General features: G+C 45.0%; 2 protein-coding genes across 2 annotated transcripts; both read left to right on the top strand.

Moving 5' to 3' along the window:
• Positions 1 to 9,432: 9,432 nt before the first annotated feature.
• On the top strand, positions 9,433 to 20,633 carry LOC106980591 (nicotinamide N-methyltransferase). The gene is made up of 3 exons (XM_015078641.3): positions 9,433 to 10,589; positions 12,002 to 12,209; positions 13,364 to 20,633. The coding sequence occupies exons 1-3, from the start codon at positions 10,439 to 10,441 to the stop codon at positions 13,794 to 13,796; spliced, it is 792 nt and encodes a 263-aa protein (XP_014934127.1). The 5' UTR covers positions 9,433 to 10,438; the 3' UTR covers positions 13,797 to 20,633.
• A 9,756-nt stretch (positions 20,634 to 30,389) lies between these two features.
• LOC106980596 (nicotinamide N-methyltransferase) lies at positions 30,390 to 48,153 on the top strand. Its single transcript, XM_015078644.3, has 3 exons — positions 30,390 to 31,150; positions 31,971 to 32,178; positions 47,679 to 48,153. Exons 1-3 carry the CDS (start codon positions 30,997 to 30,999, stop codon positions 48,109 to 48,111), a joined length of 795 nt encoding a protein of 264 aa, XP_014934130.1. The 5' UTR covers positions 30,390 to 30,996; the 3' UTR covers positions 48,112 to 48,153.
• Positions 48,154 to 69,803: the final 21,650 nt, after the last annotated feature.

The raw sequence follows: 69,803 nt of genomic DNA, 5'->3' as shown, positions 1-69,803 counted from the left end.
TAATTCCCTACAGCACAACCAGCACAGCCGAGACCAGGCTGGAATATTTAAATTAGATTTCTTGGAAGTCTCAAAGACGACAAAAGAAAATAAGCACCAAGAGTAACATAACATTAGCCCAGGTTTCTGCCTGCCTGCCTTCAGGAGACTGGGACCATCTTTAATTCCTGCCACGGAGAAGCCCAGCAAAGACAGACCCAGAGAGGGGAAGAGTCCTATCGAAGGTCAACTCCTCCCCTTGGGCTCTGGGTCTCATCCTGTCAGTCTGTCCAAGTCTGCACCCTCTTTCCCCTTCTCTCTGCTGCACCCATTTCTCCCTCTCAACCAGATTATTCCCATCAGTTTACAAGCATCTCCCAGTTTAACAAGCCCTTCCCCTTTGGTCGCCATCCAAACCCAGTCCTTCAAACAGCAACATTCTAGACAGAGCTGTATACAGACACCCTCTTCTTCATTTTTCTTACAGTTTTTGATCTGAGTTTTTCTCTGTTACTCCATGGACACTGTCTTCTTAAGCTCATCAGTGGCTCTGTCTTACGAAATACAATGACTCCTTGTCTGTCTTTATCCTACTTGCTCTCTCAGCTTTTTTTTTTTTTAATTTTTTTTTTCAACGTTTATTTATTTTTGGGACAGAGAGAGACAGAGCATGAACGGGGGAGGGGCAGAGAGAGAGGGAGACACAGAATCAGAAACAGGCTCCAGGCTCTGAACTATCAGCCCAGAGCCCCACGCGGGGCTCGAACTCACGGACCGCGAGATCGTGACCTGGCTGAAGTCGGACGCTTAACCGACTGCGCCACCCAGGCGCCCCGCTCTCTCAGCTTTCTACGCAACGGGCTTCTTTTGGAAACACTCTCCTGGGTTTTCCTCTGCCCCACCAGCTGCTGTTTCTCAGTCTCATTGGCTAGCTCCTTCCTCTTGCCCTGCTGGAACTCAGGATATCCTATTCGGCTATCTCTGAAGGCTTCCTCGAGCCCCTTACCTGGTCTATCTACTTCCATCGCTTTTGGAATGTGCTAATGACTCCCCAGTGTTTATCTCCAGTCTTGAGTTTTCCACTGAGTTTTCTACATCTTGTGGCTCTGTTTTCCCTGGAGGCCTTGTCATCTTACTCATCTATCCAGTAGGAGAGGAGAGAGAGTTTGAAGAGGGCTTGCTGGCTTTTTAAAAGCCTTTTCCCAGAAACGTGTACGTATATGGATCTTTCCTGCTCTCACCCCACTGGATTGCACGCAATCATGTGGCCACACCCAGCTCAAGGGAGACTGGAAAACATGGCCCAGTTCTGTCCAGAGGACAGACAGATTGGTTTTCAGGGAAGAGGAAGCACTTTCTGCCATAATCTAGCCGTCACCAAATAGCTGTTTACCCTCCTCTTCCCACTCAGAGAACATACTCATCCCCAAAGAGAAACAGTGGAAAATCCCATCCTGTCATTTGCATCTGTTTCAAAATTCCGGATCTCTGCCGTTCTTACTGTCAGCTCTGTGAACTCAGAGCTGTATAGTCTTATGTCTATCTGTATAGGTTTATGGCTAAAATCAATGACAACAGTCCATCCTGTGTGATGTCAAACAACTCAGTGAACTGTGCTTTCTGTGGCCATAGGTTTTCTCTCCTTCCCCTGGTATAAAGACTGTATTTCCCTTGCCGTTTGGGGTGGCCAGGTGACTGAGGTCCAGAAATCCTGTGTGAACAGGAGTCGTCTGTGCCGTTGTTATACAGAGGCTTTTGTTTTTTTAAGTTTGTTTATTTTGAGAGAGACCATGTGGGGGGAGGGGCCAGAGAGGGAGAGAGAGAAAGAGGATCCCAAGCAGGCTCCCCACAGTCAGTACAGTGCAGAGTCTGATGCGGGGCTCAAACCCATGAAACGTTGAGATCATGACCTGAGCTGAAATCGAGAGTCGGACGCTAAGCTGACTGAGCCACCCAGGTGCCCCTGGACAGAGTCTCTTAAGGGGCAGGACACCTTGCATTAGATTCCTGAGGCTGGCATGAGACATTACTGCAACTTGGTGGCTTAAGCCAACAGAAGTTTATCCTCCCACAGTTGTGGAAACCAGAAGCCTGAAACCAAGATGGCGGTAGGGACTCATTCTCTCTGAAGACTCTAGGGGAGAATTTTTTCTGGCCTCTTCCAGCTCCCGGTGGTTCGTGTATTCTCTGGCTTGTTCGGCACCTCTGCCTCTGTCTTCACATGGCCTTCCTTCCTGGAGGTGTCTCTGAGTGGTTTACTGTCTCAGTGGATTTAGGGCCCACCCTCAGCTTCGTCCTCACTTACGTCACACATGCAAAGACCTCCTTTCCATGTAAGGTCATGTTCTTTTTTGTAGTTTTTTGAAGTGTATTGATTTATTGTGAGAGAGAGAGTATGTTAGCAGGGGAGGGGCAGAGAGAGTGGGAGAGAGAGAATCCCAAGCAGGCTCTGCACTATCAGCACAGAGCCGGGTGCGTGGCTCTGTCCCATGAACCGTGAGATCGTGACCTGAGCTGAAATTGAGCTGGACGCTTGACCAACTGAGCCACCCAGGCACCCCTAAGTAAGGTCACATTTTGAGGTTAGAGTGGACGTGAATTTTTGGGAGACAGTGTCCAATCCCCTTGCCCCCCTTTACAGCAAAAAGCCCTTTGGCAATGGGAAGAATGGAGCCCACACAAGTCCCTGGTCCAGAGCTGTTGGAGCCCTGGTACCCCGGCACCTGTAAAGATCTGTTGCCCTGGTAATGGAAAAAGTTCTTTACTTAGACCTTGGATCTCCTGTCTTGGAAAAGTGCCCTTGTCACTGGCTGAAGTTCCTGGCTCCAGCCTGTGGGAGAGCATTTCTTGACAGTTATCTGCCCTGGCCACATCCAATTTGTCCTTGAACTTGGGGGCCCCCTTGGGACTGCAGTTTCACCACCAGCCTGATTCCCACTTGTATAAATTTGGGGGACTGAGTATGGTTTTAAGCTCCCACAGTTCACGGCTTTATTAGGCTGAGATCATGGATATTTGGCAACTCAGTTTCTTTAAGAACAGGCTTCAGACCTTCACTTCCAGTCTATTCCTCAAGCTGGTAACCACACCTAAAGTTCCTCCTTAGACATAGCTGTCAAACATGCTTTTATTATTGCTATTCTTATTATTAATTATTTTCTCCCTCAAATCTGAGCCTCCTTGTCAGCTTCCTGTTGGCTACCTTGCGGCCATCTTTTTCTTTAAGTGTTTATTTATTTATTTGAGAGAGAGAAAGGGAGGGAGAGAGCACATGAGCAGGGGAGGGGCAGAGAGAGAGGGAGAGAGAGAAAATCCCAAGCAGGCTCTGTGCTGCCAGCAGAGAGCCCGATGTGGGGCTTGAACCCATAAACTTGTGAGATCATGACCTGAGCCGAGATCACGAGTCAGAAGGTTAACGGACTGAGCCACCCAGGCACCCCTGAAAAGGCAATACTCTTTTATTTAAAAAGAAGAAAATTGTTTTTAATGTTTATTTATTTTTGAGAGAGAGAGACAGAGTGAAGGTGGGGGAGGAGCAGAGAGAGAGGGAGACACAGAATCCGAAGCAGGTTCCAGACTGTGAGCTGTCAGCACAGAGCCCGACGCGGGGCTCGAACTCACGAACCGTGAGATCACGACCTGAGCTGAAGTCGGATGCTTAACTGACTGAGCCACATAGGTGCCCCAAGGCAACACTCTTAATTTGGTGTTTGCCACAGAACCAAATCCCTTTATAAGAGAATTTTAAATAAATGAGCCTTTATTGCCTAAAGCCTCGTCCAGGCTTATTTCCTGTAATTTAGTGCGCAGAAGCAGTGAGCTTGCTTCTATCCAAGAAAACACAGATTTCTGGATTTCCCCTACTATCCTTCATTTCTTCTTGGAAACTTGCCATTTTTTCCGGAACTCATCCCTTGACGAGAATATCCTGCTACAAAGCTGGACAGCAACCAACATACACTAACCTCTGCTTCTTCCTCACTCCATGCTTGGAATACACTTGGTCTGCCTTCCAGGCTATTGCAGGCAAGAATTTCCCCAAATGTCTTCTGCTTGCCTAGCAAGGGGCCTCCACTTTCTCTCGCCAAGCTCTCCCTACTGCTGGTGAAGGTCCCGAATAATCTATGTCTGTTTGACTGATCTGCTTTGGCTTTCCTTCTATCACTACCCAGCCTCACCGTCTTCCATCTTCCCTCAGACAGGACAGACCTTTGCAGGTGATACTCCCTCTGCTGAGAGCCCCTCTGTTCCTTCAGTCTTTGCCTGGCTGCCTCCTTCTCGTGTAATGCAGGTCTCAGCTCAAATGTTGCCTGTTAATGGGGTCTTCCCTGACCATTCCATCTCAAGGTTGATTTTCGTCACATTTATCACCATCTGACATTCTCTTCTTTTATTTGTTTACTCATCCTGGTCCGCGTCCCTGTTTTTCCTCCAGGGAACCTCTGTCCAGGGTCCCGTTGGTCTCTGCCACCGCACCTCTGCTGTTCAGGAAGGCGCTTGCCACACTGTTGTTATGAGAACAAATGCCAGTGCTTCCATAACACCATGTGCCAGACACAATTTTCGTTCTTTGTTGAAAACTTGTTTTACTGAGAAGTTTCAGCGATACACAAAAGTAGGGTAATACTGAACCTCTCATAAAAACTGTCTCCCAGATCCAACACTATCAGGCTTTTACCATGCTTGCGTCGTCTGTCCTTCTTGGTTTCCTTTCTTTTTCTCTTCTTTGTTTCTGCTCAAGTATTTTAAAGAAAATCCCAGTCATCATGCCATTCCCCACGCTACTTACTTCAATGTATGCATTCTTTTTGAAGTTTGCTTATTTTGAGATAGAGCTCGAGCAGGGGAGGGGCAGAGAGACAGGAAGCCACACTGCCAGGCAGAGCCTCATGGGGGGCTTGAACTCACGAAGCACGAGATCATGACCTGAGCCGAAATTAAGAGTCGGACACTTAACTGACTGAGCCTCCCAGGCGCCCCCAATGTCTACATTTTTTAAATGAATTTTTCTTGTATTAGTTTAATGGCATTCATATACCTTCAAAAATTAGCAGTGATTCCTTAGTATCATCACTCGGTCCATATTCAGATTTCCCTGATTGCCTCAAAAATAACTTTTTAGAGTTGATCTGTTTGTATTAGGAGCCGAGCTAGGCCCACATACTGCATCTGTTTGTTTTTCCTCTCAGCTGCAACCCCGCCCATGTTGTTGACTTGTTACGAAAAGGAGTAATTACAGTTGACCCTGGTACAACACGGGTTTGAACTTCACGGGTCCACTTATACATGACTGTTTTCAATAACTACAGAACAGTGCTGTAAATATATTTTCCCTTCCTTATGATTCTCTTCATAACATTTTTTTCTCCAGCTTGCTTCATTGTAAGAACACGGTATATTATACACATAACATATAAAATATGGGTTATGAACGGACTGTTTACATTAACAGTAAGGCTTCTGGTCAACAGTAGGCTGTATCAGTAGGTAAGTTTCGGGGGGAGTCAAAGGTTATACACGGATTTTATGGCTCTATCGTCGTTTACGGGCTCTGACTTCTGCCAGTCTCCAATTTGCTGTTAAAGCCACCAGTGATTTCCTCACTTCAGAAATGGTATTTTCAGTCTAGAATTTCTTTACAAAACAGAAGTTTCACTTCTCTGTTGAGATTCCCTGTTTGCTGTTCATTAAGACTGTATTTTTTTTTTTAACTCCTTGAACACATTCTTTATAACCGCCTTAAAGTCCTGGTCTGCTAATTTCATCATGCAGATGATCTCAGAGTCTGTTTCCATGGGTACCTTTTATTTTTATGGGTAACATTTTCCTGGTTCTCGGAACATCTGGGAAGTTTTTATTGTAGGCTAAATATTGTGGGTGATCTATTGGAAAGAGTCTGGATTATGTTGTTTTCCTTTAAAGAGTGTTGTGTGTGGTTTTGGCAGGCAATTAATCTATTGGAGGTATTCCTTGCTCCAGTCAAGGGGTTTGTTAGGGTAAATCAAAAGTAGCCTTTATTCTAGGGCACGATCCTTCTTCCCGAAGCAAAACATTTCTGGTATGGCAGCTGAATGGGGCAACAAGAGAATCTCTCTACTCTGCTGAAACGATGGCTCCCAGCACTCTGTGACCGATAGTGTTACCATTCTGTACTCAAGTCCTCGGCAGCCAGTCTCTTGCGAAGTCTCCATCTGTGCCTGTGCAGCCCAGTTCTCGACATAAACTGACAGGGAGCCTCTGGTATGGGTTAAATTGTGTCACCCCACCCCCCACGAAAGATACATTGAAGTTCAATCCCCCAAGACTCTAGGATGTGACTTTGTTTGGAAATGGGGTTTTCACAGAAGTAGTTAAATTAAAATGAAGTCATTAGGGTGGGTCTTAATCCAGTATAACCAGTGTCCTTCTAAAAAGGGGAAATTGGACCCAGAGAGAAAGCCACATGAAGGTGAAGGGAGAGATCAAGGTGATATACCTACAAGCCAAGGGATGTCAAAGATTGACGGTGACCACCAGCCCCCAGGGGAGAGGCATGGAACAGATTCTCATTCACAGCCCTCAAAACAGACTAACGCTGCTGGACGCCTTGATCTCAGACTTCCAGCCTCCAGAACTATGAGAGAGTAAGTTTCTGTTGTTTAAGCCGCCCAGTTTGTGGTATTTTGTTATAGCAACCCTAGCAAAAGAATGCACATGGACTTTGGGCCCCCCACGCACGTGACTCCCTCCTCCCTGGCTCCAGCCCTCCTCCCTGGCGCCAGCCCCACACATTCCACGGGCTCTAGAAGCTCCAGATCTTGGCCTTCTCAGCTCAGCAGGACTGCCGGACTCTTTTTGGATTCTACTGTCTCAGGAGAGTGTCCCCAGGCAGAGAGCTGGTAAAGCTCGGGCTCACTTCCTGTGATAGCAGTTCTGTGCTGCCTGTTGTCCCATCCCTGAAAACAGCAGGGTCACACATTTGGTCCAGTTTGGTAGTTTTTATGGTGAAAGGCAATTCCAGTATTTGTTACTCTGGCATGGCCAGAAGTGAAATTGCTGTTCTAAATTCTTGGAGTTATTTACTTTGAGTAAGTTATGTATTTGAACTCATTTACTCCTCTCAACACCGCTGCGAGCTAGGTCATTAATGTCATGAATTCCAGATTTAAAAAGGGGGCGGGGCAAAAAAAGGTTAAATCACTCGTCCAAGGATATACCCTATAAATGGTGGAGTTAGATTTTGAAACTAGGCAGTTTAGCTGCAGAGTCCGTGCTCTTCAATATTAACCTGTTATCTTACGTAACAGGTGCACGATGAATGTGTTTTGAATGAATGAGTAGAGAGACGGCTGTCTCTTCTACTTTGTTGCCCATTCACCTTACATATTTCACCTGCCCTGGAGGTGCCCTCCCAACATTACATCAGCCTTGTGTCTTCATTTCTCCCCTACCCAGACTTTTGAGATTTTCTGGAGAAAAATCACACTGAACTCCTACCAAGACCAAACTCCTACCAAGTTATCTGGGCCTTTGAAAATACCTAATACTTCTGTCTTGTCATCATCTTTGCCTCCTGTGGACTGTGGGTTCTGCCTCGAATCTCACACGTGTGTACTTCCCTTCTCATTTTCAGGAAAAACACAATTTCCAGCTGTGAACTCTCAGATTCCCACTCATTTCTCTAAATTCGACTTGCATTGGCACCTATCCTTGCCTTTTGCTCGGCTGTCAAAATATTTAGTGTTGCTCTCTCTCTCTCTCTGGCTGAGGCATATCCACGTGTGGCTGCTGCCTGGTGTCCTCCCTTCCCCAGTCAAGCATTTGGAAGTGTCGCTTACTACCCTGTGTTCCTACCTGCCCTCTCACCTCCAACTCCCTCCCTCCCTCCAGTCTGGCTTCTGTACTCCTTACCAGTCCATTTATTCATGTTGGCTTTTCTTTTTATTCATTTTATCCTTATGCTTTCTTTAAATGTATTTGTTATCCTTTTAACTCCTGGATGTGGATCCCTAATTTATTAATTTTTTTTCGATTCATTAATCTAACTACTTAAGATCATGAATTTCCCCCTGCTGTGTGTCTTACAGCTTTTCATTTGTGGGACTGTTTTCTATATATATTTAAAAATTCTTGTTTTCCTTTTCTCATTGATCCAAGGGTGTTTAAGAGAAAATTTAAAAATTTCTGTGTGGTAGAGGGGTGCCTGAGGGGCTCAATCAATTAAGTGTTCGACTCTTGGTTTCAGTTCAGGTCATGATCTCACAGTTCGTGGGTTTGAGCCCTGTATCGAGCTCCACGCTGGCAGTGAAGGGCCTGCTTGGGATTCTGTCTCCCTCCCTCCCCTCCTCCACTCACACTGTCTCTCTAAACAAACAAACAAACAAACAAACCTAAAAAAATTTCTGGGGTTGTCTAGGTGGCTCAGTTGGTTGAGCGTCCAACTCTTGGTTTCGGCTCAGGTCATGATCTTAACGGTTTCATGGGTTTGTGTCTCACATCAGGCTCTGCCCTGACAGTGTGGACCCTGCTTGGGATTCTCTGTCTCCCTCTCTCTCTGTCTCTCTCAAAATAAATAAATAAACTTAAAAACAAAATGAAAAATAGGTGTTCCTTGGTGGCTCAGTTGAATGAGTGGCCAACTCTTGGTTTAAGCTCAGGTCATGGTTTTGCAGTTCATGAGTTTGAGCCCCACATGAGGCTCTTCCCTGACAGTGTGGAGCCTGCATGGAGTTCTCTCTCTCTCTGCCCCTCCCATGCTCATGCTCTCTCTCTCAAAATAAATAAACTAAAAAAAATGTTGTAAATAATAAATAAATAAATTATTTTTCTGTGTGGTAGAGTATCTTTTTTTCTTCTTCTTCTGGTTTTGTAATGAATATCTGTTTTGTTGCATTTTGATCAGAGTATTTTATTGTATATTATTTCTACTTTGGGGAAGTTTTCTAATTACTCTGTTGTTTTATACACAGTAAATTCCTGAATATTCCATGGACAGCTTTAACAAAAGGTATTTACTTTCTGTTTTCAGACTATAGAGCTCAACATATAAATCAACCAAATTTGTGTTATTAATTCCATTTTAATATCTCCTCTATCCTTCTTTGTTGAAGAAAATGTGAACATACGAAGCCTGTGGCCCTTTCCCTGAGTATGGGCTAGGAAGGGTCAAAACCCCAGACTCTCAATATGGTACCAGAGCAGAAGAAATGTTACTGTGGTTGCTTCACAGCCCAGAGCATCCTGCGGGAGTGGGAGAGTGATTTCCCTTGTTTCTGAGTGGGAAATGGAAATAGGGCATGGGGAGAGACAGAGGCCTGGAGGTTACCGAAAGGGGATGTTGCAACCCTTGTTAATCAGTAATCTAAGACGGGGTTATGCAATGGAATCTTAGTAGATGCCAGCAGTGTGGACAAATGCCAGCTTCCCCTGCCTGGCGCCACATAAATTCCCCGCTTCCTGGCCTGGTGAAGGAAGACTCTGATTGATTGAGATGTAACGTCTGCCACGATCTGAATGGGACTCAAAGAAGAAATTCAGTTCAGCCATAGAATAAGTAATTTTTGCACATTCATTCCACATCGGCAGCTCCAGCTCAGATCTCTCTGTGCAGTCCAGACTTAGATCCGGGTCAGCTTAGGTTTTTCAGCCTCAAGCCGAAACTAAACCCATCTCTGTTCATCATCTTGTCCTCTTCACCCCTCAACTAAAACCTGCTCTTCTTGTCTTCTCTACTTTCTAAATATTGTCCGCATCCAACAAGTTGTCTGGGGCAGAAACCGGCTGTTGTGGGAGTGGGTGTAATTCAGAAAACGCTAAAGATTGGGGCACCTGGGTGGCTCAGTCGGTTAAGCATCAGGTCACGATCTCCAGGTCCATGAGTTCGAGCCCCACGTCGGGCTCTGTGCTGACAGCTCAGAGCCTGGAGCCTGCTTCGGATCCTGTGTCTCCCTCTCTCTCTGCCCCTCCCCTCCTTATGCTCTGTCTCTCACTCACTCTCTCAAAAATAAATATTTTAAAACATTAAAAAAAAAAGAAAACGCTGAAGATCAAAAACCAACTAAGATGTATCTATCCTATTAACAGCCAGAGATACTGGCGGTTCACAGGAGAGTAGTTTAAAAACTGGACATGCTTTTAAAATCGTTTGCAAAGCCGCTGTAGAAGAGGATCCGATACAGTGGAGCAGGAGAGCCTAGAAATCCTGCTGCACCAGCCAAATCCACTGAAAAGCCTGGGGACCGGGGTGGGGGAAAGGGCAGGTCCACTCCTTGCAGAGGGAGCTGGAGAACAGGAGGGGAGTTGCCAAGTGTGGCAAAGGCAAATGGCTGAAGGGAGGAGGGCTCGGGGAGCGCTCTTCATTGGCTGTTCTGGTCTTTCCCCGAGTATTTGAGGACTGGCGGAGTGACTGTCTGAACTCCATTAAGAAGGCCCCAGAGCATCAGGCTGCCTGCTCCTTCCTGGACAAAACTCAGGATTCTCTATGGCTCTTCAGGAATCCACAGCGCTGGATTTCTACCAGACGTATTTTGAACCCATGGTCTACCTGGACTACTTCAAGATGGGCCAGAGCCCTGTGGGTGATGATTGCCTCTACTTCCTGCTAAAACACTACAACGCCATTTTTAAATCAGGTGCTAGTTTCCTTGAACCCTGGAGGAGGTTTGTGGGGGGAAGGGTGGCGATGCAAATTTTAAATCAGATGCTCATCTTCTTCAACCCTAGGGCAAGTTTCAGGATGGGGGTAGAGGTGGGAGAGGGGGAAGGGTGGCCAGACAATTGACTGGAACTTTCGACCTGGATGGAGAGTTTGTAGAACTGCTCTATGGGACCAGGTTAGATGTACTTGATGTGCGGTACATGGCGGGATGCCCTAAACCTTTCTGAGGTCTCTGGGACAAGATTTTCTCCTCCCATGAAGTTGAGGAGCTGCGACCTTTCATGGTCCTGTGTGGTCCTATCTTCTAGCAAAAGGAGTCCCTGGCAAAAGAAGCTACACGGGGCATCAGAAAGTGTAGGAAGCCTCTTTCCAAGTTCAGTGTGGGAAGCGTTCACTCTTTTGTGTGATTGCCGCTGTGGCTCGTGAGAACATCGTGGGTGGGTGGCTCTCAGATTTGCCCCTAGGGGAGGAAAGGTGCTCGGCAGCCCGAACTATTAAAATCAAATACTGGGCATCTTTTCATGGTTCACATGAGAAGGAAACATAACCCAATAGATAGAATTTCCCCAATTAACAATCTCCTGTTCTCACATTTTCTGAAATCTTTGATGCTTGCTCAATTTACCTGCCACTATAGCCTCCAGGTAACACAAATGAAGGGGAAACAAACAAAATGTAGCAGCGGAATCCAGGAGCAAAGGGGCAGGCTCAGTTCAGTAGCAGGTCAGGATCCGTCAGTCCAGCTGGGTTTCTGTCCTTGCTGCCTTGTTGTTTATCTCGGAAGCCCCTTGCCATATTCCAAATGCTGCTGCCATTTTGTGTTAACCCAGTCTCTCCCTGGCTAGAGAGAAGGGGAGGCCGAGGACTCTGCCGGCAGGTCTGTATTCCCCTTTTAGTCCTCACACTGCTAGGAGAGTGTCTGGGAATGCAGGCGGTGCTCAATGAATGTTTGCTGATTGATCTTTGGAATGTTATAGATGGTCTCGGGGTCCTAGGACCCTTCAGCGAAGAGTGCTTGGAATGTGGAAGCCAGTGTCCTTGGAAATGTGACCAGATTTCTTCTCTGAACACTTATTTACAGTGCTAAATTGGCCGTGGAAATGACAAAGCTGCTTCTCTAGTAATTGTCCCCCCTACACACCCCGAACAGGCTCTCCTTCTGCTCACTCTCCCCTCCTGCCACACTCCGCATGCTCAGTGCTGGCACTGTGTGACGTAGCGCCTAAGGCTGTCCGGGCAGGCAAAATCCCTAACGCTGGAGTTTACAGTCCCCGATGGTCGACTCCCCGCAGCCTCTCCAAGTGGGAAGGAGAGCGGAGCCTTTGGGAAGGCCCTCAGAGCTGTGGTTTGGCGCTGACGGCTTAGAATGTGTCTGTTCTAAAACAGGTGGGCTGAAAGGAAAGCTCCTGATTGACATTGGCTCCGGGCCCAGCATTTACCAGCTCCTCTCCGCCTGCGAGTCTTTTGAGGAGATAATCGCCACTGACTACACGGACAAGAACCGCCTGGAGCTGGAAAAGTGGCTGAAGAAGATTCCAGGGGCGTTCGACTGGTCCCCAGTGGTGAAATATGTGTGTGAGCTTGAGGGGGACAGGTAAGGGGTTTGTTGTTTGCTTTGGGGTTGCCACGATGCGAGCTGCACTTAGCTCTCCGAATCAAGAATTTATCATGGGCCTCGTGTGGAAATGGCGAGGCAGGTGGAGACTAAGAAGGAAGGAAGTTAGTGGGGTTCCAAGAAGAAGAAAGGAGGAAGAGTGTGACAGGAATCCAATAAAGACCAAAAAGAGGGAACAGAAACAGATGGCTATAGACAGACCCAGAGCCAAAAGGGAACTGTCACGAGTGCCTACCCAGAATGCCAAGGCATGACCCCAGGCCGATGTGGATGGGGCAGGGTGGCAGCCAGCCGGTGTTTGAGGGCAGACAGCCGTTCTGATTGGCAGGTGGCCCTGCTGTTCCAATTACAACCTCCAGGTGGCTCCAGACTTGGGGAATCTTTCTGTAGATGGCAGGGGCCGGGCCTAGAATTAAGACCCATCTTGCACAAGCGAACAGAATCTACTTACCTTGGATCATTTCAGGGCACCAGGAAGGTCCACCATGGCACCTCCACTCCCCAAATACCACTCTCCCCAGTTAGGTAGGACGGTTGCAGATGTACATTGGATTCTTATTCCTTTTGCTTAAGACTGCGACTTTTTAAAAATACGGAACTGGAAAGGGTAAACCTTTAAGTGCTTGTCCCCGTGCATACCTCAGTATGAATGAGCCCCGTGTGCTGAGAACAGGTGTAGGTAAGAAGAGAACGTATGAGGCGATGAGGAGGTCGAGTGGGGCGGCCAAGAGACACCGGGAGACCCTGGGGGACCCAGCAAAGTCGGCCAAGCTCGCGTTGTAGCTTTGCTCAGCTGATTTCAGGCTGGCTTTCCATTTCTGGTTGTACTTACCCGGGTCGTGTTAAACACGGACCGAGTGGAGACAGAATAGGCCAAGCACCAGGCATACGTTGCTCAGCGAGGGCCCACGGGTGGAAAGAGCAGCGACCTCGGGGTCAGGGTTTGCAGGTCCTCGGCTTTGACTTTATGCACAGCTGGCTTCACAACCGTGCCCCTCTCTGGGACACTGTAAGACTGGTGACTTGATATTCCGGGAGTCTGTGTGGAAGGCAGAGAATGGCGGGAGTGACGTACGCCTCTCACACGATGAGCCTGACCCAGCTGGCCGCTCTTCCCTCTTCCCTCCGCTCAGAGACAGGTGGGCTGACAAGGAGGAGCGGCTAAGGAGAACCGTGACCCAGGTGCTCAAGTGTGACGTGAATAAAGAACAGCCCCTGGAGCCTGCAGTCCTGCCCCTGGCGGACTGCGTCCTTTCCTCCCTGTGCCTTGAGGCTGCCTGCCTCACCCAGGAGGCCTTCCGGGCTGCCCTGCGCCACATCAGGACCCTGCTCCGGCCCAGGGGCCATCTGGTGCTGGGCGGGGGCTTTGACACCACCTTCTACATGGTGGGGGCGAAGAAGTTCCCCTGCCTTCCCCTGAAGGAGAAATTCGTGTGTGAGGCTCTGCAGAAGTCCGGCTTCACCATCGAGAAGCTGGAGACGGCTCCGCGGGCAGCTGAGACCATGTCGGATGAGCAGTCAGACTACACCGCGATGTTCGTCGTCGTGGCCCAGAGAAATGACTGACGTATTGGACTTGGAAGGGGGGTGAGCATGCAGGGGTCATTCGGCTACCCCATTTCCTTCCCTTGGCTTTATTTAGAACTCTTCCTTGCCAGCAAATGCTTTTAGAGTCTTATTATACGTGATTGCCAGATAATTAGGGATGTTCCTCTCAAACAGAGAGGTTCATAGTATACTCCACTAACGTCCCGGGGTTGGGGAAGAATTGGGCCAGAAAATAAAGCTTGGCCTCCCCTAGTTTTGAGGGCACCTTGGGGTTGCATGGGAGCGAAGAGGGTAGAGTCCCCCGTGCCCTCCTCCTTGAGGCATCTGGGGACGGCTCGCCTTCTGAGCTCATTCATCATTTGCATCTTCACCCCTGCTGATGACACCACCGCCCCGTCCCACAAAATGAAAGGAACGCGGGCTTTGGCACAAGAAAACGTGGGTTTTGGTACTTGGCTCTTGTGATGATAGGTAGGTCATTCGTATCTCACAGCCTCAGTTTCCCCATCTCTGAAATGCAAATAATAAGACCCCTCCCCAGGCTTCCTGTGACACCCCAAATATATAACATGAACACACCTGCTAAACAGCTACGTGTGCGATGGCGTATGTGTTTTCACTGACCTTGCATGTGCAGGTAATAAGCAGTTTTTTTTTTAAATTTTTTTAACGTTTATTTATTTTTGAGACAGAGAGAGACAGAGCATGAACAGGGGAGGGTCAGAGAGAGGGAGACACAGAACCTGAAACAGGCTCCAGGCTCTGAGCTGTCAGCACAGAGCCTGACACGGGGCTCGAACTCACGGACCGCGAGATCATGACCTGAGCCGAAGTCGGCCGCTTAACCGACCGAGCCACCCAGGTGCCCCGGTAATAAGCAGTTCTAAAGGGAGCTGGAGGCGTTGCTCTCTTTTGTCCGGTGCGACCCACCTAAGCCAGTTGCAGACGGGCACGGGGCCCTTGGGGAAGACTCTTGAAGGAAGTAGCAGCAGATCCGGGAGATGGGAGGGGTGAGCGGGAGGAAGCCAGGAGAAAGAACGGGGCGGGAATAGTCTGTGGAGAGCAGGAATTGTCAGTAGCAGTAGCATGTGCCAAGACCCAGAGGGGAAAGAACATGCTGTGTTTGCTGAACTTCAGCAGGAAAAACTGACACCTGGGTACAAAATTTGGGGCCCTGCCCCTGGAGATCTCTGATAAAACACCTTGGGCACTGGCATGGTAGAGCAGACCAGCGTTTCAAGTGGGCAGAGAATTTGCCAAAGCAGTGACGGTTGGCAGGGGTTGGGAGATGGGTAAGCAAGTGATTTGTTCATCCAACAAATATTTGTTGAGTGCCTACGAAACACCGGGCACCCTGCTAGGTGTGTCAGAAACTTTGCCCAGGGCTGGTCCTCGCAGTAAACACAGTTTTGCCATGTCTAAGCCCTTGATCACATTCTACCCCATGTCTGTGTATCTATGTATATTCTTGTGTGTATATGTAGGTACGGGTGTGTGTGTGTGTGTGTGTGTGTGTGTGTGCCGATGATGGTCGTAGCGGGTGGGTCAGATCCATTCCATGGTGTCACCACATGAGTGATAGGAGAAACAGACTCTCCAAGGCTAGGATCAGATCAGGAGTTAGCTACTAAAAGCTGGCAGTAGATGCACCCAGAGGCTGAGTGTTCGCACCTCCTCCAAGGAGACCCTCCAGGGGCACACTGGAGCGTGCAGCCAGAAAGCTGGGCTGGGCTGGAAAACATAAAGCAAAGAGCAAGGTGGGTGGGCATATGGGGAGGGTGTCCAGGCACAGGTGGTCTCAGTGGGACCGACTTGCCCAATGCTCTACCTCACTGCATCAAGTGTGGGCACGCATCCCGGGGTGTGTTTCCCTGGGGTCCTGGGGTCCTGGTGTCAGTTCCACGGGCAGTCACCTCAGGGAGCTATTGACTCCCTTACGTGATATTCAAGTTACCCCTTAAACTTTGTGGGCTGTGAGTGAGCATTGTGTTTGGCTTCCTGGGAGGTAGAGAGATACCAATATGTGCAAGACGTGGCTCGTGGCCTGGAAAGTACGGAAAGGGTTTACGATTCACTGGAGTAACAAGAGACACGCTTTTGTTAAGTTGACACTGAGTAGGCCTGGGACTCTACTGCAAGGCAGGCTTTGTTTGGGAGAGGGCTGGTGATGGGAACCATGCCACTGGACAGGATTCATTCTTGCTCAGGGACTGAGGAAGGTGTCAGGGAGTAAGTGGTAGCCAAGATGAGTTTTAAGAGAGGGTGCTGGTTGGAAAAGTGCTCCCACTGGAAGAAATACTACTGCTAAAAAACATGGCCTTGGGAAGATACCAGGTAAATGATGTGAAGTTTTCTTTGCCTGGAGGGCGGGATCCCTATGAGAGAACGCTGGGGGACAAGGAAGGATAGGAAGGTAGCTCAGGGCATTGGACTCTCCAGGGGGTAATCAGAGTTCATCAATAAATACTCATTTAGAACCTGCCATTTGTCAGGCCCTAAGAAAACAAATATGTTTTATATGTGAAAACAAATAGGACACAATTCTTGCCCTTGTTGGGCTCATTCACAGATGGTATGACAGCAGTGTTAAGAGGGGAGGGCACACAGAAGGTCATTCTTAATCTGGGGGAGATAAGGGAGGCATCACAAAGAGGCAATATTTCTTCTTAAAGTTTTATTTATTTATTTTGAGTGAGAGTACAAGTGGGAGAGGGGCAGAGGGAGAGGGAGAGAGAATCCCAAGCAGGCTCCACGCTGTGAGTGCAGAGCCCGATGTGGGGCTCAGTCCCACAAATCGTGAGGTCATGACGTCAACCGAAATCAGGAGTCGGGTGCTCAACCGACTGAGCCACCCAGGCACACCACAAAGGGGTAATGTTTATTTTTATTTATTTAGTTTTTAATTTTACTTTTTTCAATTTACATCCGAATTAGTTAGCATCTAGTGCAACAATGATTTCAGGAGTAGATTCCTTAGTGCCTCTCACTCATTTAGCCCATCCTCCCTCCCACACCCCCTCCAGTAACCAAGAGGTAATGTTTAAAGCGAGTCTTGAACTCACAGTGAGTACCTGATCGCCAGGCAAACAGAAGGTGGGGTGGAGGTAGGCTGGGGTGTTGAAAGCATTTCTGATGGAAGAAGCAGCCTGGCCAAGGTGGGAGCTTTGGGGGGCGGGGACATCAGTCATGTTTGGGGAACCTCAGTCAGGAAACACAGAATAAGTGGCCATTATATTCCTGTCCCTGTTTTGTCTTCTGAGGATATGGTGAATGAGTCCAGCAAGGCCCTGCCCTCATTCGACTTTGGAGAAGGGAAGGCAGACAATAAAGGAATAGACAAAAAAAAAAAAAAAAGTGAGCCCTAAGAAGGAAATCAGCAGGGAGGTACTGTGGAGAGTAACCGGGGCAGAGGGGGTGGGAGAAGGGCTCAGACAGTTGCTGGGATGGACAGACCTAGACTGAGGTCTGGCACAGCTGGACAGGGCTATGAGGGCAGGGCACCTAGGGGAGGTGCCAAGCCCAGCAGTGTCCCTCTCTCTACAACAGAGCTCCCCAAAGCTGCAGGGGAGGACACCTCTGGACGCAGAATCTACAGGCAGAAGGGAGCTGCCCTCCTACCTGTTCCCATCCTGTCTGCAAGCCTCCCCTGGAGAAACCCCCTTTACAATGTTCAAGCCCCCCCCCCCTTACTTTGCCTTCCAGAGGAGGATCCCAGGCACTCAGACCTCCAGGGGAAAGAGCAGGCAGTGAGGGGGATGGCTGGCACACCCCTGGAAGACGAGGCAGGCCGTCCACCTGACCATGTGTCTCTGTGAGTGTGTCCTTCAGGGGAAGGAGGCAGGACAGCAAGATGGCTCCCTGGGGACCAGTCCTAAACCTGTTTTGGATTATTTCCCTTGTCCTTCACTCTCCGGACACAAGGGGGCAGTGGAGCCTTGAGCTTGGCGGACTGCAAGGTCCATGGGGCAGAGGACAGTCTTCCCTCAACCTTGTTTGCCTGAGGCCTGCTCTCCTGTTCAACCTGACCTCTGAATGTGGGAATCAGGAAGGGGAGGGCCACGGCCCGGCCAGACGACCCTGATTTTCACTGACCTTCACTCAACCATATATAGGATGAATGCCCCCCTCCCCTTCCACAACAGAAACTAAAGCCCAGGTCCTTGTGCTGAAGGATCAGCCCATTAGTAGCTTGGACAAAGAGCAAGGGAGAGGCGCCCTAGCTGGCTGCTGGAGTGGAATTCTTCTGGGCCCTCTCTGTTGTAGTGAAAATCTCCCCAAATTTCATGAGGCAGGGCAGGAGGGTCAAGTGCAGTGGATAGGGCCCAGCAAGTCCTTCAGATCCACTCGACAGCTATTAATGCCAATGCATGTGTCAGGTCTCATGCTGGTGCTAAGGAAACAAAGGAGAATTGGCTTCAGCTCTTCCAAAAAGTTCACAGTTAGGTGGGCAAATGGCCACTGCCACACGGAGTGGTTTGTTCCGCACAAGAGTAGGACAGGTACTGGGGAACACAGAGGAGGTGCGTTAACCTAGATGTGGGGTGGGGCGAGGGAGGTCACAGAAGGCTTCCTGGAAGCAATACCCAGGTTGAGTCTTAAGGATAGGAGGGTTTAGCCAAGCAAAGGGCTTTTTTAGGCAAGGGGAAAACATGAGCAAGAGATCAAAGTCAAGAAACAACACGGGAGGGAGATTAAAAGACATTCCAGTGTGTCTGAAAAATTTCCAACGCAACACCCTTTAAGGTTGCAACCATTTTAATGGCACACGCTCTGTGGTCTGGCTGTCGCCCAACTCTCCAGCCAGTAGAAAGGGCTTTCTGAACAGTTTTGTACATTCAGACAGAAGCTTCAGAGAATTGAGTTTTTCCAGGCTAGGACCTATAGGATTGTGAGAAACTGTATGCTGGGGGAAAGACTTGATAGCAGGGCAATTAGTTTGGGGGTGGGCTTTTTCCTTTGGGACTTTCTACTACATGTTGCCTTAACAAGTGACGAGGTGCATTTAAGAGGAATTCAGAGGTTAAGCCTGTAAGCAAATAACAAACGCAATTTCAAAAACAAAAACCATAAGGCTACGTACTGCTTAACTAGGTTACGTAAAAATTAGATTGCTGATTGATGATAGACCCGTAGCCAAAGTGATCAGGCAGACAGACTGGAAGAAATCTTTGCAATGGATAAAACCAACACCTTCTAGAGTATACAAAAAACAGCCTAGTCAAAATATACAAATTTGGACTAGGAGGAAGTCCAAAGAAAAAAAGGAGTGAGGGTGTGATTAGGAAATTTGTAGAAGAGGAATCTCCAAAGTTAGCAAACATTTTGTGGCAGGTTGTGTAACTCTTCACTGATTTCTGTGTCTTCTCTTCTCTGGCACACGGCAAGACTCCATTTCTTGGGTCCTTTGCCTCAGGCTGTGGCACTGGGTTCTGGCCCTAGGAATGTGAACGCATCTCATGCCTACTCCAAGGGCTGGATGCAGAGAATCCAGTGGAGACCTCTGGCACCTAGGAAATGAGACAGCCGCACTGTAGAAGTCTGACCGCCTGGAGCTGTATCCCTCCCCGGACTCCCTCCACACTGGACTGTGAAGTGAACAGAGATGTATCAGCATTTACTTTGTGAAGCCACTGAGATGTGTGGGTTGTTACATCAATGAACTTACCTCACCGATGTGCACACTTAGATGAGCTCCAATTGGTTAGAGAAAGGTGAAATTTAAAAAATTATAAGGGCACCTGCCTGGCTCAGTGGTAGAGCATGTGACTCGATCTCAGGGTGGTGCGTTCAAGCCCCACATTAGGCATGGAGCCTACTTAAAAAAAATTGTGTAACTTCACGTATTTTCATTGGATTTGCAAAAACTGGTAAGGTAGATCATTTCAAGAATTTTGGTAGGGGTTAGAGGTGTGTATGGGTGTGTTGGTGATTACAGGAACTCCCATGTACTGCTGCTGGGGATGTAGACTGGTATAGGCTTGTCGGGGGGGGGGGACCCTGGTGGTTCTCACTAAAATTAAATATTTAATTGGCTTGTGACTCAGCATTTCTACTCCCGGGAATATACCCTGTGGAAATTCCCACACAGGTCTGCACAGAGGAGACCTGGGCATCTACAGAAACGTTGTGTGGGGGAGTTAGAGGCAATCTGGGTGTCCATCCCTGGGGGAGTAGATATGTAAATGGGGGGATTCAAGTCACGGAGTGGCAAGAAGGTATGGCCCACATGTCCACATAGCCACGTGCACGGGCCTTAAGGGCATAGTGAAAACGATGTAAATGAAGATATATACATACAAAACAACAGTACCTATTTCACGGAAATACACATAATGAAAAGAACACGCACTAAACCTCTTAGAAAATCCTCGGGAGGGTGGGAGATGCGTGGGGAGCAAGAAGATAGGATCGAACGGAGGGATCCCCTCCCCCTACACACGTTCTTTTCCGAAGCTTTCTAACAAGAGACTGAAGACTGACAGTCACAGCTTTTTACTTCCTAGACTGGGTTTCCTTTACTGAGTCGGATTCCCATGAGGCTGTGACATCTCTCCTCAACTTTTTTTGAAAACCGCACGGTCAGCCATCACTGCTAATTTTCCAGTTTCCTAAGCATTCCCTTTCAATCGCCTGACCTCATGGTTTCTCAAAAACAAAACAGGAGACAGGTACAAGAACAGGAGAATTACAACATCAAGCCTTAGTCTAGCTTTTTTACACAAGAACTAAGACTAGCTGCTTTTTCACATCTGTATTAAACACAGAGGAAAAGAGTGACATACATTAACCTGGCAGGACAGGTGTTTCAAATATATGTATTATACCGCGAATGGTAATTAGCAGGAAACAAGGGGGGGGGGGAAATCAGTGGAAACGGAGAAGATAGACCTAAATCAGATGGTAGCAATTATGGTGAGTGCATGACAAAGGGACATCACACCACAGGGAAGCAAAGCAGAATCATCTGTATAGCCCAGAAGCCACCCCAGTTCTCAGCTTTTGCCAGGTGGGTGTTGTAGAAGCCCTGCCACGATTTTCAGCCTCATGAACTTGGTCATTACTGACGGCCACCTGCTGCGGCCAAGCCGCTGGTCCCCGGCTTTGCCAAAGGCCCCCAAATGCCATCCCGCTGCAGTTCACAAACCATGCCATGGGGGTGAGTTGGGGCTGGGCACCTCTTTGCTGGATTATAGAACTGGGCCCAGCTGAGGCTCAGGAATCTCCTTCTCTTCCCTCAACCACACCCACCCCGGCTCTCTCTTTTCTCCTCCAAGAAGAGCTCGCATCCTGTGTCCTTCCTCTCCTTCCCTGCTCTGGCATCCTTCTCAAAGCTTCCTGCAACCCAGGCAATGGATTCAGTGGCCAGTTTAAAATCTGGAGACTCGGGGCACCTGGGTGGCTCAGTCAAGCGTCTGATGGCAGCTCATGATCTCACTGTTCGTGGGTTCAAGCCCTGCGTCATTCTCTGTGCTGACAGCTCAGAGCCTTGAAGCCTGCTTCGGATTCTGTGTCTCCCCCTCTCTCTGTCCCTCTCCCACTTGTACTCTGTCTCTGAAAAATAAATCAGCATAAAAAAGAAATCCGGAAATCGTGGGTATAGATAAGTAGAGAACTAAACTTTTTGGCCGAACCAGTAGCTGTGTGGCTTTAGGTTGAAAACCCAAAGCTCCGTGAGAGGATGCGCTGTTAGAACCCTAAGAAATGCACACACAGGACCCCCTCGCGTTCTGATGGGACAGCCTCCTTTCTTGCCCACGGGGAGCTATGACTCTAAGAAGAGAGGGGAACAGAGAGGTGATAGACTCAAGGAAAGGGCTCCCCGCCTCCCTGCAATTAAGGCTCAGATGAATCATCCCTGGACTCACCATCCGTATTCATTAAAACCTAAAGCAGACCCTGTGGGGCCGCATCAAATTTGATGAGTTATCATTTTGCTTGTAATTTTGTTTATTATTAATTACCAAGCACATGAAAGGCTCCAAATTGCTGGTTCCTCTGACTCTGGGAGTTGCTCAGTTTGGCTCTGCCTTGGATTCCAATCTCAGGCCTCACACCTGGCCTCAGGTCTGGTCTGAGCAGAGACCGAGGAAGAGGCTCAGCGCAGGCCCGTGTCTACAGCAGGAGCAAACCCCTGCCCCGCGCTGGCAGCAGAAGCAGGCTCCTAATTGCTGCGGTGTACCTGGGCGTGCGGCTCGCTCTTGGAGATAAGCAGAAGCCAGGGAGAGTAAAAGGAGAGATCACTGCCTACGGGAGTCTGAATCATTTCTGGAGCATCCTGGGCCTCTGATCTAAAGTAGGCCTTGATGTCTGAAGCACAGACTTTTTCCGGTGTTGGAGAAGGGAAGCTTGAGTGGTAGTTTCTGTTATGTTCCCCACCATTCTTGCCCCGTTTTTGTTGAACCAGTCATTTATCCTTCGGTGCCCTTGAATGCTGTAACCCCATTGGGTGAAATTGAGTAAAAGGAGCCTCTCGGGGCACGCCTCAGAGAGGAAACCTGGGGCCACCCAAATGACCAAGGATTCTTCATCTCTACATCTGTGCACATGTCAAAAGCAGTCCTGCATCTGGATATGCAGGATGTTTTTTTGTTGTTGTTTTTTTATCATGAGCTTGATCATATATAGCAATGCTCATAAAACATTTGCATATAGTCTGAAGATTAATATGAAATGAACACCAGGTAACTGCCCCCCAAGTTGAGAAATAGAACAGTGAAGGGTCTTAGTAGCACCCCCTTCTTCCCCTCCAGAGCCAACCAGCGTCCTGACGTCTAAGGTAATGATTGTTTTTCTCTATAGTCTGCCATTCCTTTATGCATCACTAGATAAGCTTGTTTACTTTTGCCTGTTTTGAGCTTTATATCATTGGAATAAAAATGTGTATCTTCTTGTTTCTCTCCCTCTCCGTCTTTGGAGAACCATCCACGTTGATACCTGTAGCTATAACTGGTGCAGCTCCATCGCTGTATACTCAGATTTATTTATTCTACTGTTGCTGGACATTTAGGTTGTTTCTAGCTGGGGGCTACTTCAAACAATGCTGCTAAGAACAGTCACGTGCCTGTGCCAGGTTTGCTCTAGGTATGACCCTGGGTGTGCAATTGCTGGAGATGGGGTATGCCCAACTCAAGTCTCCTAGTTCGTGCCAGCCTGTTTTCCAGAATGGTGCACCGGCTTATTTGCCCACTAGAAATACATGACAATATCTGTGCTCAAGGTCCTTGGTGCTGGCAGACGTTATTTTTGCCAATCTGATGGCTCTGTAGTAGTATCTCATTGTGACTTCACTTGCATTTCGTTGATGAGATTAAGCATCTTTTCATAGGGTTCTTATAAAGGGTCTGTTCATGTTTTCTGGGTTGTTCTTTATTTTCATTTTGATTCACAGAAGTTCTTTATAAATTCTGGATCCTGGTCCTTTGTCAGTTTTATGAGTTGTGAGAACTTTTCCCACTCTGTGGTATGTCTCTTTACTCTCTTAATGTGTCTTTGGTTGAACAGATGGTCTTAATTGTAATATACTCAAACTTGAAAAATCTCAAATTTCTGATGGATAGTTTTTTGTATCTGGTTTAAGAAATCCTTCTCTACCCCTAAGGTCATGAAGATATTCTTCTACATTACCTTCTAAATCCTCAGAGACTTACCCTTCGTCTATGGTTTTTAATCCACCTGAATTGATTTTTGTGTCTAGTGTGCAAAGAAGGTCCTATTCCATCTTCTCCCCTATGGATACTCAGTTACCCTGGCACTATTTACTGAAGAGTCTATCTTTCCCCCCACTGATCTGGGATATCACCTCCGCTGTATATCAAGGGTTGATAAAGTTATGGGTCTGTTTATGGGCTCTCTACTATTTCATTAGCCTATTTGTCAGTCCTTACACCGATACCACACGGTCTTCATTACTATAGCTTTATAATAAGTATTATGTCTGGTAAAGCCAGCCCTCCTACCTTGTTTTTCTTCTTCAAGAGTAGCTACTCTTGGCCCTTGCCACTGTCAAATAAATTTTAGAGCTGGCTTGTCAAGTTCCAACAAAAACCTATTGGGATTTTAATTGAGATTTTACCGAGTCCATAAATCAATTTGGAGAGAAATGACATCTTTACAATGTTGAGTCCTTCAATCCATGAAGTGGTCTATTTCTCCATTTATTTAGGTCATCTTTAATGTCTTTTCATAAAATTTTATAATTTTCTCCATTAATGTCTTGTACATATTTTGTTGGATTTATTCCTAGGTACTTCTCATTTTTTAATGCCATTGTGCATGAAGTCTGTTTTAAATTTCATTTTATAACTCTTGCTGGTTAAAAATGAATTTAATTTTTTATATTCACTTCATATCCAGAAATTTTGCTAGACTTTTATATTCTAGTAGTTTCTTTGTAGATTATTTTAAATTTTTTCTATATATTATCTTATCTGTTTTTAATAATAATTTTAACTTTTTCATTTCCAATGCTTCTACCTTTTATTTATCTTTCTTACCTCCGGTGCTGTCCAAGACCCCTTGTAAAATGTTGAATAACATTGGTAATCGTTAAGATAGAAGAAATAAAACTTGGCAATTGTTAGCGTTCTCACCTCGGTCCTCAGGTCAGAGGGAAAGCTTTTAAAAGTGTCATCATGAAGTACGATGTTTGTTGAAGTTTTTGTAGGTAATCCTTTTCACATGAAGGAAGTTCCATCCTACTCTCCATTTGCCAAGTGGTTTTTATTGTTACTGTTGTGAATGAATGTGGATTTTGAGCTCCCCCCACCTCCATATATCTATTGAATGATCAGAAGGCCTTTCTCCTTAAATATGTAAATATGATGATTTACATTAACTGATTTTATTAAATTTATTTCTTTATTTTGAGAGAAAGTATGAGTGGGGGAGGGGCAAAAAGTTGAGGGAGAGACAGAATTTCAAGCAGCCTCCACCCAATCAGCACAGAGCCTACTGTGGGGCTGGATCTCACAAACTGTGAGATCATGACCTGAGTCGAAACCAAGAGTTTGACATTTAACCAACTGAGCCACCTAGGCGCCCTTACATTAATTGATTTTTGAATGTTAAATTGCCTTGTACTCCAGCAATTAACCCGCTTGGTCATAGTGTAACGACTAAATGAATAGGCTGTCCCGTCAGACTGTTGTAGGTCTGAACCCCAGCTATACAGCTACCTAGCAGTGTGGCCTGGGCAGGGTACTTAACCTCTCTGTGCCTTATACGCTGAAATGGGGATAATAGTACCTAACTCACAGAACTATTGTAAGGTTTAGTAACACGTCCAAAATGCTTAAACCGGTGTCTACGCCAAGTAAGCACCATGTAAGTGTTTGCTATTTTATGGACTAGACAAGAATTTGTTTAGGATTTTTGTATTTGTGTTCATGAGTGATTTTTAGCTTGTAATTTTTCTTTCTCATAAATAACCTTGGCATTATGGTTTTGCTCAACTTATAAAATTAGTTGAGGGGTGTTTTCTCATTTTCTATCCTCTGAAAGAGTTTGGGTAAAAATAAAATGACCGATTCCTTGAATATATGCTAGAACTCGCTTGTGAAGCCATCTGCCTGGAGGGTTTCATGCAGGAACAATGTTCGACTTAAGTTCTTTGATGGTTACAGGTCAGTTCAGGCTTTGCATGTGTTGTACGTTTACTTGGGAACGTCTCCATTAAATATTCGGTATATTGGCATAAAGGTATTCACGGTAACTAATAGCCGTCTTTGCAAGGTCTGTACCATATGCCATGAAGTTTCCACTTTCATTCTTGACATTGGGTGTATGTGCCTTTTCCTTTGTTTTTTTTTCCCCCTTGATCATTAAAAACAGAAATTTGCTAATTATATTTGTCTTTTCAGAGAGCCGATTTTTGAGCCTTGCTGATCTTCCCAATTGTATTTTAGCTTTTTATTTCATTAGTTTCTTCTCTATGATATTATTTTCTTTCCACACCCCCATTTACGCTACTGGTATGTACATTTGAGGGTTAGGGTTCCCCCTTAAATACTCTTTTGGCTTCAACCCACGGATTTTGATATGTGGTACTTCCATTACTACTGAGTTCAAACTATTTTATAATTTTCACTCTGATTGCTTTTTGGGGGCCACAGGTTCTTTATTGGTACGTTTCTTAACTTACAAACAAATCAGGGTATTCTAGTTATCTTTTTGGTTTTTTGACTTTTAACTTAAACACGTTGGTCAAAAATATACTCCGTTTCATTTCAGTCCTTTGAAATATGTGGAGACTTGCTTTGTAAGCTAGTGTAGGGTAATTTCTAATGTGCTTTGTATTGTTAAAACACGTGTGTAGGTGTTGGGTGAAATATTTTATATGCATCCATTAAGTCTAGTCGAGGAATCCTGCTACTCACGTATTACATATTTTTACTGATGTTTTTATCTATCTTTAACTCTCCATTGATTGCCTTCTTATTTTATGCTTTATATTTGTCCTGACAAGTCTATGTTGTTGTTGTTGTTGTTTTTCCCTCTCTCTCTTAGTTCTTGCCTCCTTCTGAATTTTTTTTTTTTTTTGTCATTCCATTTCCTCTCCTCTACTAATCTGATTGTGTTATTTTTGTGGTGCTTAAGATTGCAGTGTAGGTATTTTACTTTGGATCTCCCAAAGCACTGGTGAGGGCATGGGAAAGTGAGACAAAGAAAGAAAGGAAGGCAATCAGGCCCCATTCATGAACCAGTTCCTGCTGTGGGCAACTGGGGCTCACTTCCGCTGTGGACCTCTGCAAGAGTTCATAGAACCTGTTTGGGCATTCTCATCCCAGGACCGAGGAAGCCGGTATAATCATTCAGCAACTCTCCTTTGTCACTGGGTGAGGGACTGAGGGCTGCTGCCCAGCTTTTCTCACCTGCTTTATGTAGGGGCCAAACATACTCCTACAACTGGAGACAATTCTCAGGCTCGGGAAGTATGGGCAGTGTATAATCTTCTGCCTGGAATTACAATATGCATAATCTACTTAGCAAAGCCTGACTAACGTCTTACCCTCAGCAAGGTCTTACCCTTCCTGGATCCAGATCCAGATCCAGATCCAGATCCAGAATACTTCAACCCCATGTATTTACCCTCCCCTGAAATTTATAGGCTATTGATATTGTGTATTTTAGTTCCATCTTGCTTGTTTTTAACCACATATGACATTATTTTTTATACATCCATTAGAATTACCCACAAGTTCGTGTCCTTACTTGTTCTTCATTCTTTTTTTCATCTCAGACCTTGATCGTTTGCACACTAGTATTGCAGAACTATTTTCTCATGAGGTCATGACCTGAGGTAATGAAGCAAATGTTTTATCAACTGACCTCATGGGAAGAGCAGCTACCAGTAGACCAAGTTCCCAGGCTAGATGGCAGTGATGTGCTTTCTTGAGTCCTTTCATCTCTCCTTCCTTCCTTCCTTCCTTCCTTCCTTCCTTCCTTCCTTCCATCCTTCCTTCCTTCCTTTTTTCCTTCCTTCCTTCCTTACTTTCCACTCTCCCTGCCTCTCTTCCTCCCTTTCTATTTCCTTCGTGCTCTTTGTTCCTTCCAGAGGCTATTGATTTTGGAACTTTGTCTTCACTACATTTTGCCCCCATGAGAGGATTGCCTTTCCAAGCCAATACCCAAGGCATTTTAAATTTCTTTGCTCACTGAAGCCTGTTAGAATCACCGTGGAATCTAGTTCCAGTGGGAAGGCCAGTGGACCAGCAGATGTGCCCTTCGATACCCATGAGGGTACTGTTGCAACTCTACTCAAGGACTGGTCCCATTTCACCATTGGGATGTTGAATTGCTTCTGAATTCATATCCAAAAGGAAACTAAGACTTCTGGAGACTCCAAATAATCAGGATAAAGAAGGAAGCATTTCATTTATGCATCTTTCTTAGACACGGGATACGGGGTTCTCGTTTTTTTCATAGCAACTACTAAGGAAAGGATTTGGAGGTTTTAGTTTAATTGCTTCTAAGAAAAATTCCATAGTGGGCCATTTAGAAGGAAAAAGGAAAAATTAAGTTTGGGATAATGAAATAAACCACACGCTTAAATTTTTGTTTGAACTGTTCAGTGTCTGATTTAAAAATCTGGCCTTTGTTTTATATGATTACACAGTTTGTTTTCATAGAGTATATGTTAATCCTAAAAAAGAAAAGAAGATTTTCCTTCCAGAAAAGCTTCCAGAGGCTGTTGATTTTGGAACGACATCTTCACCACGTGTGTATTTGTATATTTGTACGTTCATAATTTTAACAGACATTCATGGAACAGTGGTCAGCAGGCCAACACGGAGGCGGGTTTCTATCTGTAGTAAAATTTGATTCTGACCATCCATCTTGGCAGCTTCTGAAAAGGGTAGGAAAAAAATTAATGACGGGACGAGGGGGCGAGGGGTACTACCGTATCAAGGCCACATATAAGCTACATAACCACTATTTTTAAATTTCCCTGTTAAACAGACTCATGGGTGGAAAAAGGGACATTTCCCAAGGTAAGGACTCAGTGTAAGGGAAACTATGAATTACGTTTCTCAAAACCTTGAACAGGGAACACTGAACAGAATAGATACTATTGAAGAAAACCCCAAAACATGTCACTTTGGCATTTGATTATTTTGAATTAAAGGCGTTTAAAAAACAGTAGGTATAGGAAGGTTGCTCTGATCCTGCTTTTTCTTCCTGTAAGCAGGAGATGAAAGTCCCATATGAAAGGTACCCTCTCTGTACCAGGAGGAAGGAAGACATTCTTATCACCAGAGACAGGAAATTTGGGTCTGAGAAATCTGTACAAACCTTGTTAAGCCAATCTTTACTTTCTTAGTTACTTATTTATCACTTACTACCCCTAGGCCAAACCCCTTTGTCTTGTCAATTCTTCACAAATTGATTGTTTCCTTGTCAAAAGATATATAAAAGCTTCTCACTCTGGCCACATCTTGAGGTCTTCATTCTCTTGTGAAGTCTCCCACGTAAAATATTGCTAAGATTCACATTCATTTCTCCTATTAATCTGTCTCATGTCAGTTTAATTCTTAGGCCCAGCCAGAGATCCCAAGATGGGAAAAGAGAATTTTTCTCTTCTCCTATATTATTATCCCTATTGAAACTGAGGCTTCAGAATCTCAAAACTTAGTTTTTCTAACTGCCATTGTCATACAAACCGTTGTTGGCAAATCAGGATGGCAATTTGTGTCTTTTGACTTTGAGTTCTGGATGCTCCCTGGTGGTTGTACTCCACTACCAGGGTGGTTGGGGGAAGCAGGAAATAATCAGCATTGCAGCAGCCGTGCCTCTGATCCACTCACAAGGATACCTCGTGTTGATTCTACGTCCTTCCAGTCTGTGATCTGACTTTTGAAGGTCCAACAGTTACATAATCTGAGACAACTTGTCTGTTCCATCTAAGTCTTTATAATGGGCAGTCTTAATATCACACATACCTCTTTTGCTACCCCAACACTTACTGAGAAGCATCGATGACTGACCCATACTGGACCAGACAGGTTCCCTTTCTAAGGTCTGTGGATTTGGACCATGCAGACCTAGTTAGCCAGCTGTGAGGAGATGGGTTAGAAGATTCTGTAAGGTCAGGCGCAGAGACCACCATTTGGAACAGTCAGAATGGAGCAGTGTGTAGTAGATGAGCAAAAGAAGCCAGTTTGTGGAGAATCAAGACCCTATACCTCCAACGAGGACAAAAAGAAAGAGAGAAGGAGGGAGAGAAAGACAAAGAGGGAGATAGAAATTAGCTGCCTAATGATTCTTTCGGTTGGTGAGACCCAGTGAGATACCCTGCAATGTGTTTCCATTATTTTTTTTAATGTTTATTTTTGAGAGAGAGTGAGAGAGACAGAGTGCAAGCAAGGGAGGGGCAGGGAGAATTGGGGACACAGAACCTGAAGCAGGCTCCAGGTTCTCAGCTGTCAGCACGGAGCCTGATGTGGGGCTCAAACTCATGAACCATGAGATCGCGACTTGAGCCAAAGTCAGACGCTTAACTGACTGAGCCACACAGGTGCCCCAGTGTGTTTCCATTATATTCTATTAATAATTCCTTTCTTCCTTTAGCTTCTTTGAGTGAGTTTCTCTGCTTTGTAGCCAGATGGTCCCTTACTAAGTCATCACTCATGGAATATAGGGCACTCATTGAGATTGCATTTGCTGCAACATGATAAGAGTCAACTCATCAACCAGTGTTTTGAAACCTACTATGTAGATGTGATAGGCAGGGGACCACAAAGAGAACTGAGCCATAGTCCTTGATCTAAAGGAGCTGGTAGCTTAGTGTATCATTCATGTAAAAAATTAGTTTTGGGAGAAGGATTGACACAGACAAAACCAGGAACAAATACATGACATGACAAAGTCAAGGGCTTGGCTGGGTGAGAGAATTCTAAGGGCAATGCGAGCTTCAGAAAAGGAAATATAAGGCATTCTTATACATTTCATTTCACTTTGAAAGAACATCAGGATTTCAATGGATTGAAATGAGTGGGGAGGCTTAGGGAGGAAGTAGTTGCCAGCTGCTGAAAACTGGTAGCTTTGGGACTCTGCAGATGTACAGGGAGGGGAGGGAGGGATGTGAGAGCATGAGGAGAGGATCACAGGATTGTGGCTTGACTAGACATTGGAGGAAGCCTCACCCCATTTTTAAAATTACTTTTACCATCTTTCCAAATTTCCTCTGAGATTCCTTCTTTAGCCAACATTTCTTAGCCCTTAAAGACATTTCCTAATCCTCCTCTTTCCCCTCTTTGCTTTCTTTAAGACTGTTTAATTCAAACCATTCTTTGTGGCTCTTTTTTGGGAAAATCATTACAAGAAGAACTGATGGTGCTCTGGGGACATGACACACCTCTCTAGCCTTAGTGGTTCTTCTCTGAGTCAAATGATTTCCCCGATGAGCCCAGATGCTTTCTCCTGCAGTTGAACTTCACCCCTTGGCCGAGAATTGCATACAGCTCATGGCCCTCCCCTTCCCACACCCACTTCTCCTAGGTTCCCTTACCCAAAAATTTCATCACTTCCCAGAACAGCCAGAACATTCTTGGATGTTTCTGCCAGTTAGTGTTTAACCAAATAGCAGTCTCTAAGGGGTAGGTTGGACTAACAGAAGGATTGAAGCCTGAGACTTAAAAAGACAACTTCTGCAGGGTGAGTCCCTGAGTCCTGGAGGAGAGGGAGAAAGAGAGAGCCAGAGTGGACACAGGAGCAAAACACAATGGAATCGACCTTCACCTCCAAGGATACTTATCTGAGACATTTTAACCCTCGGGATTACCTAGAAAAATATTACAACTTTGGGTCAAGACACTCTGCAGAAAATGAGATTCTTAGGCATCTTTTGAAAAATCTTTTCAAGATATTCTGCCTCGGTAAGTGTGTGTGTTATCCCTATGTCTCCCCACCGAAATGTGAGTCATATAAATAGAATCTCAGGGCACTGCTGGGTTGGTGTCTAGACATTGCAATGTGACAGCCCTTTTGGCATCACTCATTTATTTAACAAGGATTAAAACTAATGTTGATAGGGATAGCTTACCATTTACAAAGTGCTTTTTTATGTGTTGTCTCATTTGGTTGTGCCAAATGGAAACCAAAAGACAGGCGTTCTGTCCTTGATTCTACATCAATTCTCTAGGTGACCAGAGCCAGCCATTGAACCATGATGGGCCACTTAAGAAATGGAGATTCTAATACTTATTCTGTTCCTAACTCAAAGGAATGTTGCACACGTGCATGAGATAAAGACCTCCCAATACGTGAAGAATTGGATGCTTTTTAGAGAGAGACATGAAAAGTCAATTTTATTTTAATTGAACTTTCAACTCCCTTCTCCCCAAAACCAAAGTCAAAACCAAAAACAAAATTTTAACTTTCCCCAAGTATTTCTTAATAGTTTTTATATTCTCTGTGTAGCAGTCTATCTGGATTAAAGGTCTGTACATCAGATGTCAATCTTTTCTTCTCCTACACCTAAAAATATTCCAGCGACATGCTTCCAGCTTGGATTGGATAATGGAAAATGCAATCATGTAAAAAAAAGAAAAAAACCTTTGAGGGAAGAGGAGTGAGTAGAGAGATGGTCTGTCTTTGCGACTTTCTAGCACAGTCCCAGTGAAAACAGTGCATACCGGCTCTGTCCACTGTCATATGAGGCCTCATCCCCTTTCCTTGTTCCCTTCTCTAAACCAGATGGTGTGAAGGGGGACCTCCTGATCGACATTGGCTCTGGCCCTACCATCTACCAGCTCCTCTCTGCTTGTGAATCCTTCAAGGAGATCGTTGTCACCGACTACACTGAGCAGAACCTGCAGGAGCTGCAGAAATGGCTAAAGAAGGAACCAGGGGCCTTTGACTGGTCCCCAGTGGTAACCTACGTGTGCGAGCTCGAAGGGAACAGGTAGAGAAACCAGGGTCTGCTTCCGGGCTTTCTGATGGTCCTTGAGTGACAGTTCAGTTTTCTGAACCAAGAATTATCTTTAGAGCCCAAGTTAAAAAGCAAAGGGAACAGGGAGAGGTCAAAGAGAAATCCAGATGGAGAAGAGGTAGAGAGAGAGAATGAGATAGAGGGACGTGTGCGTGTGCACGCGTGCCCACCAGAACAGCAGAAGGCACAGAAGAGAATTGAAGAAATGGCCACTGAGCCAAGAGGAGACAAAATCTTCCCAGACCAGTGTGGGGGCACAGCATGCAAGTCAGGTACCATGAGACAACGACATTTATCCAAGTTCAACAAAGAGGGGAAACTGTCTCCTCAACCAGCAGCTTTTGGGTGTTCCCCAGTGCCATCCTGCTGCTAACTACCCAAGTGCTTAGGGATCTGCTGTGAGGGTGGCTAATGCTGACACCACCAGAGACAACTAAAAGCTGCCTCGGTTTTTAAACTGGGATTAGCAGCATAAAGGAAGTATCTGAAAAGAATGTGTTCCTCTCCATCCACAAAAATCAGAGCTTTACATACTCACGACTAATGATCAACCTCTTAGCCGACTCTGTCTACAAGTCAGTTTATGTGGACAAGTCTTATTTAAATGATTAATTTCTCTCCACATGAGAAGTTGTCAATGGCTTACTAGCCAGAAGGGTGAGGTCTGCATTTCATTTTGTCTTTCCCTTGTCCTGATGTACCTCCGTCCTCTGGCAATGGTCCTGCAGTGGCTCAGCCCAGTTCCGCTGTCCCGCCCACCTGACTATTTGCTGTTATAAGCATGTTGCTGAAGCCCCACAGGCTTCTTCGCAAACTGTCTAAAAAGACCACTTTAGTATTCCTCCCAGGATCCTACTAGACCTGTCCACTACTTCTTATATGCTCAGTTATCTTTACATTTCTTTTTTTCCTCCTGCTCTTACTGTATGTTTTTGTGCATTTCCCCTTGTCTTTCCACACCTTCTTGCCCATGATTTAATTTTTACATAACTCCCTTCCTTCCCCAATCCACTTCTTCCTGTATTTGCACCCCCACCCTTGCTCATGTACTGCACACTTTGTGTGTTGCACAGCACATCATCCTCTGTCCTTCCTGTTCTTGGCTTTTCATTCACGATGGGAAAGCACACATATTTTTAATTAACATATCCCATTCTTTGGTCAGGAAAGGGCTCTGATTTCCCAGCAAGACAATCTCCCTCAAGAAACAGGTGCTAACACTTTTTGGTTCTTGGTTAAAGGAACTAGTGTTTGTTCATTCAGTGAACCCATATTGGGCATGTAGGATGTGCCACACAGTTCTAGCTACTGGGATAGACTGGTGGGCAAGATGGAGGAAGTCCTGTGTCTCCTAGACCTTATATCAGAGAAGGCAGGCACGTGTCAGATCACTTAGGGCTTTGAGGGCAGGCTAAAGATCCTGTACTTCAAGTGTGATGAGAAGGCATTAGAGGTGTAACCCGGAAAGTGATGTGACCCCATTTACATTTACAAAGATCTCTGGCTGTTGTGTGGAGAATGGCTGTGTTTAGAGGAGAATGAGAGATGCAGAAAGGAGACACTTTAATCCACGTAAGAGATGATGATGACTTGGACTAATGGATTGGTTGGTGATGGAGAGAGGAAGATGATTTTAAGATGAATTTTTGAGACAGAATGGATAAGAGTTGGTAATGATTGGTCATGGGGAATGATGAGAGGTAAGTATCAGGTATGACTCTGAAGTTTCTGAACTTGAGAAACAGGAGTGAAGTAATATTCTGGAATTCCAGGGATAAATTTAAAATCATGTGGTCTTAACATGTCCCCAGGGGTATGCCTACCTCCATACTCTTCCTCTGGAGTTATGGTCAACTCATGTTTCTATATGTGCGCTTAAATTTTCTTCCTCTTCACTCTACCAAATTTATTTATTCCTGAATCAGGTTCTCTTCTGAAACTAACTCTATAGTCTGCTTCTACTTCTTTAATCCTTTCATTTTTTTAATGCTGTGCTGAATTCAAGCTTAGTAGGAATATTCTATACTTTGTTTTCTTACATATTGTTACTACACTAACTGATAGTGTGGATTGTCGGATATAAGTTATCAAGGTGATTCACTGATAATACAATTCCTTAGACTATAGTGATATAAATGAACTGGGAGTTTTCTATTGTGTTTCCCAGTTAATGTTTTTGCTGCATGTAGAGTCACTAAACTTCCACTGGGTCTTTTATCCTTTTTACCAGGGAAAGTAAGTATTGAAATCAGAGGGTATAAATCCTCTAACTCTGTTATTTTTCAAAATTATTTTGGCAATTTTTGTATATATTTGTATAATATATATATTTAATTGAAGTATAATTAACATACAGTCTTATGTTAATTTCAGGTGCACAATATAGTGATTCAGTTACTTAGTGCTCATCATGATAAGTGTACTCTTAATCCCCCTCACCTTTTTCCCCTACCCCTCTCCCACCATTGTCCTGACAACCACTAGTTTGTTCTCTGTATTTAAGAGTCTATTTATTTTATTTGTCTTCTTTTTTCTTTGTTTTGTTTCTTAAATTCCACATATGGTGGAATTTTAAAAACATGGAATTGTTATGGTATTTGTCTTTCTCTGTCTGACTTATTTCACCTAGCATTATACCTTCTGGGTCCATCCATGTTGTTGGAAATGGCAAGGTGATCTCATTTTTTATGGCTGAGTGATATTCTATTGGATACACACACACACACACACACACACACCCCACATATCATTACCTGTTCATCTATGGATGGATACTTGGGTTGCTTCTATTTCTTGGCTATTGTAAATAATGCTGCAATAAACATGGGGATGTGTACATCTTTTCAAATTAGTGCTTTTGCTTTCTTTGGATAAATACTCAGTAGTAGAATTAATGGATCTTATGGTGATTCTATTTTTAATTTTTTAGAGGTACCTCCATACTGTTTTCCACAGTGGCTGCACCAACAATGCATGAGCCTTCCTTTTCTCCACATTCTCACCAACACTTGTTATTTCTTATATTTTTTATTTTAGCTGTTCTGACAGGTGTGAGGTGGTATCTCGGTGTGGTTTTGATTTGCATTTCCCTGATGATGAGTGATGTTGAACATCTTTTCATGTGTCTGTTGGCCATTTGTATATCTGCTTAGGAAAAATATCTATTCAGGTCCTCTGCCCATTTTAACTGGATTATTTGTTTCTTTGGTGTCAGGTTGTATAAGTTCTTTATAAATTTTGGATATTAACCCCTTAACAGATATATCATTTGCAAATAACTTCTCCCATTCAGTAGTCTGCCTTGTTGTCTGGTTGAGGATTTCCTTCACTGTGCAAAAGCATTTTTAGTGCCATTACATTTTGATATAAATTTTAGAATAAACTTGTCAATCTCTTCCAAAAAGGCTGCTGAGATTTTGATTGTGATCTTTGAACTTACATTTCACTTTAGGAGAATGGACATAAGGAATCTGCAGTCCATAAACATGGTTTATCACTTTATTTATTTATTTATTTATTTATTTATTTATTTAAAAAAATTTTTTTAACATCTATTTTTGAGAGACAGAGTGAGACAGAGCACGAGTGGGGGAGGGGCAGCGGTGGGGGGAACACAGAATCTGAAGCTGGCTCCAGGCTCTGTAGGCTCTGAGCTGTCAGCACAGAGCCTGACACAGGGCTCAAACTCACAGACCGCAAGATCATGACTTGAGCCGAAGTCGGCCGCCCAACCGAATGAGCCACACAGGCGCCCCTATTTATTAGGACTTCTTTAATTTCAGTAATGTTTTGTAGTTCTCATATCCTATATATATTATGTTAAAAAATTCCTGTGTTTTGGGCACCTGTATGGCTCAGTCATTTGAGTGCCCAACTCTTAATTTCAGCTCAGGTCAAGATCTCATTGTTCCTGGGTTCCAGCCCCACATTGGGTTCTGTGTTGACAGCGTGGAGCCCTCTTGGTTCTCTCTCTCTACACCTCCCCAGCTTGCATGCACATGCTCTCACCTCTCTCTCTTTCAAAATAAATAACTAAGCATTAAAAAAATCTTGTTTTATGTTTTTTTAATGTTATTGTTAATTTGCCAGTATATACTTTGCTTAATTGAACACTATTGTGTCTTAAATACTTGCACTAAAAAGTGCACTGCAAGGCCAGAGAATTTTACAATCATTTTTTCTTTACAATACATTCTGTAGTATGTTTGCCCTCTTTATGAAGCGAATTATCAACTCACTGATTAATGTCCCCTTACGCATTTCTGTAGATGCAAAAATTATGATTTTGTGATTACAGTAATAAAATGATATTCCTTGTGAAAAAATATAAAATATCAAAATTTCCTAGTATATTGAAGTACAATTGCATTTTATATACTGACCTTGTGTCCTGAAGTCCTGCTGACTTCATTAATTAAGTTTAGCCTTTTCTATGTATACTCTTATATCATCTGCAAATAAAAATAGTTTTACTTCTTTTCCAGCTCTATGCCTTTTATTTATTTTTCTGGTCTACTACACTGGCTAGGACTTCCAAAACAATATTGAATAGAAAGGTTGGAAGTCGACCTATGTACCTTTTTGCATATCATAAGGAAAAATGTCTACTTTTAGTGTCCACATTAAGTATAATATTAGTTAGATTTTTCAGATATTCTTTATCTGACTAAATTTCTTTACATTTCAATTTCTTGGGAGTTTTAACTCAAATGTTGAACTTTGTCAATTTTTTTCGGAATTCATTGAGATGGCCATATGACTTTTCTTCTTTATTCCGAAAATGTGAATTATACTGGAAGATTTTTGACTGTTTAAATCTAACTGGAATACACCCATTGGTCATGAGGTAGTATCTTTTTTAGGTATGACTGGATGTGATTTGCTAATATGTTGGTAGGGATTTTTGCATCTACAAATATGATCGATATTGAGCCGTAATATTCTTTTCTAGAAATATGCCCGGCAGATTTTGATATCAGCATGATGCTGGATTCATGTAAGCTGAGGATATTTCTTCCTCCTCTATTTTTTGAAGGAGTTTGTGTATAATTAGTATTATTTCTTCCTTAAATGATTGATAGAATTCACTAGCAAAGCTACCTGTACCTGAAGGGTTGTTTCATGTGTATGATGTTTTTAAAATTAAGAATAATGTTTTTCACTGGCTATTTGGATTTTCCATTTCTTCTTTGTCTGTTTTGATAAATAGTATCTTTCAAGGAATTTAGCCTATTCATCTTGGTTGTCAATTTTATTGTCATAAGTTTTTTAACAATATGTCTTTATTACTCTTAAAATTTTCTTGATGTTTATTTTTGAGAGAGAGAGACAGAGATGTTTTTGAGACACACACACACACACGCACACACACATACACACACAGGGTACAAGTGGGGGAGGAGCACAGAGAGAGGGAGACACAAAATGTGAAGCAGGCTCCAGGCTCTGAGCTATCAGCACAAAGCCTGACACAAGGCTTGAAGTCACCAACCAGTGAGATCATGACCTGAGCCTAAATTGAGATGTTAAACCAGCCAAGCGCCCGTCTTTATTACTCTTTTAATGTCTGTAGGATCTACCATGATCTTCTTTCTTTCATTCTTGATATTGGCAATTTGTCTTTTAAAAAATACCTTGATCAATCTTGCTAGAGATTGATTGATGTTATTAATCTTTTCAAAGAACCAACTTTTGGTTTTGTTGATTTTTTTCTATTGTCCTTCCATTTTCAGTCGTGTTGATTTCTGCTCTTTTTTTCCCTTATTTTCTCTCTTCCATTTACTTTAGTTTTTATATACTCTTCTTTTTCCTTCTTCTTAAGATAGAAGCTTAGATCACTGATTTCACATATTTCTTTCTTCTAACGTAGCCATTTACAGCTCTAAATTTCCTTCAAGATTGTTCTAGTTGCTGCTCATGATTTGTGATATGTCATATTTTTATTATTATCCACTTTGGCATATTTTCTGATTTCCTTTGTGATTTCTTCTTTGACCGTGAGTTATTTAGAATTGTGTTGCTTAATTTCCAAACATTTCAAGATTTTCTAGACATTGTTGTTGGCTTCTACTTAAATTTTGTTGTAGTCAGAGATTTATTTTATGGTCAGCATGGGGTCTATTTTGGTGAATAATCTATGTGCTTTCTACACTAAAAAGAATGTATATCATCCTGTTGTAAGTTATAGTTTCATAAATATCAATTAGGTCAGGTAGATCGATAATATTTTTCAGATTTTTCTACAGGATTTTTTGTTTATCAATTACTGAGAGAAAGGTATTAAAAATCTCAAACTATGATTGTGGGTTTATCTCTTGTTCCCCATCATTATGTCAACATTTGCTTCACATAGCTTGAAGTCTTGTACTCTGTCTGCATATATTTTTAGGATTGTTATGTCTTCTTGATTTATTGATCATTTTGTCATTAAGAAATATCTCCCTTTACTGTCAGTAATACACTTTGTCTTGAAGTCTACTCTGATATTAATATGACCACATTAGCCTTCTTATGCTTGGTGTTTGCATGGAGTGTTAGCCTCTAAGAGGGTTCCCAGTAATCTTCACCTCAAATATTCATCTCTTCTTTAATTGCTTTCCCTTGGGTGTCCATCGGATTTAGTGACTAGATGCTTACAAGTATAATCTAACAGAGTATTGGCATATCAATTCTGAGAGATTAAGTAACCAAAAGACCATGACTTCCTTATTGGGTGTTCCCTCTCACTTGCTTGTCTGGAGGGAGTTGGAAGCAAATTTTCCCCCAGTCAAACCTTCAGGTGAGACTGAAGACATAGCCAACACTCTGCCTCATAAGGTACTCAGCTAATTGGTACCGAGATATCCGACCCACAGAAACTGTGAGATAAATGTTTGTCTTTTTAAATTGCTATGTTTTGGGGTAATTTATAATGCAGCAATAGATAACTAATAGACATGGTATATCTTTTCCACCCTTTTGTTTTCAATCTGTCTGTGTTTTTATACTTAAAATGTTTTTCTTGCCAGTAGTATGTAGTAGGCCCTGCTTTTCAACCCAGTGTGATGATTTCTGTCCTTTAGCTGGATTCTTTATTTCACTTACATTTAAGGTAATTACTGGTATTGTATGGTTGAGTCTCAGTCAAACATCCTGGTATGTATTTTTTATTTGTCCCATCTGTTTTGTTATTCATTTGTGCCTTTGTTCCTGCTTCTCCTTGGTGAATGGAATAATGTTTGGTATTCCAATTAGTATAAATATGAACATTTTTAGTATTCCTTTTTATCTTCCATTATTGGCTTTTTTTCTGTTGACCTGTTTTGTGTTTTGTGTGAGTGTATTCGTGTGTGTGCATGTGTAATTTTTCCAGAAATTACAGTACATATTTTTTAATTTTTTAAAAAACTTTTTAATGTTTGTTTATGTTTGAGACAGAGAGACAGAGCACAAGCAGCGGAGGGGCAGAGAGAGAGGGAGACACAGAATTGGAAGCAGGCTCCAGGCTCTGAGCTGTCATCACAGAGTCCCACACGGGGCTCGAACTCACTAACCAGTGAGATCATGACCTGAGCTGAAACTAGACGCTTAATCGACTGAGCCACCCAGGCGCCCCTATATTTTTAACATTTTACCTCACGAGCCATGTAAGACATTACCACAGTGTAATTCCTACATCCACTCTTGCCCCTGCACTAGTCCTAGATTTTACTTTATTTCTAGGATAATACTATGATACTTTGTTACTATTTTTGCTTTAAAAAGTCAGTAGTGCTTTTATTTATTTTATTTTATTTTACTTTTTATTGTGGCTAAAGAAACACATACCATAAAATTTAGCATCTGGACTATTTTTTTAATGTTTATTTATTATTTTTGACAGAGAGAGAGAGAGAGAGAGAGAGAGAGAGAGAGAGAGATAACACAGGCTTGTGAGCAGAGGAGAGGTAGAGAGAGAGGGAGACAGAGGATCCAAAGTGGGCCCTGTACTGACAACAGAGAGCCCTGTGCGGGGCTCAAACTCACGAACCACACGATCATGACCTGAGCCAAAGTCGGATGCTTAGCTGACTAAGTCACCCAGGCACCCCTGAACTATTTTTAAGTAGACAGTTCAGTAGTTTAAGTATATGCACACTAGTCAGTAGTATTTTAAACAAACGTATATAAAGTCTTTGATGTTTACCCACATATCTGTCTGCATAGTCTTCCTCATTTCTTTCTACAGATCTAGGCTTCTATCTGGCATCATTTCCCTTCACCTGAAGAACTTTTTTTTAGTATCTCTTAAAATGCAGGTCTTCTGGAAACAAATTCAGCTTGTTAAGGCCAGGTAAGAATCAGTAATTTTTTTTTGTTCCTCGTTATATGAGGAATTTAACATTTTTTGATACCCAAAGTCCTTCTGGCATCTATCTCCCCAGTGTTTGTTGTTAAAATTGGCGATTTTAAATCCAAATATAGTAATTTAAAGCATTATTTTATTTTTAAAAAAAAATTTTTAATGTTTATTTTTGAGAGAGAGAAAGCGAGAGAGAGCGAGAGAGAGCAGGGGAGGGGCAGAGCGAGAGGGAGACACAGAATCCAAAGCAGGCTCCAGGCTCCGAGCTGTCAGCACAGAGCAATGTAGGGATTGAACCCATGAGCCATGAGATCATGACCTCCGTCAACGTCAGATGCTTAACCAACTGAGCCACCCAGGCACCCCTAAAGTCTTATTTTCATATTTCCTTTCAAGGATCAATTTGGATATTTGCTATCAGTCTGTAATCATATTTGCAGTTATATGAACATTTAGTTTTATTTTATGTTCATTTAATGTGATTTTTCTAGTTTTTAAGTTTTTAATTCTGATGCATCTTTTAGTCTGTAGAATAGGTCTTCAAATAGTGTTTTTGAGAAGCACACGTAAGTGACATTTTCTAAGTCTGTGTGTGTCGGGAATATATTTGTGTAGCCTTTATAAGTGAACAACAAGGCAAAACTGTTTAATGTTGCTAAATATTTCCCTATTTTTTCCTGGCAAGAAGCTGAGAGAGACTACTTTCAAATGCCATTTTAATCCTAGAAACTCCTTACTTAGAATTTTATGCTAGCGATAGTCTTCAAACTAAAGATACATTCTTCAAAATAAATCTAATTTCCAACTTCTTTTTTTTTTTTCTATCGGCTTTGTGATTCCACAGAATGAACTGGTGCTAACTAGAAAAAAAAAAAAAGCTAACCCATAGCTCTGAGGATTCGGACAATATTTCCAAATTATTCAGTAAATACGGAATTTCCCAGGATTTATAGAATTTCAGGGAAAGTTTATAAAAGAGTTTTCAGTCAGTCAGACAATACACCTTTCCGAAGTCCAAATCATATGTCGAGAAGGCTTTTAAAACTTTCTTCTCAATTTCCCTAGCTATCATAAGCCTTTCCATCTCATTCAGAAGTGAAGCCTTAAAATCTAGCAGGATACTAAAAGCATTGCTTATCTCCTGCCAGAATCGTCAGCTCCTAACAATTGGCTCTTGAGAAAGTGTCCCTTCCCAGTCGCTGTTCGAGGAAGGAACTATATTTTTGGCAGGAAAATTCTGCATTCTTGCTCTTATCCTTGTGCCAGATCCTGTGGCTTCAACTATTTTGAGAATGATAGCGATCCCATTCAACGTATGTCTTTCTTGCATCTTCAAGTACCTCTATCAGCTCACAACCTATTTCCTTTGAGATTATTTCTTCTTTATCTGAAGCTATTTCTTGCGCTGAGTGCTGCCGAAGACAATTTGAGCTGTCTCCTGGTCCTCTGCCTTTGGAGTGTGACTCATACTTTTAGAATACCACTCCTCTTTAAAACCTTCGGAAAAGTTGTGAGCCATCGGTACCAAATTCTGGCTTCGCATTATTTATTTATCAGGTCAGAGAGTCAAATGCTAAGGTAGAAATGACTACTCAAGCCTGTTTTACCTTAAAAGATCTTAAAAAACGGCCCTCATTAACCTCTGGCCCCTACAGCTTGGAGCACATTGCCTGCCTTGTGGTCCTCAGGCTAAGCAGTTTCCATAGCGCCTGGGAGCCTAGTAGGAATGCAGGCTCTCGGGCCTGGCTCCCTCCCTACAGAACCAGAATCTGCATTTTAATAAGATCTGCAGGGCGTTGTATGCATTTTACAGTTTGAGAAATACTGGCGTCTATATTTTCATGTGTTGTAAAAGATTGATGTTCCTTCTCAGAATCGGCATCTCCACGGTCATGGTGATCGTTTCAGCGATCCCTAGGAAAAGTTTCTCCCTTTTAAAAGCATCCCTTTCTCTTAGATGTTCTCCCTGCATTCTTCCCCTGGGGAAATGAACAGGACAGACTGAGGAAATGTCACCTGGCCATTTCCTTCAAACTGTAAACATTTCTACTCATGTGTCTGAAAGTGCCCAAAATAGAGCTACAGTCTTCCCAGGTTTGCTCCGCTTCTGCATGCTTCCCGCCCTGGGTGTTGCCATCATATAATTAATTAAAGAAGCCAGGAGCCTGGAAGCCATTCTTGCCTTCTTCCTCTCAGTCATGGTCTATGATCAGCACCAAGTTCTGTCCATTTTGGTTTTTTCAGTAGGTCTCACGCCCAGTGCGGGGCCCAGCAAGGCTTGAACTCAGACCCTGAGATTAAGACCCGAGTTGAGATCAAGATTTGGACGCTCAACCGACTGAGTCACCCCAGTGACCCAAATTCTGTCCATTTTACTTCTGAGTTTCTCTCAAACCAGTGTATATTTTCCAATATTTTCTCTCCAGGCTATTTTCCTGGTCCAAGACACCATCCTCTCCCTCCTAAGTGGCCTTCCACCTCCACTCTCGTCCCAAAGCGATCACCTTCAAATGTAGACCTGGTGGCACAATTTCGTAACTTCCCACAGCTTTTAGGGTAAAAAGCAAAGTTCTTAACCTGGTCCCCAAAACCTCGTCTCGTCTGGCACCTGCTAAACCCCGTTGCCTCACTTCCTACCACGCTGTGCTTTGTTTTCTGAGGCCAGCCTCATCAGCCTTCTCTCCGTGTTTCCTCCCACCATCTGGCCTTTGCACATGCTGTTGCCCCTGGCTGGAACATCTCCCCTTTCCTACTCCCCTTGGCCTGGTGAACTCTTATGTATTTACCTCCTGCACCTCTGCTTACCTGACTCCATTTTGGAGGAGATCTCCTTGATACTCCAGACCAAGTCAAGCTCCCAACATTCCTCTGTCGGCCCTCTGCTTCCTAGTATTAATTTGTCATTTTTGTGGATAAGCATTGGATAAGTTCTTTCTCCCCACCGCCCCTCTGCCCCAGCCTGGGATCCCCAAGAGGATAGGATCCATTTCTCATTTGTTCTATCTTGGGTCCCCATCGCCCGCCCCTTTCCTGTCACATCAAATAGGTTATAAAAAACAAAAAGTCAAACAAATGACTGCATGTATTTTGTTTTTCAGCCTCTCCCTCCTGAAATGTCTGTCTTTCCCCTGAGTCAGCGATTGCCTGTGCCAGAGGCTTACCAATGATTATCCCTGGCTCACACGATTCTTATATTGATATCCAAGTGTGTGAAGCTTTTTATATCCTTTATACATTCTGCTGGTTCTCCCTCAGGAGGGCCTGCTGGAACCTCTGGGTATGGGGCTTGGGGGAGGCGGTGAGTGTCATTGAAAGATCTCATCCCGGGGCTTTGGTCCGCCACCTGCCTTGCAGAGATGGGGCAGGAGGAACCTCTGTAAACCTCGAGGTAATTTCTTGGAGTGCAGGAATACATTCTCACAAAGTGCTCTTCCCAGGAGTCCTACTCTTTATCCCCTCTGTCCCCAGCTTCGGTGGACTGCATATTTACAGAAGAAACAGCTGCCCTTTTTTGCATAGTGATTCATTTGAAAGGGTAGATCTTTGGAACCACAGAAATGGCCACACTGCTGTTAGCTGCCTGTAGAACTGCCTAACACTTTTCTGGTGTGTGTTTATTCCTTACCCCTGGAGCTGGACGTGAAGCTGAGCGGTAATTGCCTGTGTCTCCAGGCGAGTCCATTTCCCTGGTGCCGAGAAGCCCTGAGATGTAATCTGTACACAGCTACCTTGGCAGCCGAGTTCACTGTGTTTGCTCGATGCCCAAAGACGAGCAGGTCTCCACAACAGTGGGTGTTTCCAGCCAACTTGCCTCTCAAATTGGCACATTCTCCATGAGCTTTCTAGACTTCACAGTGTATCTTCCAGTTTGGGAACAATTTCCATCGTAAATTGACTGGCAGGTACTCGTTCTGTGGTAACTTGTATCTTTCAAATAGTTTCATAGACAACAGGGCCCAGAGGTCCACCTGCTTCTGACAGAATCACGTAAACACACATGCCCGTGGTGTTCCGAATATGAAGGATCATCTCTAAACACATTCAAACCTGCCACGTTGCCACTTCTTCAGCTTTTTGTATACACCCAGGCTATCCATATGTGCAGATAGGTTGTTTGAATGTTTCTCTTCTAGATTCATGTTACCTAGTCAAATCTGTGTTTCACACAGATTTCCATAAGGTTGAATTGTTATCTTTTCTGCTTAAAAAGTTCGGCCACACCATCCCCGTTCTATCAGGCTGAATGGCAGCTTTGTAATGGATTTCCCTGCTTTTAGAATGACTGACCTTCCCTGTTTGCCCGGACTGAGAAGGGTTCCCAGGATATGGGATCTTCAGTGGGAAAACAGGGAAAGTCCAGACCAACCGGGACAAACTGGTTACCCTACTACCATTTCTACCCTTGATAGGGGAGTAGGTAGACCCAACCAGAGGTAATTATTCCCTGTGTAGACCAGTCTATTGTCTGGCAGGACTTCCCTCAAACCAATACCTTGCTATGTTACTTCTCTCTCTCTCTCTCTCTCTCTTTAGCATAACAGCTTTTCTGAGATAAAAGTGGCATAAGACCCACCCATCTAAAGTATGATAGTTCTTAGTATCTTCACGTAGTTGTGCAATCTTTACGCCGGTTTTAGAACATTTCCATCAGTTCCCAAACAAACCCTGTGCCTACTGGCAGTCATTCTCACGTCTTGGATCCTCTCAATTGCTGGAAACCACTGGTCCGCTTTTGGTCTCTAGAGCTTTGCCTTTTCTGGACATTTCATGTAAATGGAATCACATAATAGGTGGCCTTTTGTGTCTTGTTTCTTTCACTTAGTGTAGTGTTTTCAAGGTTCTCCCACGTTGTCGCATGAATCAGCGCTTCATTCCTTTTTACGACTGAGTATTATTCTACTGCGTGGGTATACCACAATTAATCCCTTCGTAAGTTGATGGGCTTTTAGGTTGTCTCCATCTTTTGGCTGTTACGAACAAAGTGATGCTGAAAAACCTTCACAAAATAATACTATATTGAATTACTACTATCAGGGGTTTTGTTTTCTGGTTTATTCTCCATTAGTTTTTCAAATGTTTGCTGATAGATTTTAATTTTTTTAGTGTTTATTTATTTTTGAGAGACAGAGAGAGACAGAGCATGAGCGGGGGAGGGGTAGAGAGAGGGGGAGACACAGAATCTAAAGCAGGCCCCAGGCTCTGAGCTGTCAGCACAGAGCCGATGCGGGGCTCGAACTCATGAGCCAGGAGATTATGATGTGAGCCAAAGTCAGATGCTTAGCCAACTGATCCACCCAGGTGCCCTGTATTTATTGATTAACTTTATGATACGTGAATGAATGACAAATTGCAGTTTGAAAAATATTGGTGTAATTGACTTCATCTGGCCCCAACTCCCATTTTCAGTCATTTATTTTACATTTGTTTTTTTAAAACCTCTGTGATGTGGCAGGAAAGAGGCAGGCAATGGGGATCCAAGATGGAACGAATGAGAAACGGATCCTATCCTCTTGGGGATTCCAGTACAGGGAGGAAGGGGGTGGGGAGAAAGAATTAATCCAATGATCATCCACAACGCTATGTGTTCATCTTTTGAGGAACTTCCAGAACTTTCTCCAAAGTAGCTGGACCATTTTGCATTCTCACCAGCTGTGTGTGGAGGTTCCTGTTTCCCCACATCCTTGCCAGCACTTGTTATTTTCTGGTTTTTTTAGTACAGCTATCTTAGTGGATGTGAAGTGCTATCTCATGGTTTGATGTGCGTTTTTCTGATGGCCAAAAATGTTGAGAATTTTTTTCATAGGCTTATTGCTAAACTTAGGAAAATTATGATATAGGATGTCTATAAATAGCTGAGTATATGCATGGGGCTTAGGATTTTAACTAAATATTTAAATAGGAGGTCCACAACCAATTGATATTATCTCAGATCTTTCCATGTGGAGGTAAATCTTTATTTGATTTGGTAACTTGGTAAAGTTTTATTTGAACCACTGACCCGAAGTGGTCCCGAAGTACGTCCCTCTCTCACCTGCTCTGATGTTGGGCCTTCCTCTGTGGTCTCCGTCAAGAAGAGGCTGTCTTCTCCTGCAGCAAATGGACTGTGTGTTTCCTGAATGTAAGGCTAGATTTGCACCCCTGGGGCTCTGTTGACTAATTTCCTCAAAGCACTAGATACACACTCATCGCTCCTACCATTTGGGCTCTGTGGCCTTCTGGGCACTTTAAACGCTCATTCTTGCTTTTCTCTTACCCCTCTGATTTTCTGCTACTTCTTTCTCCTTTTCTTTTTTCTCCAGTTTCTCCTGTGCGCTCTACATGTTTATTTAATTCGGATCCTCTGTCCGCCTGTTCCTTCATGCCTCCCCTAACAAATTCCGAAAGGATCCCAGACACTCTATTTCATCTCCAGCTCTCCCCTTCTCTGCCTCTTTCGTGAACTAGTTTTCTCTCCGGAAACACCACTGATTTTGCAGAAAAGGAAAGTATTCTGAGCAAAGCTACCAAGAAAATGAGCCCTTTCATAAAACACACTCTCTGCGTTATGTTTTGTGGTTGGAGAATGGCAACTTTTCTTTCTAGAGGGGCCCTGGCCGCCATTGTTTGGTGCTTATCAACAGTTTCTCTAAATGTCTGTGGATGACCCCACGCCCCAGCCTGATCAGCAGCTACGCAGAAAACCGTTTCCACATTTTAAAGCCATTATTACCTGATATGTATCGGTCGAATGACCACCATGTTGCAGTTTGGCAGAAGAGGCCAGTGTAATAATGAATACACAAACAGATAAATAAGTAATAATAATAATAATAACAATAACAGTAATAAAGGAGCCAGGCACTATCCTAAGCAGTGGAGGAAGAATAATTTCTTGGAGACAGTCCATGGTCGAAGCGGGCAGCTAGGTACTTCTGTTATCGTTTCCATATTATTACTCACGTTATAAAGAGATTTAATCCAGCACAGGGTAACGTAGTCACATTAATATGCCAAAGCATCCTTCATTTTTCTTCTTCCTCCATTTTTCCATCAGGGATGGCCCCAAGGATATAACATTTGGGACAATACTGCCATTTTCAGCCCTGATTGCAGAGATCCGGGGTTATCATGAGTATAGGGTAGCAAGTGGTATCTGTTGGTTTGTGTATTTCAGAATCAAGGAGCTGGAGAAGGAGGAGAAGTTGAGGCGTGTGGTCACACAGGTGCTCAAGTGCGACGTGACCCAGAGCCGGCCACTGGGCAGCGTCCCCCTGCCCCTAGCCGACTGCCTGCTCAGCACGCTGTGCCTGGATGCCGCCTGCCCAGACCTCCCTGCCTACTGCACAGCTCTCCGGAACCTCAGCAGCCTGCTAAAGCCGGGGGGGTTCCTGGTGGTGGTGGATGCCCTGAAGAGCAGCTACTACATGATCGGCGAGCAGAAGTTCTCCAGCCTCTGCCTGGGCCGGGAGGCAATAGAAGCTGCCGTGAGAGAGGCTGGCTTCTCAGTTGAGCAGTTTGAGGTGATCTCTCGAAGGTATTCTTCCACCATGTGCGACAACGAAGGGCTTTTCTCCCTGGTGGGGCGGAAGCTGAGCAAATCTGTATGACTCCCATGATTGAAAATAAAGCAGTTAACTTCTTGGTTCTAACTTCCTGGTCACTGTGCTGAGCTGAATCTAACGGCAGGGGCTCTCCGGCTCGTGTAGGATGGGATGGGCACAGTCAGTGGAGGAACAACTGGTTGACCACTACTCCGTGCTTCCTTTGTGTGTCCGAAGACGAGCAACCAGCACACCCAGTCTTCACTGCCCATGATTAGAAAAGAAGACCTCATTTTCCTTAAGCATCCTAGTCATGGCGGCCCACACTCAACACACGCCAACAGAGCAGTGTCTGCGGTGATTGGCTTTCTTTCCTAGGGCTCCACTGCTTCCTTCTCTCTCAGGAACATGCTTCTCATGTTCCTCGACAGCCACCTTCTCTGGGGACCCCATCCTCTGCTGGGGTCCACTGGTGCCACCACCGCCTCTGGGGTCAGAGAACAGCCATCCCTTTTGCTCCTGGGTCCCCCATATAAGGCAGGCCCTTCTCATGCTTCCTTTAAGACACTAGGCCAAGGCTGTGACTTCTACCTGAAGGCGAGTTTAGGAGTTAGCACGAGAGATAACAGGTACTGTCTTATAACTGCTATAAGAAACAGGTATCTTCAGCGCTCACATCCTTACAGGGTTCTGGAAGGTAGCCTGTTGGCATAACTCTTGGGCGGGCACCTACTTGGAGTTAGGCTTACCTGCCTACGGTGTATCTACCTCCTTTGGTTCCTAGGCCCCATCCCTTCACCCCGGTGCTCTAAAACAGAGGTAGACAAACTATGGCCCATGAGCCAAACCCAGCCTGCTGCCTGTCTTGTGAGGTTTTATTGGAACACAGCCAGGCCCGTTCATTTATGTCTTGTCTATGGTTGTTTTCATGCTATAATGGCAAAGTTGAGTAATTGTGACAGCAACCAGAGGTGTGGCCTGCAAAGCCTAAAATATCTGGTATCTGGATATTTACAGAGGAGGTTTGCCTACCCCTTTCCTAGAGAGAGGAGTGTCCTCCCTCGAGCCTGAGACCCATCTCTCCGGTCTGTTTCTCATCCCTAGATTTCCCTCTTCCCAGGAATGCTGACAGCGGACATCGCTGCTTCCCACAAGCGAGAGTCCTTCCCTCCCATCCCCCCACCTGCAATGACAATCAGTCCGAGCACGAGAGCCAATTATCAGCACGTGTTTGTTCATTTGGTTGCGTAGGCCGATCATGTCACAACACAGTATCAGTCCATTTTGGGGATGTTTACAATTGTTCAATCTCGTAGGACATTCACATTTGCAATTTCTAGAGATTCCATCCTGAAGGGCACGAACAGGCCAACCCAGGCTGCATGGAGGAAGCCAAGTCCATCCCTGTTCCTGTAAGCGGGTGGGATGACCAGGCCTGTGCCTCCTTTCTGCGAGAACACACTTAACTCCCCAGGAGCCACCAGGGCCCCAAAGAAGCAACAAAGTTTGTGGAGACTGGGGCCCTGTCCATCCCAAGTGCCATGTACCTCCCTAGCCTGGAACAAAGGTCACAGCTTCTGAAACTTTCGGCATTTGGGTCACCTCCCCAAAGGACCAGTCCTTACTCACATTTGCATAACTGGATTGCCTGGTTTAAATGGATGCTGTGTGATCTCTTTTAAAAGCAAGCTTTCAAATAATAGGGCTTTTATCTATGAGAATTTGGGTAAAGGGGGAAATCTGAGACCACACTGGCAACAGTTTTATAAAGCACAGCCCCTTAGTGGACAATCTTCTCTGATTTTTACCTCGAAGGTTCCATTTATTACATGGTATTTTAACTTTATTTTTCTGTTTCCCCACTGCACTGTGAGACTCTTGGGTTTACATTTAGATTGGCCAGACATGGTCTAGACCCCAGCAGTGAGTGGTGGATGTAAGAACTCCGTTCTTGGGAATTTATGTTTTAAAGCTGTTTAAAACACTGTTTATTTATTTTTGAGAGAGAGAGAGACAGAGACAGAGACAGAGTGCAAGCAAGGGAGGGGCAGAGAGAGAGGGAGACACAGAATCTGAAGCAGGTTCCAGGCTCTGAGCTGTCAGCACAGAGCCCGGCGTGGGGTTCCAACTTGCGAACCAGAGATCGTGACCTGAGCCGTAGCTGGACGCTTAACTGACTGAGCCACCCAGGCACCCCAGGGAGTTTGTGTGTTAGAAGAGAAAGTGGGGGATAAGGAAAGAAATCAATAAATAAGATAGTTCCTGATTGCAATAGAGCTATGAAGGACATAGTACAGTGGAATGGAATGGAGGCTGTGTAAGTGACAGAATAGCTGACTAAAAATGGTCCAAAGAGTAGGGGTTTATTGGTATCACTAATAAGAAATTCACATCTATCTTTCCACTTGCCTTTGCCTGTGAGTAGGGTTTTCATGTGAGGAGATCTTTCTCAGAAGCCCCCAGCAGGTTTCTGACAGCTTATTGACCCAGATGAGTAACACGTCCACCTCTAGACCAATCACAGATAGAAAGAGAACAAACATAGGCACATGCTTGGTGATTTGCTAAGCGAATTCTTAGGTGACAGCAAGCAAGCAAGCAAGAAAACCCACCGGATTTGATGAATGAGCCAACATCTCTGGCATCACAGCAATCCTTTTTTCTTTCTTTCAACTACAAAGATCATCCTGTTTTCACATTCTGGTTCTGCCAGCAAGTAGCTGTTTCTCCCTGGGCAAGTGACATAACCTCTCTGTGCTTTGGTTTCCTCAACTGTAAACTGAGATTCAAGTAGAATTTCTTGTCGTGAGAAAAAAAATGGAATTGCTACATCTAACGGACCTAGAATAATGCTTAGCAGTTGGTAAACACATCATATTTATTGTTAGTGATAATCATACTCTTCATCTTTTTTTAAGTTTGTTTGTTTGTATTTTAAGTTCATTTTCTTCATTTTGAGAGATCGAGAGAGGGCACAAGCAGGGGCAGAGAGAGAAGGAGAGAGAGAATCCCAAGCAGGCTCTGCCCTGTCAGCGCAGAGCCCAATGCTGGGTTCAAACATGCACACCGAAGATCATGACCTGAGCTGAAACCAAGAGTTAGACACCTAACTGACTGAGCCACCCAGGCCTCCCTATTTATTTATTTTTGAGAGAGAGAGAGAAAGAGGGAGAGAGAGAGGGAGAGAGAATCTTAAGCAGGCTCCACGCTCAGTACAGAGCCCAACACGGGGCTCTATCCCATGACGGTGGGGCCATGACCTGAGCCAAAATCAAGAGACGGATGCCCAGGGTCGCCTGGGTGGCTTAGTCCCTTAAGCGTCCAACTTCGGCTCAGGTCATGGTCTCACGGTCAGTGGGTTGGAGCCCCGCCTCGGGCTCTGTGCTGACAGCTCAGAGCCTGGAGCCTGTTTCAGATTTGGTGTCTCCCTCTCTCTCTCTCTCTCTGTCTCTGCCCCTCCCCTGCTTGCACTCTGTCTCTCTCTCTCTCAAAAATTAATTAACATTAAAAGAAAAAAAAGAGTTGGATGCCCAATTGACTGAGCCACTCGGGCGCCCCAATTGTAGTCTTCATCTTTCAAACTACTTGCCAAAACTACAGAGCAAAGGTGTCCTGAATCACTACGTAGGAGAGAGAATTGACATCGTCCTGGGCTGCAGGCACGCAGGCTCTTTTCCGGCACCGCCTGCCAGAGGAGCTCTGATAATAGTTTCTGTGTCACTTGCCAGTTCCTTTCTCATCGAAGCCATACATTTACTTACTATTGATTTAGAACCAGGCAGTGGGAATGCAGATGGAAGCCCCAGTGTCAGCCGGCTCACGGCAGTAACACCCCAAGTGCTTCCAGACACTCCCCAACCGGCAGCGGTGGTCCACACCAGAATCCGCCCCGGGCAGCCTCTCCTGCTTGGGCTCTGCTGCTGCTGGTGCACATCCCTGGCCTCGGAACGCTGGCGAAGGGATGACATCGTCTGTCTGGAAAAGGAAGCTGCCCTTTGGGTGACTCAGAGCCAGGCTGGTTTCCTCGCACTGACATAGGGGACACTTTCCGTCTATACCAGAGGTGGGCAAACTTGGCCTGCAAAGGGCCAAATAGTACATACTCGATCTACAAATAGTACATGCGATCGCGGTCTCAATCCCAACTACCCAGATCTATAGTTGTAGCAAAAGCAGGCATGGCCAATATGCAAATTAATGGGCGCGGCTGTGTTCCAATAAATCATGATTTATAAAAACAGGTGGATGGGTGGATTTGGCCTGAAGGTTGTAGTTTACTCATTCCTGATCTAGAACCCCGAAGTAGCCTGGTTTGTGCCCAAAGTTTTATAACGTTCTAGTAGTTTCTTTTTTTTTTCTTTTTTTCTTTTTAATTTTTTTTTTAACGTTTATTTATTTTTGAGACAGAGAGAGACAGAGCATGAACGAGGGAAGGGCATAGAGAGAGGGAGACACAGAATCGGAAGCAGGCTCCAGGCTCTGAGCCATCAGCCCAGAACTCGACGCGGGGCTCGAACTCACGGACCGTGAGATAGTGACCTGAGCTGAAGTCGGACGCTTAACCGACTGAGCCACCCAGGCGCCCCACTTTTTTTTTCTTAGTGTTTATTTATTTTTGAGAGGGAGACAGAGCGTGAGTGGGGGAGAGGCAGAGAGCGAGAGACGCACAGAAAGTGAAGCAGGCTCCAGGCTCTGAGCTGTCAGCACATAGCCCAATGCGGGGCTTGAACCCATGAACTGTGAGATCATGACCTGAGCCGAAGTCGGATGCTTAACTGACTGGGCCACCCAGGGGTCCCCACATTCCAGTAGTTTCTAACATTCAGTCCTACTAATAGGAGCTCAAACCCAGGCCACGGGGCTGAAAAGGGAATTGGAAGAACATTGTTTTCTCCCTATTTGGCCCGTGCTCATTACTCTCTTCCCTGTGGCATCCCTGGGTCAGAACCCCTCCCTCCTCCCCTCCTATCTGAAGCCATCCTGTAGGCGCAGACAGAACCCTGGAGTTGGGGCCAGATGAACTCAATTATACCAAAATTTTTCAAGCTGCAGATTGTCATTCATTTGTGTGTCATAAAATGAATCAATGAACATTTGAAAAAATAATAAAGAATAAACCAGAAAACAAAATCCCAGATAGTAGCAATTGAGTATAGTATGATTTTGTGAAGTTTCTTCGAGTTTGTAAAGCAATCACGTATGTACATATAACCGTAAGTATTTGTTACTGGATTAGGGTATTTGTTACTGTAGGTTGTGATCAGAAACGTCTGGAAGCTCCTGGGACTCCTCTCTGGAGGCCAACACTTGTGTTCCATACAGAGAGATGAAACATATGACCTCTGTTCTTATAGAAATGTGAGTCACGGGGGAAATTGAGGTGAAACGGTGAAAATCATTGCAGTAGGAGCTCTGAGATGAGTAAGCACAGGGTGCTTTGGACGGGGGATGTCAGGAAAGGTGGCATTTGCTCTGGGTCTTGCCGGCCGAACAGGGGTGTGTTTGGCAGACAGAAAGCGAAAGGCAAGCTGAGGAACACTGCGTACGAAGCCATGACATGACTCCCTGCTATCACGATCCTCATAGGTTTGTTCTCCAAGTGAAGTCAGGACCTAAGCAAACATTTGGCTGCTGGGTTTTGTTTGCTTTCCCTGAAATCAAACAGACCAACCAAGTCAGTAACAAACACTGAGTTGGGGTCACTCTGGTGCTAACTTATAAATCTCTTTGACCACTGACCCAGCACAAGTGTTTTCGGTCCACTTTCTGGGAAGCGTTCAACAGTCTCCCCCTGAGCCAACTTTTATGATGCAGGAAGACGCAAGTCTGTGTGTAATGTCCTGGTCAATGACCGGGGAAGAGAAAGCTATTAAAAAGGTTGTTCACCCATTTGGTGTCATGAAGCCTGACCAGCCCAGCCTTTGTAATTCCCATCATCTGGCTGTCAGACTAATAAGAGGAGGTGCCCATGATATGACTTACAGGGCTGATCTTTTAAAAAAAATTTTTTTTAACGTTTATTTATTTTTGAGACAGGGAGAGACAGCATGAACGGGGGAGGGTCAGAGAGAGAGGGAGACACAGAATCCGAAGCAGGCTCCAGGCTCTGAGTGCTCAGCACAGAGCCTGACGTGGGGCTCGAACGCACGGACCGCGAGATCATGACCTGAGCTGAAGTCGGATGCTTAACCGACTGAGCCACCCAGGCGCCCCCAGGGCTGATCTTTAAAAGCTGTGACTGTCCTGTCTAATTTTAGCCTCAGCCACACGGAGAATACAAGGGGACCATTACATCTTATGGAACTTAGGCAGAGGTGGAACAGCTCAGAGCTGGGACACAGAGAACCTGTGTGAATCTTAGCTTATCACTTGATTGCTGTGAAAGCATCATTCCACCTTTCTTGGGCTCAGGGCCCTTGTGTACAATAGGGGTGATAATCGTTTCTCAGGGCTGTTGAGAGCAAATGAGATACCTGCGAAGGCACTTTGTAATCTGTTAAGGGATATATAGCTACCAGATTAACTTTGATACCCCTGCTAGGAAAGCTGCTGAGCCACATGTTGCTAAGTTCATTAAGATTCCCTTCATGGAATCAGTAAGGATGGCCTTCAAAGGCTCTTTAAAAAGCTCTTCAAAAGCTCTTCATCACGTCATAGAGAGGCTCCAGCTATGACTGGGGAAACCTGTCTCGAGCATGCATCGTATCGAAGTCAGCACCACGGGCACCTCGAATCCAGAGCCTTGTTCATAGCTGTTCCTTCATTCAGGAGACATTCATCGTGTCCCTGTTACGTGCCATGCATTGGGTTTGGGTGCCGTGGATGTTATGCTGAAGGTCACACAGACTCTGGCATCGTGGGACTTACATCCCTTTGAAGGACACCAGAAAGTAACCCACTCTCACAGAACCTTAGGATAAGTGCTAGATATTCCGGGTCTTTAAGGAAGTCTGTCACAAAGAAAAACAGCACCGTGAGCAAAATCACTGAAGCTTTCTACTTGACGTTTTCTAGTGGGAACAGTGAGTTGGTTTTCCGGAACCTCTCCACCATTGTCTCTTCTCTCTTGTTAGGCAAGTTTTGCCCTGAATGGAGATGTTTCCTGGGCTGTACGGCCGCCAGCAGAGGGCGCACGTGGCTCTTTTTGGAGACCCTCGTTTCTGAATTTGCAAGGAATTTAAATTGAGTTAAACCTTCCAAAACAGGAAACCTCTCCACAGTTATTTCCTTTTGTGTGCTCCACTTATGAGGCTGCCGGGGAAAGGGGAAGGGAGAAGTCAACCTATTTTTCTTTAACAAAAAAATATGTATAATTATTTTTATAGATACATACATGTAAAACTTTCCTTTTTAGGCCTATACACAACATACAAATTTTAATAAAACCATACAGAGGCTTTGGGCGAGATTAGCATAAGAAATGTTAAATATTAGATTATGCAGTTAACTCACCATCACCTTCTATTTCCTGTTTATTAAAAAAAAGGAAAAAGAAGTTTTTTGTGCTTTTTCAAAACCCAGCTTTTTTTTTTAAATTTTAATATTTAAAAGTGAAGAAATCTTTCTATAATTGCTGGCCAAACCGCAATACTTAAAACTTTAATTTTTAGGTGAGTAGTGTCTGATGAATTCAGGGGACCAGTTAGAGTTGAATTTCAAACCCTCCCCAAATAATTGGGAGTTAATATTGCCTTTGTTCCGACCTCAGGAAATAGTTTCTTCCCTGGTTGGTTATTATAGAGATCTTTCTCTATTTAGAGAAAAGCTCCCCAACCCCCCCCCCCCCCCCCCCCCGCAAAAAGCATTATTGCTTCTATCTGGCCTAGGGCTCGGGAGAGGGCTGCAGGGTGGTTAAAAATCTGCCTAGGGGCTGCGGGGAGAGGCTCTGGCAGAAGCCCCCACGCCAGGGGGTGCAGAAGGGCCCCTCAAAAGCCGTGGGCTCCGGAGACTGCTAGGGGGCAGGAGGGTGAGTCTCTGGAAGAGGCGCTGCGCAGCCCGGCCCCCGGAGCTCAGGCAGGTGCACCCCATCTTCTTGATGAGGTTCACCTGCTCCTCTAGGACTCGGTCCTCCGGCAAGACCCAGACCCCGAGTGTGTGTGGGCGGGGCCCAGGGCTTGCAGATCTAGAAGAGCCTGCTTCAGGGTTTTCTCCTGGGCGGGGTGGGGGAGGCTTCCACTGAGCTCAGGGTTTTGCCCTGTCAGTCTTGGGAGGCTTCTGCTCGTCCTGGAAGAGGGCACAGCCGCGGTGCGGGGTTGGCATCAAGGGGCTCTCAGTGCCTTGGCGCTGGTCCTCTGCCCACTGGCGGAAGAAATGCCACATCGTCGCGGTGCGAATAGAAGCCCAGAGAGAGGTAGGGAAGGAGGCCCGCAAGATGCAGGTTGGCCAGGCAGCTGGCCACGGCCTCCACGTGGGTGGAATCGTTCTGCAAATCTGGGAGCTCGTGGCTGGTCGGCAATAGGGGCGAAGCTCAAAAGCCGGTGTTGGCTGGTCCCAGAGGCAGGGGGCGTGAAGGTGGCGGAGAAGGCTGCTACTATGGAGGAGGTTGCAGGGTGATCGGGGGCTGGAAGAAGGCGCCTCCCTGGGTGTGTTCCATCCAAACACTGTTGCAGCAAGACTCACATTCAGGGGACCGCTGGGCGCAGTGACCAGAGAAGAGTTTTCAAACATTTAAAAAAGGAGAGGAGATGGGAACTGTCAAAGGTAAGATTTCTCTTCAGAAAGATCAATGGTACTGGGACCAACTCACTTTGAAGCCGAAGGCAGGGTGACTGGTATTTTCCTTAAGAGCAGGGACAGTGAGTGCCCATGCGCCATAAGAAGAAGATGTTTCCAGGAGGAGGGTATTTCTGTCTCCTTCTCATGGCCCTATAGTATTAGTTAAATGCCATGGAAATTCCACTCACTTGATGGGACCCTGACCCTCATGGCATTTGTAATCTTCCTTGTGAGTTCAGGTTTACAAAAGTGAAAGTCAAAACGTCCTATTTTAGGGGGGACAAAATTAAGACGGTGACCAGGGGCAAGGAACTTCCTCTTCCCGTGCCGGTGTCTCTGCTGTAAAGTGAGAGGCTGAATTAAGTAGCTGTGAGGTCCAGCATTGGATGATTCCTGGATCAGAGAATAATACTTATTAAAATAGAGTTCTAACACAGTGCCACCTACATTTATCCCATTCTTCAAGGCTCAAGGGAAGTTGGCTCAAAACTCTGTCCTTCACACAATCCATGATTCCTCCAGGGGGGCCTTGGGGGGCGGTGACTTAGGTTTCTTCAGGTGACCCCTGAGTCTGTGTTCCTGCTGGCACTGAGTCCCAGTTTGCGAATCATCTTACTTTGAGCATGTGCTGATCTTTCTCTGTCCACATGATGCTCTGACCACACTCCTGATCCCTTCATTCTCTGGAATCCCATGGCACTTAACATATATGAATAACAGACTTTGCTGAGGCTTGGAGGCAATGGAAGGAGTTCACATGGTGGGATGGTGGCAGCTTAAAATATGGGCACCCTTGCCTTTAACCTTATGGGGACTTTCTCAGTGACTCACTTTCTCTAGCTGCCTCTCATTAGGTGGTTTTGCTGTCCCTTCTCTGGTCTCCAGTCCCCTCCTCCCTGGCTTCTTGCCTCCCCTTCCAAATATCTGGACCCAGCTCTTCATTTCACTTGGCTGCTTCAGGTCTAGACCTCACCCTTGTGGCTTCACTTCCTTCACAACTTCAGGGTGTTTTCCTTAAAAGAAACTTTAGTGCCCATATTTAGAATTAGAAAATTTGCCCTCTTGGCTTCATCAGGGGCTTGTTCTGTGAGCTTCCTAGCCTCCAAAGCAAAGAGGGAAAACGTCAGTTACAAGGTTCACTGTGCTTGTCACTTCCAAACAGGCCAGCTGTTGTTCAGCATAAGGACAACATTTTCTGGCCCGAAAACTCTCCCGCTGTTCATGATAATGGGACAATAATGTATATGTCACCCGCTGTGGGAAACAAAAGCAGAAAGAAACGTAGATAAAATTAAATTTCCTTATAATCTGAAGCCTGTAGACATATACTTCAGACAGGCCAAGAATGACATTCTTCCAGAAACTCCCAACTCTCTTAATGCTTTCCTAGAGGGAAAAAGAACCTTAGCTGTACAATAGCTAGGCCTCCAGGATCCTAAGAGTCTTCTTTCGCATATGAAAATCTTTTGGGAAAATTCCCCTTATCCTTTCTTCCTCCAACTCCCAAGTATACAACCAGTCACTCCTCACAATCCCAGTCCAGCTCACAGGTCTTGTCCCTGTGCTTTAATAAAACCACATTTTTGCACCAAAGATGTCTCAGGAATTCTTTCTTGGCCGTCAGATCTGAACCCCAGCACTCCAAACGACATCAACTCTCACCCCCCTGCCTCTATTGTGGTGCACTCTGTGAGAAGTAAGGGAGATGATTCATTTTCAGAAATACCAAGTAAAAAGCAGTGCTGTTTACTTTAATGGTAGGTTTACAATCTTTTGGAAATGCATACAAACTCCCCCCTCCCCCAGTGGAGTCCCAAATCCTTAGACACTTCACTTCCTGGTTCTTCCTCCCCTCTGTGTTTGCCGACTTAGTTTTGCAGGCTTTGCAACCAGCATGTGCCAAAGAATAAAGGGAGGGGGGACTGAAAGTCTCTGCATCACCTCAGGGAATGTACATGTGTTGCAATTAGACTGCTTTTTGCCTTACATGGGCATAGGTGACTTCTGGTAAGGCCGTAACCTCTGTAGTACTCAGCCAATGAGGAACCAGGGGAGGGACTTACCTCTGTAGTGCTCAGCCAATGAGCAACCAGGGGAGGGACTTGCACACTAGGAGATAAATTGTCTGCTGAAACTGCCCAGAGCGTGCCTCTCCATCAGACACTGGCTCTTCTAAGAACGTTGATTAAAGCCTTGCTTCACTGTGCTCAGAGTCTCTCTGTCCCTCCATTGACTGGATTGATGGACTTATTTCTAACAAATTGCAACTTCATTTTTTCCAAATTTAAACCCTTAGAAGGCTATTATTAATTCCTGTACCCCAGAAAGTATTTATTGAATGCCAGGGACAGTTCTAAGTGCTGGATAGAGAGGAACATAGGTCAGACCTGGTGCCTGAACTCCCAAAGCTTACAGTCAAGTGGGCATGGGCAAGTGGGGAGTCAGCTTTAATATGTCATGTGGTATAGATGGGAAAGCAGAAGAGAATCTAGAGAAGTCTTGAAAGGTTGGCAAGGGCTTCCTGGAGGAGGTTATGTGTAAGATGAGGCTTAAAGGGGAAATAAGATTTATCCGAGCAGAGGGGAGGGAAACAAGTTCCTGGCAGAGAGAAGAGCAGCACAAAATGCCTGGAGATGAGAGGGATACTACACAGGGTGAGTGACTGTAGTTAACTCTGCAGCGCCCCACCCAGACCCCTCAAGACCCCTCTGGGTCACAGCCCAGCGCCCAGCTGCTATGAGTGTTGGCTGCAGCTAGGAGCTCACAGCTGCTCCCTTCTCAGGAGAATTGCCCTCCATTAATTACATGTTCCCAAACCCCTGACTTGGGCTCTGCTTCTAGGGAGACTGAGCTAAGACAGTGACAAAGAGAAAATTGTTGAGACTGAAATCTTTATATGCACTCGGTTCAAATTTGAGCCCCACCTGTTAGCAGGCTAAGGCTTCACTGACTTAAGTTACTAGGGCTTTCAATAAAAATTCACATGTGATATATCCATTTATATTTCTGATTGTTAGATCACAGTTAATAAAACTTAGGCCTGTACCTGAATTTGTTCTAAAGGATGCCAAGATCCAGAAAATCATGACCTTTGGGTGAAACCTCTCTGAGCCTTAGTCTTTTTGAAAAGTGGGAATAATCATGCCCTCTGCTTTATCAGGGTAAACTAGACTAAAACACACCTCAAAGATATCTAATGTCCTTTGACCTGGGGTATGAGAACAGGAATGCCCCTGGATCACAACCACCAACTCTGGCAATGGACACTCCTCTCACCAGGTGAAAACAGTCTGCTTTCTGATTATGACTCCATCTCTTAGGAGTCTGAATACTGTGAATGAATGACCAGAGCGGCCATGGACACAGTGACAAATTAAGCTTCAGAGCCTGGAAGACCACACACTGAAGTAAGATAAGTTAACTGGAGACTAACCTGAAAGTGTTCCATGTTTTCCTCTCTCCTCTTAGCCCCTAGATATCAGGGTGAATGACCTACCATAGTGGAACAGGATGGCAGCTGGACATCGAAGGGTGAGTAGAAAGAATTCTACCAAACCCCACTATGAATCAAAGAAGCAGAACACTTCCCCACCACTGCAATGTGTTTTTTCCTTTCTTGCTCCCAGGCAATAAATATAATCCATGAATTAAAGATAATTAGTGTCCTTCTAGAGAATACAACTGTAATTATAGACATTTAAGTGCACTTAGTGCATTGGAGAAGAATCAATTGTTGCACAGTTCACAGAGGGTCCTGGTGGCTGGGGGGCAAATTCTGTACTCTCAATGACTCGATAATCATTAGAATGTGGGGTTTAAGAAAGCTTGGATCCTGGGGGACTGTGCAATCCCCATAGAACAGAATGGAACCTTCAACCTTCAATGTGATGAAAAACCTCCAATTCATAGATTAGGTGAGCTGGAGGCCAAAGTCCCCTGAGTAAATCTTTTCTTTCCCTGCCTTTGGGCTCACAGGCACCTTTAGGGTACCAGGTACTAGGTACCAGGAATACAGATAGTAAATCTAACCCTGTGGTCCTGCCTGCTCAGAGCTTATGGCCTATTTGGCAAGGATGGACCATAAATCAAGTCAAGCAATGCAGTGTGAAAAGCATCCCGTAGGAACGTGCTTGGGTATGGTTCCCTGAGAAAGTGACTTTTAATCTGAGACTGGAGGGCGGGGAGGGTAAGCAAAGCATGTGTTGCAGGCATAGGGCTGGTGTGAGGGGCCACCATATTCCAGACCAAATGCAGCCAAGACCTAAGGCAGTAGAAAGCATGGCTCACTGAGGAACTGAGATGCCTTGCCTATGGCTGGTGTACAGGGTTGAAGTGCAAAAGTGGTAAGAGAGGCTCTGAGAAGCGGGCCGAGTCAGACAGGCTGGAGGCATCTGTATTTAATTCCGGTGAGAGACCCTCGAAGCTGTTAGTGAGGGAATAACAAAACCTGGTCTTGAGAAACATCGATTCCACTGCCCTTCAACGTTTCCAGGGAAGGAAATGTCATAGCTTCTTTGGGTGACTTAGTCTACTTTGCAACTACAAGACAACGTTTGATTTTACCTAAGCCTTTTGCACAATGGCTGCACTAGGTCACTCTATACTTCTGCCTGAGATCCTTTGGTGATCCTCCAGTTGCTCATGGATTAATTCCAGACCCCTCAGCGTGGCATCTGGGGTCTTTCTCAATGGCCCCACCTAGCTCTGCCCCCACTCTCAGCCCCCATCCATGCCTTCCTGGCTCTGGATATGTTCGGTCGTTCCTTGTTAAATGAAAGAATGATGGGTTGCCTTTGGACTTCTAGCTCAGTAGTTCACAGATTTGCCTCCAGGCCCTCGAGCCTTGAGTGTGTTGGCTCACCTCCCTCAATCGCACTAGCCCTCTGATCCACCAGGAAGCTCTCAGTTTTCCTTTGCCAAACCAGCTCAAGTCCCTCCTCTGAGAAGCTTCTTCCCTTGGCACAGCTGACTTATCCTCCTCTGGGTTCTCTGGGCTCTTTGTACCTACAGTTGATTCTTGTTATTCTTGGTGATTCTTGGTTATTCTTGGTGGTTGCAGTCTATACGGTCATCTAGTCATCGCAAACGCTGAGCGAATGCTGAGCCATTGCTCCTGGGGGAAACACATGGTTAGTGTCTTGAAAGCCTCTAGTCCCAACATCTATATCAACTGATCAATACGCAACCTGGTTTTATGAGTGTTTCTATTTAAAGACACCTTATTTAATATACATTGCTGATTCATACATTGAACTCATGGCCAACAGCGCTGTAACTCGTGCCCAAACGAAGCTTATGTAACATGTATTTTCCCCGTAAGGCACATCATAAGCTCTTTGCTTAGTGACAATAGACTTCAGCACTTTAGCACTATGCTGTGGGACCATTTTAAACGGTGAAATCACCAACAAAAGCACAAAATTGCAAAAAACACAGCACTAAATAGACCATGAAAGGGACACTCAAAGTAGGATCGCTGAACTAAGACAGAGTATTGGCTTGTTCAGCCTCAGCTAGGAATGTGTATGTCGGGCACCTCAAATGTGTCACTACTTTGTGCATGTCCAAGAATGATCCCTAGAACACTGCAAATATTGATATTGGGGTTATAAATACATCTTAGCGAATAGGCAGATCCGCAAATACAGATTCTGTGAATAATGAGAACTGACTGTGTTTTTATTATGGCATTTGTTACTCTGAGTTGCAGTTTGTAATTTATGTGTCTGTTTCTTCCGCTGGTGTCCGTGACCACACTGTGAGTGCCTCAGGTGCTTAGTGTGCAGTCAAAAATCATGACGACAAAACAGGGAGGTCTTTCTGTGAGGTGTTACAGTTGCATCTTCGCACAAGAATTCTCTGAATGGTGTACTATTATCATTCGCGCTTAACAGGTGGGAAAACCGAGACTTGGTGGATTGTAATTCTTGCCCGGGGTAACATCGTCAGTAGTGTCGGAGGCAGGCTTTGCACACAGAGCTCTCTGACTCGACAGCCCGCGTGCTTCATTGGTGGACTATCCTGCCTGTGAATTCAAGCCCTGGGAGAGAAATGTTTGGAAAGGAAATAGAGGACCTTCAGCAGAATCAGCCAGTGGGCCTCAGAGAATGTCAGGAGACCCCAGTGGAGACAGGGAGGGAGGAGCAGTGGGGCTGATGGCAGGAGCGCTAGGTGTGGCCACAACTGAATTCGCTCACTGGCTGGAGAGGCACACGGCCAAGACTATTATTGTCTGAAAGGAAGGGTTTTCTGCTCTGGGGGGACACAAGAAAGGTTTGTAGTCGGTTGTGGCAGGTGAGTTGTCCGAACTCTTTGCCCGAAGGCAGTGGCATAGGCACTGCAGGACCTGGGTGGGGACCAAGGCTGGCACCCAGACAGCAAAGTTTGGGGCCCAGAGGGGGCATGACCCTGGGACATGAGAGTCTTTTAGTAGCAGCCCAGCACCGGGTCATGTGAGAAGGGGTAAGGTCATGCTTTGACGACCCAGGATCTAGAAGGCCACGTGTAGCAGGAGGGAAGCCCCCCCCCCCCCAGGGAAGACGCCTTAGTAATCATCCCCCACACTCTCTGGGGTCCGAGTTGGGCCTCGGACCAGGCCAGAGCCCTGGCTATCGACTCCTCTGCCGTTATCCACTGACCCTTGAGGAACGGGCCGTTGGGCTGGATATAAAAAGAAGTGTCACCTTGGGGACAGGGACAGCGTGACTCCTCCCGCCAAAGGGGAGCTGAGACTCAAAGCCCTATTTGTGGCCTAGACGTTCTGATTCTGAACATAAGTTCACTCCATTCCCCAAGACACTGTCCCCATTCACAATATGAGCTGCTTACAATCTTCCTTTGAGTCCTTCCAGTGGTCACAGGAGATGAGGGGAGCCAGCTTGGAATGTTTGTGGCTGGAAGGAGGCTCTGGAATGTCTCCGGTGAGAGCAATTTCCACACCTCAGAGCAAGTTGTCAGATCTTTTCAGGAATGGAAAGGCCGGGATCTCTAGAGATTTCTTCCTGCCGGAGAGAATGCTTGTCATTTATCTCTGTCCCCCCCACCCCCCCCGCCATGTCAGATGAATAGAGGACCCTCCTTTCCCTCACAGGCCACCTTCCTGGGCCTCTCTGATGAGTTCATCCCATGGAAGAACCCAGGCCCGCTTCCCCTCTCCCCACTCCCAGTGCTTCTAAAGTAACTGACCCTCTCTGAGAACCACCGCCCCACTCCCCCCTCATTCTGAGGGGGCACCTGAGAATAGTGACAGCCACAGCCTGGCTCTGCCGGTGACTTTTTCACCTTTAACAGATTCTCCCTTGACTATACTTTCTATTATTCAGACCAATCTAATTTCTCCAAGGCCTTGGCCTATGGACTTGGGGTCATTTGTACAGCAAGAATGGATCTGGTCAAAATGACAAAGCAGATGAAATTTGTCTCCATTAATCCCACACCACCCAGCTCTCTTCCTTCTCTAGAAACTTGCTGCTCACGAGAGGCTGCTAACTGCCTCTTCTCTGTCTCTCACGCAGCAACAGGCTCCTTTGACTGTGATGGGCACTGCTTCCTTGGGACTTCCACGGTGAGGAAAGAGTGTATGAATATGTAACCCAAGTAAAACTTGGGGCCAAGCTCTACCAATGTCATCTGAAAACAAAAACAAAAACAAAAACAAAAACACCTGAGTCCAGAAGCATTGAAAAGTAACTCAGGTCTGGGGCGCCTGTCGGTTAAGCGTCTGACTTTGGCTCAGGTCATGATCTCATGGGGCGTGGGTTCCAGACCCGAGAGGGGCTCTGTGCTGACAGCTCAGAGCCTGGAGCCAGCTTTGGGTTCTGTGTCTCCCTCTCTCTCTGCCCCTCCCCCATTCATGGTCTGTCTCTCTCTCACAAAAATAAACATTAAAAAAAAAAAAAAACTAACATAGGTCTTCTGTGAGGCCTCCTAGAAATTCTCTTTTTGAAACTCTTTCCGCAGCCCTACAGCAATTTCCTCCTCTTTCCTCCTTTGTCTCCCCTGAGCTTTTCTGCCCTGAGCACTTGGCTGTCACACCCCACGGATACCCATTTTTTCTGCTTCCTGGACATTCTTCCCTCTGCAGCCCCAGGCTCTGCCCATTTTCTGGGCCTCTTCAGTTTGACATTTTGACCCGTTCCCCCACTCGTCACAACAAAAGCCTGGCAGTACAGTTACAGAAGGAAGAGTTCTGAGGTGGTGAAGAAGGCACTGTCACAAATAAGGGGACTGGATCACAGCAGTGCTGTTACCTGGCTCAGACACACTGCTCTCGTGTGGATGCTGGGAAATGCAGGATGTGTGGTCCCAGTCAACGTCCACGGCTGCTTTGAGTGGCGCTGGCCTTTCAGGTAGGTGAGTGGGCCAGGGATATTTTAGGAAAACCTTCTACTGTTCTTAAAATCATCCCAGAAGCACGTTCTTTCTAAGGCTTCCAGCTATTTTGCAAATGCGTTAGTTCAGAATCGGGCTCCTGACTACTGTTCTGGTATTACCTCTAGCTACCTGCCCACATGTTTCCTTTACTTGAACCTTTCCTGATTACTAGCATCTTTTTTATTTTTATTTCTTTCCAAAGTTTATTTTGAGAGAGAGAGCGAGAGAGCATGATCAGGGGAGGGGCAGAGAGAGAGAGAGAGAGAGAGAGAGAGAATCCCAAACAGGCTCCACAGTTATAGTGAACCGTGAGATCAGGACCCAAGCTGAAATCAAGAGGCAGACGCTTAACCAACTGAGCCACCCAGGTGCCCCTAACATCTTTAAAAAAATTTTTTAAATTATTCTTATTATTTTTTAAAAGTTTATTTACTTATTTTGAGAGAGAGAGAGGGCACGCCCATGTGTGGACATGAGTGGGGGAGGGGCAGAAGTGGGGGGAGAGAGAGAAAATACCAAGCAGCCTCCTCCCTGCCAGTGCAGAGCCTGACTTGGGGCTCAAACTCACAAACCATGAGATCATGACCTGAGCTGAAATCAAGACTTGGACGCTTAGCCAACTGAGCCACCCAGGTGCCCCTGAATGTATTGTGCCATTTTCTGTCCAAATGCCCTCATGCCCACTCTTCTCTGTAGTGTGCCCCGTATAGTAACTGCCAATGACTTCTCTCATTTCCCACTAGATTATAAAATCCCAGTTCCTTACAAGGACCTGACAGGTAATGGGCTCTTGATGTTTCTTATATGGATGAACGAATGAATGAAGAATTATAAAAAGATTACAGTGTATTTCTAAGCTGTGGTCAACAAGTTTTAAAATCATTATTGTGAAAATTACTACTGCAAATATACCAGTACACGGAATGACTTCTTGTATTCTAAGGATTTATTTCTGTATTTCTGGCACACTCTCAGTTGATCATCTATTGTAGTATTTTCTCTTCCCCATGTGAACAACTCTTGCTACCTGGAACACATATGTTTCATATTCTACGTATGTTGGAGCTTCTTGGTCTCTTCTCTATACCTTTATTTTCATTTTTTCCATGTATTTATCTGGTGTTATTGTAGTCAAGGTGATTTGCTGCATATCCAGGCCAGGCTATGCTGTGCTGTACAACAAACAAACTCAGAAAGCAGATCAAAGATTTATTTCTTGGGTTGCCTACATAGTCCTGTCGGTTAAGCACCTCTCAACTTTGGCTCACGTCATGATCCCACAGTTCACAAGACCGATCCCCGTCTCAGGCTCCACGTTGGTGGCATGGAGCCTGTTTGGGATTCTCTCTCTGTCCTTCCCCCACTTGTGCTGTCTCTTTCTCACAAAAGAAATAAATAAAACTTAAAAAGATCTATTTCTTGCCTGTGTCACAGTTTGAGGCAGGTTGGGGGGGGGGGTGGTTCTTTTGACAGGTGTCCTCCAATGTATGACCTATATCTTGTGATGTCACCACCATCACAACAATTATCCGGGATGTTTTGTGGCCAGGCCTGGGAGTGATAAAGTTTCTTTTCACTCCTGTTCCAGTGACATGGCCCTGATGTCACAGCAAGGGCATCTGGGAAATACAGTTTTCTTATGTGCCCAGGTACAGGAAAGGGTCTCGGTGAGAATCTAGCCAGTCTCTCTTTGCCAATATACGGATTTCATTTTACATTAACTAGTCTCTTGATCACACCTACTCAGTTTTTTTCAGTTTTTAATTTTTCTGTAATTTTTGGTTCATATTCATATATGCCCTTTCCAACTTAATAACCTGTTCTCATTGTAAGCATGCTATTTCTTTATCTCTTTAAGGATCCTAAACTAACTTGTTTTAAACACCTTGGTGAGTGGTACCATTATGTCTATCCTTAGATGTGATTTGTCCTATTTCTTGGGTCTGCTAGCCAGCTCTCGTTGTTATGTGTGTCATTATGTGCTCTGTAATTTTTGTATGAAAGCTGATTGTGCATGGGAATTTTGTTCTCATGCTTGCTCCTCCCTATTTAATGATTTCATTGATGGCTCAGTCTGGTCCTCTGAGATGCACACAGTTGGACATTTGGTCCATTGTATATCATATGTCTACTTGATCCAATATTTGACCGTTTCCATATAGCACCATTTTGGATGCCATACATAGGCCCAATATTCCTGTTTTTCTTTAAAAAAATTTTAGTGCTTATTTTTGAGAGAGATAGAGCGTGAGTGGGGAAGGGGCAGAGAGCAAAAGGGAGACACAGAATCTGAAATAGGCTCCAGGCTCTGAGCTGTCAGCACAGAGCCTGATGTGAGGCTCAAACTCAGGAACGGTGAGATCGTGACCCGAGCCAAAGTCGGACGCTTAACCAACTGAGCCACCCAGGTGCCCCAGGCTCAATTCCTGTTTCTACACAGGAATCACTGCTTCCTGTCATCCCAACCGGAACAGTTCTAAAAATTTAGTTGGAACTGTCTTATTTTCAGTTCACCAGTAGATGGCTTTGGTGTGGCCCCAGGCTTCCGGCAGGAGGCTAGGTTCTGATTCGCATCCACTTCTGGAATGGTCTTTGGCACTTCCCAGGGAGAGTTCGAAGACCTGGCCTCCACATCTTCTATCTAGCCCATGCTTTGCTTATACTGTGTGGCTTCAGCTCCCACCTACCTTTTTGTAAAGCCTCCTCCTGTCTTCTCAAACAGAATTAAAGGTACGCTCCTTTGTGTCACCCAGCACCTGCTGTGTTATGGTCACTTGTGCATAGCTAGACGGTAAGCACTCTGAGGGCAGAGATTACGCCCTACTTCTTTTGCTGTCCTAGCATGTAACATAATGGTTGCAGATCAAAGGTACTCAATACTGGTGAGACTGAATCTGATATGTTTTAGGGCCTCTCGAGAAACCCAATTTTTGTAACCCAGAAATGAGTCTTCAGTGATAGAACATGATGTTTGTGGAAGATAATTTACAGACATAACCAAAAGGCATGTATTTGGACTCTGTAAATGATGTTCTGATCTGCCTGTTTGTATGCTAACGTGTGTGAGGCCTTTTATTTGCTCTCATTTTGTTCCTTTGAAGATATAATTGCTTCTTGGTTCCATATTTCTCTTGCTCATTACACTGTTCCATACCATTTCATTCTGAAAATAAAACAAAATAGGATATTTAAAATTAATGATGTGGGGCACAGCTTTTTGCTTTCCCTCTACCTCTAGGCAGAATCAGCAAATGGCTTGAACACCAGCCATTCCTTTTATCGGAAGCATCTGGGTTTCATTAGAGTAAGAAAAATGGCTGATTACGAGGGGAGAGGACCCAGACCTCCTTTAGAAAGGATCCCTGGCGTGTTTACCTACTCTTGCCCTCTCTTCCCCCCCACCTGGCAGGCTTGTGGCGGCCACTTCTGCTTCGAAGCAAGCTGAAGAATCATCCTTATTGTTTTTCGAATTTGAAGCGTCCTAGGTAGTAATCTCACTGGCTTCATTTTCAAAGATTAAGAAAATGAGCAGTTTCTGGGATGACACAAGATCTGATGTGGCAGAGCTCTGTATCTTCTACAGACACTATAGCATGAGTGGGGTCTAGTGGTCAGGTTTTCTAAGATATGATAGTAGTCGAAAGATTGCCTTTCCCCACCAGCAGCAGAACAAGGTTACAATAGAATTTATGGAGTTTGAGCCACCATTGCAGGGGATAGAACGTTAGGTTGGGGGTGTTTCAAAGGTAGTAATTATAATAATATTGGTATTTGGTTTTGAGTGTAAACTTCTATACCAGTCTCTTATTTCATTTAAATTTGTGCGTGTTGGAGGAATGTTATTAAAGATCTGTATTCTTATGCTTGGTTTCCTCTTCCTTCCCATTTGGCTGATACAGGAAAATTTGACTTCCAACTCTGGCAGTCATCTTATCCTTGGAAAACTAAAGCAGGAATCCGGCAAACAGTGAGACAGGCTCCCTAAATTCATATGCTTTTTGCAGTACATGTTAACTGTAAATCTGCCGTCACTGACAACGCAACTCAAATTGTGTTGAGAGCACTAGAGGGAAATTACTGGCTCACATGTCTGAAAAGAGTAGAAATAGGAGGCCTCAGTCAAGGCTTTCTCCGGCAACTTGGCGTTGACCCCAAGACCCAGCTGGTTTTTCTTCCTCCTCTTTGCCTTCCAATACATGTATTTCCCCTAGTGGCCACTAGATGGCTGCAAGTAGCTTTGAGGACTAAGTACTGCGTGTTCACATCAGAAGGAAAGAGAATGCCCCTCAAGTCGTTTCTAAGGAAAAGTGAAGTCATTTTCCCTAGAATGTTCTAGGAAATGTGTCTTTGTCTTTGTTGTTGTTGTGTGTGTGTGTCCTTGAGCCGATTAGGTCATATGGCCATCCCTGTTCCAGTCACGGTCATGGGGGAGGGGTGGGACCTACTGATGGCCTTCAATCCGTCCATCCTTGGGACTGAGTGTGCTTCCCTTTAAATATACAGGCTATGCGGGGGGTGGGGGGGGTGCTGGAGGGGGTGGAGGATGGGCACCTGGATGGAAACCAGGGTAGTGAGTCAGTGGGACCTGATGGTATGTGCTCCGAAACAGCATATTCGCTCAGGAGAGAAGCATCTTTACTTTCCCTTCTCTGGTCTTGAGAGGGGAAAAA

The sequence above is a fragment of the Acinonyx jubatus genome, chromosome D1 (genome assembly GCF_027475565.1).
Source record: "Acinonyx jubatus isolate Ajub_Pintada_27869175 chromosome D1, VMU_Ajub_asm_v1.0, whole genome shotgun sequence".
NCBI classification, from domain to species: Eukaryota; Metazoa; Chordata; class Mammalia; order Carnivora; family Felidae; genus Acinonyx; species Acinonyx jubatus.
Note: the sequence above shows the minus strand (reverse complement) of the source record. Positions and strands in the feature narration are given on the sequence as shown.

Excerpts from the sequence above, each read along its gene's own strand:
- LOC106980591 (XM_015078641.3), top strand. The coding sequence starts at position 10,439 with ATGGCTCTTCAGGAATCCACAGCGCTGGATTTCTACCAGACGTATTTT. Across the intron at positions 10,590-12,001 it reads CAACGCCATTTTTAAATCAG|GTGGGCTGAAAGGAAAGCTC; the intron begins GTGCTAGTTTCC and ends GTTCTAAAACAG. Across the intron at positions 12,210-13,363 it reads TGTGAGCTTGAGGGGGACAG|AGACAGGTGGGCTGACAAGG; the intron begins GTAAGGGGTTTG and ends CCCTCCGCTCAG.
- LOC106980596 (XM_015078644.3), top strand. The coding sequence starts at position 30,997 with ATGGAATCGACCTTCACCTCCAAGGATACTTATCTGAGACATTTTAAC. Across the intron at positions 31,151-31,970 it reads TTTCAAGATATTCTGCCTCG|ATGGTGTGAAGGGGGACCTC; the intron begins GTAAGTGTGTGT and ends TCTCTAAACCAG. Across the intron at positions 32,179-47,678 it reads TGCGAGCTCGAAGGGAACAG|AATCAAGGAGCTGGAGAAGG; the intron begins GTAGAGAAACCA and ends TGTGTATTTCAG.